Consider the following 72,089-nt stretch of genomic DNA (forward strand, 5'->3'; position numbering starts at 1 on the left):
AAGCGGATGAATCCTACAGATTCTGCTGGTACTGATGGTGCAATAGAAGGTCAAAGTCCAGCAGAAAATTCTACAAACACGACATCCCATGCTACACGAGTTGCAAAAAAAGACAAATAGAAACAAATAGCTGCCACCAAACAAGCAGAGACAGCCCTAGTTCTTGCAACACCTACCACAGTACTACCAGCCGCACGACGTACTCGTGCGTCAACTGAGCTAGCAGCACGTTCCCAAGCTCCCTTGCCACCTGACACTACTTCCCAAGCACTCTTGACACAAGACGAGTTGGCAATATCAGATGAACCTTGTGAGCTTCAACAGCAAGAAGGTAGTTGCTGGAGTCAAGTTACAATTGCATGCTTCTTTATATGTAGTCTCATAGTTTGATGTACACTAACACTTCCTATGTTTGTTGTTGGACTAGCACCTAGGTGCAAGAGGAAACAAACATTAGGGATAATGCTCGATAGGTTAACTAAATCTAGAGGAGGAATAATGGAGATCCGTTTTGAGGCAGGTTTAAAAAGGCCACGTGATGCTACAGAGTCAGCCAAGTTAGTATCAGAGGCAGCTGTTGCTATTAGGTGTCATGTACGTATCCTCCCAACATGGGTTCAGTACAGGAATGACAAAGACGAAACCCAATTCAACATCTTCCTCGACCATTTATCTGTAAGTATGGTTATGTATGGAAACTAGTAATATCATCTTGCTCTGTCCAATACTTTCTAGGTTGCTGATAATGAGACTCCCATAATTTTCAACAGATGAGGTTCAAGTTGGATAGCCAAGATGATGCAACCAGACAAGCTTGCACCCATGTTTTCAAGTCTGCTCTGCGACAGTATCGGTATAACTTGAGGAAAACTCACTTTGAAGGCAAGGCTAACAATGAACTTGCCCAAACATCTCCAGTGGAAAATATATCTGATGAAGATTGGAGAGGCCTCGTTAAACACTGGTCCGATCCGAAGTATCAGGTACATTATATATATGTCATCAGATCACATGTTGAAGTCCTATTTACGCATGTGCCACACAAATCTATCTTCTTGAAGGTGAACTGTTCAAAGAACAAAGCCAACCGTACGAAAGTGAAATTCCAACAGACGACAGGATCTCGTAGCTATACTTCACACTGCGAGGCTCTTGTAATTAGCTACTGTTTCACTCTTTTCGCTGTACCATATTATCAGATCTATATTAACTTATTCCAAATGCAGAGGAAAGCCTGCAAGGACCAAAAAGTACCTGAACCAAATGCTGTGGAAATCTTCAAGGACTGTCACACCAGCAAGAAGGGCATGACTACACCAGTCAAAGCCGCTATTGTAAGTCCTTAATCCTCATGCCTTTTAACTACTACTTACTCTGACTTGTGCCTTGAACTGCATGGTTTGCAACCAATGTCTAGTACTCTTTTCAATTTTATACACAATTGTCTTAGTGTATCATTGCACCTTACAAGGTTTAAAAGAGAGGAGTGATGTTCCTTTGATCTTGACCCGTAATCTAGTTCCGTGCTGGACTTGCCCACACAATGTTACAATTGCTTGTTTGTCTGTTCGCAGTTGTTTTGTGATATGAATGACATCATACTATGCTTACCGTATTATAAACTTCGTCCCTTTATCCTTAGCCCTCAATACAATGTGAAGAAATAGACAATACATTAGCGATGGTACATGGTCATATGTTTGGATCCTGGTTTTATTATGTACTTTGCATTAAAATACAACCAATATTTTACATGGGTTCACCAGAATAAGTTCTGTATATAGACCAAAGCTATTTTGTTTGGTTTTGCTGCCTCCTTAATATCTTCTGTTCTGGTACTACTAATGTAAAACCTCAACTTTTCAGTGAGCTATGGAAAAAATGGTGGAACCGCCACCTTCTGAAGGTGGCGAGGCAACTATAACTGCAATGTCAGCTCTTGCTGCAGTGGGTCAGTACATGTCCACTAACAATGCCAAAAGCACGTTCCTGCGTAATACTGGGTTGGTTGTTAAGGCAATATCGTCCAAACTGCCTCATGATCAAGATATGCAAGCTCAAAGCAATGTTGTATCTGCGCTCCAGACACAAGTCCATTCCCTAACAGAGACCCTTTGTGAAACAAGGAGAAACATTGCTCAATGTCGTCAAGATATGCATGGTTTTGAAACCAGACTATCAGACATTTGCTATGTTGTTCAGGAGCCTAGGGGAAATGAAGGCGAGGGTTATGGTGCTCCATCGGACAATACAGCATGAAAACGTAACAGTCAGGTCAAATGAACTGAGCTTCTAAACTTCTGGTGGTGCATTTATCTGCTAGACTGTTAAGTTTTATGCCAACCTTCCTTTTGTTATATAGTTGTAATTTATTTTGGTGCGATACAAAATTTATTCTTAACGTGCAGCCACCGCCTGAAGAAAACAGCAAGCCATTTTTGTATAGTGTAGGGTGTTCCCTATATTTGCACTGGTGGCGATCTTTGATGCCGAGTGGATGTAATATGTGCAATCGCCTTAATAGCCTAGCATTAGTTTCGGCCTTATTTATTTCCCAGTCTTCTTTTTCCCTGGTTTGCTAGTGGCCACAACTACCATGGGCCATATACAGGCCATAGGATCCATGGGTCTCCTACGAGCCGTCGATAAATGGGCCTGTAATCGGTGGGCCTCGGGCTGTCGGATAAATGGGTCTACATGGGCCATAATCGGGCGTAATTGGTATCGGCCCAGCATGGTAACAAGCCGTTAACAGGCCGTAGGACAGCAAAGGCTTAATTCTGTCACAGGTATAACGGGTCGTTAATGGGCCAGACTATAGGATGGGCTGGAAACGGCGCAACGGGTTAACAAGCCAGAAACGGGCCGACTCTTGCCATGGGCCGAATTTGGCCCATTAGGGTAACAGGCCAGTAACGGGCCGACTCTTGCCATGGGCCGAATTTGGCCCATTAGGGGAACTGGCCAGTAACGGGCCGACTCTTGCCATGGGCCGAATTTGGCCCATTAGGGGAACAGGCCAGTAACGGGCCAAAAGTAATCGAGGGCCGAAAAGGAGCCCAAGAACGTATGGGCCGTCAATAGGCCGAAAGTTAACACGGGATGGAAACGGCCCATGTAAATCACGGGCCGTTAACGGGTATAAAGAAAATTACTGTTCATTATGGGCTAGAGTCACCGTGGGCCTTTACCTGGGCCGGCCTATTATGGCACAGGAAAATCTTGTGGGCCTTTAGCTGGGCCAGCCCATTATGGTCCGCAAAATCTCGTGGGCCTTTAGCTGGGCCGGCCCATTATGGTCCGCAAAATCTTGTGGGCCTTTAGTTGGGCCGGCCCATTTAAACTTGTTGGGTCGTGCCACGTGTTGACGTATCATAGGCGCCTTCTGTCCAGTGAGTGGATGACATCTGTCCCAACGATGAGCCGACACATGTTTCCTCTAGCCAATGATAATTTTTCATGTGGAAAATCCCCATTGGTCGGGGCTGTTAACGGGTTATCGGATCCAAAACCCGACCTGATAGCTTAACGATGTTGCGTTACGGTGGATGCCACGTGTCGGTCACCCTTGACGAAAGCACTTCTGTGACGCGGGATTTATCATCATGGAAGTGGACACTTCCGTGATGATAATTTTGGTAATGTCATGGAACACTTCTACGACAGCACAAGTATGACTATCTTGATTCTGTCATGGATGTACATGCATGACAAAAAAGCGACCTACTGTGACAAACACATATCATCACGGAAGTGTATTTTTTTGTAGTTAGGTATATATAGAAGGAAGAAGTACGTTGGTGGATCTTCGAGGGGCCCACGAGGCAGGGGGCGCGCCCTAGGGGGGGCGCACCCTCCACCCTCATGACCGCCTCATGGCTTTCTTGATGGAGGGTCCAAGTCTCCTGGATCTTATCTGATGAGAAAATCACGTTTCCGAAGGTTTCATTCCGTTAGGACTCCGTTTGATATTCTGTTTCTCCGAAACACTGAAATAGGCAAAAAAGACAGCAATTCTGGGCTGGGCCTCCGGTTAATAGGTTAGTCCCAAAAATAATATAAAAGTGGAAAATAAAGCCCAATATAGTCCAAAACAGTAGATAATATAGCATGGAGCAATCAAAAATTATAGATACGTTGGAGACGTATCAAGCATCCGCAAGCTTAATTCCTGCTCGTCCTCGAGTAGGTAAATGATAAAAACATAATTTTTGATGTGGAGTGCTACTTGGCATAATTTTAATGTAATTCTTCTTAATTGTGGTATGAATATTCAGATCCGAAAGATTCAAGACAAAAGTTCATATTGACATAAAAATGATAATACTTCAAGCATACTAACTAAGCAATTATGTCTTCTCAAAATAACATGGCCAAAGAAAGTTCATCCCTACAAAATCATATAGTTTAGTCATGTTTCATTCTCGTCACACAAGAATGCTCTCATCATGCACAACCCCTATGACAAGCCAAGCAATTGTTTCATACTTCAGTAATCTCAAACCTATAAACTTTCACGCAATATATGAGCGTGAGCCATGGACATAGCACTATGGGTGGAATAGAATATAATGAGGGGGGTTATGTGGAGAAGACAAAAAAGGAGAAAGTCTCACATCAACGAGGCTAATCAATGGGCTATGGAGATGTCCACCGATTGATGTTAATGCAAGGAGTAGGGATTGCCATGCAACGGATGCACTAGAGCTATAAATGTATGAAAGCTCAACAAGAGAAACTAGTGGGTGTGCATCCAACTTGCTTGCTCACGAAGACCTAGGGCACCTGAGGAGGCCCATTGTTGGAATATACAAGCCAAGTTCTAGAATGAAAATTTCCCACTAGTATATGAAAGTGATAACTTGAGAGACTCTCTACTATGAAGATCATGGTGCTACCTTGAAGCACAAGTGTGGTAAAAGGATAGTAACATTGTCCCTTCTCTCTTTTTCTCTCATTTTTTGGGCCCTTTTTTATGGCCTTTCTCTTTTTTTGGCCTTCTCTTTTTTATGGCCTTTCCCTTTTTTATTCCTCACTTGGGACAATGCTCTAATAATGATGATCATCACACTTCTATTTATTTACAACTCAATGATTACAACTCGATACTAGAACAAAGATGACTCTATATGAATGCCTCCGGCGGTGTACCGGGATATGCAATGAACCAAGAGTGACATGTATGAAAGAATTATGAATAGTAGCTTTGCCACAAATACTATGTCAACTACATGATCATGCTAAGCAATATGACAATGATGAATGTGTCATGATGAACAGAATGATGGAAAGTTGCATGGCAATATATGTCGGAATGGCTATGGAAATGCCATAATAGGTAGGTATGGTGGCTGTTTTTAGGAAGATATAAGGAGGTTTATGTGTGAAAGAGCGTATCATATCACGGGGTTTGGATGCACCGACGAAGTTTGCGCCAACTCCCAATGTGAGAAAGGGCAATGCACGGTACCGAAGAGGCTAGCAAGGATGGAAGGGTGAGAGTGCGTATAATCCATGGACTCAACATTAGTCATAAAGAACTCACATACTTATTGCAAAAATCTACAAGTCATCAAAAACCTCGGCACTACACGCATGCTCCTAGGAGGATAGATTGGTAGGAAAAAACCATCGCTCGTCCCCGACCGCCACTCATAAGGAAGACAATCAAATAACACCTCATGTTTCAAATTTGTTGCATAACGTTTACCATACATGCATGCTACGGGACTTGCAAACCTCAACACAAGTATTTCTCAATTTCACAACTACTCAACTAGCATGACTTTGATATTATTACCTCCATATCTCAAAACAATCATCAAGCATCAAACTTTCTTAGTATTCAACACACTCATAAGAAAGTTTTATTATTAATCTTGCATACCAAGCATATTAGGATTTTAAGCAAATTACCATGCTATTAAGACTCTCAAAATAATCTAAGTGAAGCATGAGAGATCAATAGTTTCTATAAAACAAATCCACCACCGTGCTCTAAAAGATATAAGTGAAGCACTAGAGCAAAACTATAAAGCTCAAAAGATATAAGTGAAGCACATAGAGTATTCTATCAAATTCCAAATCATGTATGGCTCTCTCAAAAGGTGTGTACAGCAAGGATGATTGTGGTAGACTAACAAGCAAAGACTCAAATCATAAAAGACGCTCCAAGCAAAACACATATCATGTGGTGAATAAAAATATAGCTCCAAGTAAAGTTACCGATAGAAGTAGACGAAAGAGGGGATGCCTTCCAGGGCATCCCCAAGCTTTGGCTTTTAGGTGTCCTTAGATTATCTTGGGGGTGCCATGGGCATCCCCAAGCTTAGGCTCTTGCCACTCCTTGTTCCATAATCCATCAAATCTTTACCCAAAACTTGAAAACTTCACAACACAAAACTTAAAGTAGAAAATCTCGTGAGCTCCGTTAGCGAAAGAAAACAAAAGACCACTTCAAGGTACTGTAATGAACTCATTATTTATTTATATTGGTGTTAAACCTACTGTATTCCAACTTCTCTATGGATTATAAACTATTTTACTAGCCATAGATTCATCAAAATAAGCAAACAACACACGAAAAACAGAATCTGTCAAAAACAGAACAGTCTGTAGTAATCTGTAGCTAGCGCAAGATCTGGAACCCCAAAAATTCTAAAATAAATTGCTGGACGTGAGTAATTTATCTATTAATAATCTTCAAAAAGAATTAACTAAATATCACTCTCCAAATAAAAATGACAGCAGTTCTCGTGAGCGCTAAAGTTTCTGTTTTTTACAGCAAGTTCAACAAGACTTTCCCCAAGTCTTTCCAACGGTTCTACTTGGCACAAACACTAATTAAACACAAAAAACACAATAAAAACAGAGGCTAGATAAATTATTTATTACTAAACTGGAGAAAAATTAAGGAATAAAAATAAAATTGGGTTGCCTCCCAACAAGCGCTATCGTTTAATGCCCCTAGCTAGGCATAACAAGCAAGAATAGATCTAGGTATTGCCATCTTTGGTAGGCAATCCATAAGTGGCTCTCATGATAGATTCATATGGTAATTTTATTTTATTTCTAGGGAAGTTTTTCATGCCCTTTTTAATGGAAATTGAAATCTAATATTCCCTTCCTTCATATCAATAATTGCACCAACCGTTCTAAGGAAAGGTCTACAGAGAATAATAGGGCAAGAAGGATTGCAATCTATATCAAGAACAATAAAATCTACGGGCACATAATTCCTATTTGCAACAATAAGAACATCATTAATTCTTTCCATAGGTTTCTTAATAGTGGAATCCGTAAGATGCAAGTTTAGAGAGCAATCATCAAAATCACGGAAATCTAGCAAATCACACAAAGTTTTGGGAATAGTAGAGACACTAGCACCCAAATCACACAAAGCATAAAACTCATAATCTTTAATTTTAATTTTAATAGTAGGCTCCCACTCATCATAATGTTTTCTAGGGGTAGAAACTTTCAACTCAATTTTTCTTCATAAGATTGCATCAAGGCATCAACGATATGTTCGGTAAAGGCTTTATTTTGACTATAAGCATGAGGAGATTTTAGCACGGATTGCAACAAGGAAATACAATCAATCAAAGAGCAATTTTCATAATTAAATTCCTTGAAATCTAATATAGTGGGTTTAGCATCATCTAGGGTTTTATTTCTTTTAATCCCACTTTTATCAATTTCATCATCAAGATCTAAATACTCCGAATTCTTAGAACGCCTTCTAGGTAAGGGTGGATCATATTCAGTTTCATAAAGATTTATATTGCAAAACAAAGATTTAATAGGTGACACATCAATAACTTTTAGATCTTCATCTTGATTTTCATAGGAATCCGATTTAGCGGCCATCTTATTGACTAAGGTAGCTTGCATATCCGAAATTTCAGCAGTTAATTTTTCAAGACGAGCAATTTAGGATCTTATACCAGCAAATTCTTTAGACATATCATCGAGCTCTTTATTCATATAATTCATGAAACTTTTTTGTTCCTTAAGTTCATTTCTAAAGAAATTATTATGCTCAAATTGCAAAACCATAAACTTCCTGAGTTGTTTTCGATCTCCTCTAACCTTTTAAGGTGAAGATCACCAAATCTAGGTAGAGCCATCACGACAAACAAGCAATCTAACACACGAGCAAACAAAAGGGAAACAAGCAAAAAGATGCAAATAGAGAAAGAGAGGGAGGATAGAGAGAGAGGGCGAATAAAACGGCAAGGGTGAAGTGGGGGAGAGGAAAACGAGAGGCAAATGGCAAATAATGTAATGCGGGAGATAGGGATTGTGATGGGTACTTGGCATGTTGACTTTTGCGCAGCCGGCAATGGCGCCAGAAATTCTTCTTGCTACCTCTTGAGCACTGCTTTGGATTTCCCCGAAGAGGAGAGGATGATGCAGCAAAGTAGCGTAAGTATTTCCCTCAGTTTTTGAGAACCAAGGAATCAATCCAGTAGGAGGCTACGTGCGAGTCCCTCGTACATACACAAAAACAATAGCTCAACGCAACCAACGCGCTTAGGGGTTGTCAATCCCTTCAGGGTCACTTATGAAAGTGAGATTTGATAGAGATGATAAATAATATTTTTGGTATTTTTGTTATAGATATGCAAAGTAAAAAGTAAAAGCAAAGCAATAATAAAGTGATGGAGATTGATATGATGAGAAAGAGTCCTGGGCGCCATAGGTTTCACTAGTGGCTTCTCTCAAGAGCATAAGTACTCTATGGTGGGTGAACAAATTACTGTTGAGCAATTGACAGAATTGAGCATAGTTATGAGAATATGTAGGTATGATCATGTATATAGGCATCACGTTCGAGACAAGTAGACCGACTCATGCCTGCATCTACTACTATTACTCCACTCATCGACCGCTATCCAGCATGCATCTAGAGTATTAAGTTAAAAACAGAGTAATGCATTAAGCAAGATGACATGATGTAGAGGGATAGTTTCATGCAATATGATAAAAAAACCATCTTGTTATCCTCGATGGCAACAATACAATACGTGCCTTGCTGCCCCTTCTGTCACTGGGAAAGGACACCGCAAGATCGAACCCAAAGCTAAGCACTTCTCCCATGGCAAGAAAAACCAATCTACTAGGCCAAACCAAACTGATAATTCGAAGAGACTTGCAAAGATAACCAATCATACATAAAAGAATTCAGAGAAGATTCAAATATTATTCATAGATAGACTTGATCATAAACCCACAATTCATCGGTCTCAACAAACACACAGCAAAAAGAAGATTACACCGAATATATCTCCACGAGAGAGGGGGAGAACATTGTATTGATATCCAAAAAGAGAGAAGAAGCCATCTAGCTACTAACTATGGACCCGTAGGTCTGAAATAAACTACTCAGACTTCATCGGAGGGGCTTGGATGATGATGTAGAAGCCCTCCGTGATTGATGCCCCTTCCGGAGGAGCTCCGGAATAGGCCCCAAGATGGGATCTCGTGGATACAGAAAGTTGCGGCGGTGGAATTAGGTTTTTGGCTTCGTCCCCGGTCGTTTGGGGGTACGCGTAGGTATATATAGGAGGAAGAAGTACGTCAGTGGAGCTTTGAGGGGCCCATGAGGCAGGGGGCGCGCCCTCCACCCTCGTGACCGCCTCGTGGCTTTCTTGACGGAGGGTCCAAGTCTCCTGGATCTTATTTGATGAGAAAATCACGTTTCCGAAGGTTTCATTCCGTTTGGACTCCGTTTGATATTCTGTTTCTCCGAAACACTGAAATAGGCAAAAAACAGCAATTCTGGGTTGGGCCTCCGGTTAATAGGTTAGTCCCAAAAATAACATAAAAGTGGAAAATAAAGCCCAATATAGTCCCAAACAGTAGATAATATAGCATGGAGCAATCAAAAATTATAGATACATTGGAGACGTATCAAACGCCTGCTCTTGTATAAGGGAGGCTAGGTCTGCTTGCCGGCCGCGTTCGCAACGTGCAGGTGTGCAATGAGTGATGGGCCCAGACCCCTGCGCCATAGGATTTAGACCGGCGTGCTGACCTCTCTGTTGTGCCTAGGTAGGGCTGCGACGTGTTGATCTTCCGAGGCTGGGCATGACCCAGAAAATTGTGTCCGGACAAAGGGGATCGAGCGTGTTGGGAAATGTGGTGCACCCCTGCAGGGAAGTTCATTTATTCGAATAGCCATGATCTTCGGTAACAGGACGACTTGGAGTTGTACCTTGACCTTATGACAACTAGAACCGGATACTTAATAAAACACACCCTTCCAAGTGCCAGATACAACCGGTGATCGCTCCTCACAGGGCGACGAGGGGAGGATCATCGGTTAGGATTATGCTATGTGATGTTACTTGGTGAACATACCATCTACTCTCTTCTACATGCTGCAAGATGGAGGCGGCCAGAAGCGTGGTCTTCGATAGGACTAGCTATCCCCCTCTTATTCCGGCATTCTGCAGTTCAGTCCACATATGATACCCCTTTTCCATTTGATACCAATGCATACATATGTTGTGTAGCTCCTTGCTTGGGAGTACTTTGGATGGGTACTCACGGTTGCTTTGCTCCCTCTTTTCCCCCTTTCTATACCTGATTGTTGCAACCATACGATGGAGTCCAGGAGCCAGATGCCACCGTTGACGATGACTCCTACTACACTGGAGGTGCCTACTACTACGTGCAGGCCGTTGAAGACGACCAGGAGTAGTTTAGGAGGATCCCGGGCAGGAGGCCTGCGCCTCTTTCGATCTGTATCCCAGTTTGTGCTAGCCTTCTTAAGGCAAACTTGTATAACTTATGTCTATACTCAGATATTGTTGCTTCCGCTGACTCGTCTATGATCGAGCTCTTGTATTCGAGCCCTCGCGGCCCCTGGCTTGTAATATGATGCTTGTATGACTTATTTTATTTGTAGAGTTGTGTTGTCATATCTTCCCGTGAGTCCCTGATCTTGATCGTACACGTTTGCGTGTATGATTAGTGTACTATTGAATCAGAGGCGTCACAAGTTGGTATCAGAGCCGACTGCATGTAGGAATCCCCTTCCACACTCCTTGGCCGATGTCGAGTCTAGACATTACAAAACTTTTACTAACATGGTTGTGTGTCTTACGGGCCCAAGTCGCCATTGGGTGGTATTAGGATCTTTTATTTCTCGTCTATGCTCTGGGACTCTAATCTCTCTTCTATTTGGGTTAAATGATTTTACGAACTCTGACTCTAGGTTCCCGTAATTACTTCCTCCCGGAGAGCCCCTCACTCTAGATGATTGCATGGTGCACCGAAGGATTCCGAAGATACTCTCCGATGTTATCCCGAGAACTTTTGCTCATTGCATTTGCAATTCCCTTCCACCGTCACCCCTTATAGATAACTGCATGCACTTGCCATTCTTACACTAGTCCCCAGTTTCTCTTGTTATTACAAGATACCCCGAAATACTCGTCGTTGTTCCGAGAATCCTTGTGCCTGCTGCCTTGCAGTTCCTTGTCACCTGAATACACCTACAACTTAATCCTCACCCATACCGAGGATTTGTTTCTCCCCAGTTGTTCTTGTGTTCCGCAAAAGACTTCGAAATACTATTTGATCTTTTGAAAATCCTCAATAGCCTGTTGTTCTTGGAATTCTTGCATACTTGCATTCCGGTTAATTCCATTTGTCTAGCTATTTACTTTAAAGACCTTTGTGATCGTCATTCTAATCCTCTTGATTCAACATGTGTGTGAATGCACACAATCATCAGTTGTTCTCTGGAATTTATCCTTCCGATTCAGACGTCAGTCCGGACATGAGCTGGATCTCGACCAATCAAATTGCCATCGATTGTACCCCTAAGGCTATTCAGCTTATCCATCCCTAATCAGAGCATTGCTTCTGATCCCTTGTCTTGGAATTCATAATTCCTTTGCATTTGAGCTTTGAGTTAGTCAGTTGTTTCTATAGTCCGATGCACTTCCATTCCTTCTTCCTTGATAAAGTACTAATACTCACATCAGCTCCGTTGTAGACCACCAGACCTCTTGTTGGATTATTATCCGACAGTGTCCTTCATATTCAAATAAACTAGTGAGCTTTTCCACGGATATATAAAGCCTTTGGCAAATTGTATCCTCTGCCTTCTCAACCATGCTCTGTTTTCGAGCTGGTGGTATTTACTATCGAACCTTGTGGTATATGTTTCTACGATGCCCCGATGGGTTGAACCTATGCCTTCCTTAAATCCGTGAGTACCCGAAGGATTTCACGGGTCATACTTATCTGGTATTGCACCAGGTAAAAGCTTTCAACAACTAATGTCATTTTCGAAATATGAGAGGTGAATGAAAGGTTATGCATTGAACAGTGGGAGTCGACCCTGAACCCTGTGTTCATGCCCATGGACACGATGTAGACCTTATCATGGAAACTTCTCGTAATAATAACTATTTCCTTGAAATAATATCCTTTGGTATCGATGAATTTATCCATTGCAACCGTGTTTCCAACCATATGTTCTCTCTGATCCCATTTCATGGGCAAGTTTAAGCACTTGTCTTGTGTGGATCAATACACCAGTCCAACCTTTACTTTGATCTACCGTCTAGCATTACACCCTGGTATCTCGAGAATATCATGGAACTACATAACTCCCTATGAGTTCTTCATCTACAATTAATTCTCACCTATTCCAATCTTTCCTCGGGTTATGAGTTATTAGTCACTCAAGAACACCGATAATTGACACTACACCACAACACTGCATCCCTAACAAACAAGTTGGTTGGGAAAACAGCTTCCACCAACAGACAGTCGGTCGGGAATGACTATTGCCGACCGACCCTGTCTGCTGGAGAAAGTCCAGACGGGAAAGCCCTTTCCCGACTGACATATGTTTGCCGATCGACAGGCCGACGGCTATTTCAAGCATTGCCGACCGACTTTCCAACGGCACTGTCATGGACCTTTCCCGACAGATGGTCTGATGGTAAACCTTTCCCGACCAATGGCCTGATGGTGTTTCTTTGCCGACCAACAATCTGTTAGTAGTGCATGGTTCTTTGCCGACCAACAATCAGACGACATTACATTTTGCCGACCAACGGATTGTCAGCATTTTCTTTAGCTAACCAAAACAATAATTACCCTCCCACGTTTGCCTTACTGACAGAATGTCAATAAAGTCACATAAAATATCTCATTACAATAACATCCAACAAAATATCAATCAAGATACAATAATAGATGCATGTCATTGATTTTGTACAAAATATCCAGTTGACAATACAACATAAACGCTTACAAAATGATAGCCAAACGGTGCATTATTTTGCACCTTACACAAACTATCTAGTTGACGCAAACTATCTCCATAGTTCCTTCCTGGTCTTTTATGTCTTTCCTACAAAGGGTAAACAATCATTCAGTAAATTCATGCATTCATAGTCAATGGCAGAAACAAAACAAAGCATCAGCTCAGTCTGCACAACGAAATACATCAGCTCAATAATTTAGCTAAACTCACTACAGAAGAAAGCGAGCTGGCAATCAATCATTAAGCATCTACTAGTTGCTACTTAAGGTCGTAAATTTGCACAATTCAGGTCATCTGTAATGCCCACCCTACTTGTACAGGCGTGAATGCAAAACTATTACCTCCCAGGGAAACCATGTATGTTATATGTTAGTAGGATTAGAAACTCGATTGTATTCTCAGTTCAGAGATACGCAAGTGATCCTGTTCAGTCCATCAAAGCACATATTAACAAAATGCATCCTAAGATGAAGGTTTTGCATTTCTTACAAGTTGCTATGTAACACAGCTTGAACCTGACCCTAACTCTATTGGATGATCTAAACCTAGTTGTATATATGACAATTATTACTCTATGGGAAACTACACATGTAGTTTTTGCTATATGATTTGAGAGTAGCATCGTTCTGTTCATCTCTAAAATTTTCATATAATTAATACAAGAATGCAAATATAATATTCATATACTACAGCAATGCTATAAGGCTGAAGCATAAAATCTAAAAGTGGGTAACTGTACTTCTCTTTCGCTTGCTGAAAATTACAAAAGTCGGACATTATCACTAAAAATGATTTTATTAGTTCTTGTCTCCCCCACCAAAAAAATAAAAAGGCTATTGTTGAGTGAATGTTTTGCATGGACCTTTGGACACCGTCGCTACCATATATTTATCAAAGTGAATCCAGACATATTAATCATTTTAGCGGTACGTTCTAATTTCTTCAATCAATAGATGAATGTAAGCAAACAGTTCTAGCTAAGTGACAGAAATTACCTAAGTGGCGGGATGAGGAAGACGTCCCTGTTCAGATAAGATTCACCTGCTATGTTGTTCCCCACACACAGAATTCATTTTGCCTTTCAGATTGATTGTAACCAGATCTTACTTCTGGGAAATAATAGAACATGATGTTACGATATGATTTAACAAGGGAACAGTATGAAGTATACATGTATTCCTTTTGTATCACAAAAATAATAGGAAAACTGAAGATTGTTTTGGTGAACTACATATAGTCATGTATGCCAGTCAGAAGTAAATAGCAAGGTCACTTAATATTGCTTGTTCTCTCAAGTTGCACTAGGACATAAAAATGAACAACAAAGCTAAATAGGTTCCATTTTACTTTGCCATTAGACTTTTTGGCAACAACTTCTGCAGCTAAAAAATCAGGTCAACATATTTATTAATCCCAGACTGTTTGTAGAACTACATATTTATTAATGAACTTGGTAGCTGTTAATGTATGCAGGAGTCAATTAAGATTAACTGAAATTTCAGCAAGAATATCAATACAGGTGATTCACACTGAAAAACACGAGCACAAATTGTAACTGTGCAAAGCTAACACCCGGTGTGGACTCTGTTTAATACTTGCAGTAGATTCTTCTTCAGTTAATCCACTTTCTAGGAAGATATTTGGAGTGCGTGCCATTCTTTTCGTCATTAAAAGTGCACCATCCCATACCAGAGTACAGAGACATCAAGTAATGTTTCCAGAGCCTGAAAGCACCACCCATCAGTTAATGTGTTACTCCTACATGGTCAGGATGGATAGCTCACTTGTTACAAAAACATGTTTAACAACTAAACGTTTTATGCTCCGGTGCAAGATTCTAGCCTCAGCCAAAAATAGTATTTGTTGGGCTCACTTCTATAGATGAGTGGAGAAGAGGAAGACACCGATCAAGGGAGTCAGGTGTTGAGGGCTGACCTGCATGAACTGCCTAGTCGTCTACTGCCACAAGTAAGAAGCTCTGTTTCCACATACCTCCCACCCCATTTCTGTCATCTCTTCTATTTTATGAAATCCAAGAACGATAAAAGCTCCCCATGCTCTATGGAGAAGTAATGAAGCAACATCAGCACGCTGCCTATGGGAAAAAGAACAACTCACTGTAGCTATGAATGGGAGTGAGATATATGACTAAGAAACTCAAAAGGAGAAACTCGGCAAAGAGAAAATGAAAGAGAATAGCTAGATCAAAGAAACTAAAAAATTTAAGAAAAATAAACCGAAGTGCTAGACAAATTAAAAGACTTAATAAAACTGAATACCGATAAAGTAAAATTATAGCCCATATAAACTAGAAAATTGAAAACTTAGGGAAAATTAGCAGAGATGAGCAATCACCTTTAGTTACCATTAGTCATAGCATTATAAAATGACACTTAATGTGAATCTTAGTCCTCAAACACATTAGGGGCAGCATGGATCAAAATATGAATCTTCAATCAATGAAGCAAGCAATCAACTATGACCATAGACCATCTACTGACTAATGAGGTACTCAATCATCTACTACTGTACAAAACATTAGAGGATGGTACACAAGACTTATGAGGTACTACATCAAGAAACAATATACTAAAAGAAAAATAAACACTGGACACTCCACACACCTTATGCACTACAGTGGCATAGCAAATATTCTGCTACTTCTCTTTGTCAGCTCAACGTTACCAGCATCTGTCCTCTGTTCTACCTGTAGAAAAAATGAGAGATAAAAGTCAGGTCACATGTACAAAGAGAACAGCGAGTCTTGTGCTACATTCTATTTCAATCCATTGTTTGGCCCTTGGTTATAAAAGTAAGTTTGAGCCACCAGTTATATTACCCCACCTCATGGATGACATCTTGCCGCTGTTTAGTCAGGTCAAATGCATCGTTTCAATAGCAGCAGTGATTATTATACCATAAATGTTTCCTCACAATATTTGAACTTGGCATTGAAGGAAATTTGACATGGTGAAGATTTCAGTAAGAAAAAGTTAAGCAAGTATTTGGGCAGTTGGATGGCAGTATGCTTACGCGCCATTCTCATGAACTCAGCCAATAAATGTGATCAGCTGGAGCAACACAGACACTAGAAACACATCCATTGGTGCTGCAAAGAAGCTTCGCTTTCAAGAGAACCTAGTTATTTTCACAATTTTTGACAAAGAAGCTGTAGGATGCCAACATAACTCAATATTGTAATAAAAAATAAATCTAACATAAATCTATTTCCATCTAACATAACTCGGTACTGTAATAAAAATTGAATCTACATAAACAGTGTCTACAGAGTACTGACAAGGCAAATAACAGAGTCTTCCACCCAAAAACCATGGCGAACTCCTTCACTCCAAGTTCATCTCTTAACAAACTTTGTACAAAAAAATTGATGCGGCAAGGAAGGAGTTGTACCTCAGCCGCATCGATGCCCTTGCCCAGCGAAAGACAGAGAGGGATGTCCTTGCCCAGCCACACGCGGCCCAGATCCAAATCTTCGCCGCCACCGCCACTGCGTGTGTCTTCATGAGCTGGACGATGGAGATGGGGGGTTGGGCCAGGGAGGTTGGAGAGAGGCGGCCAACCGGAGAGAGAGCCCGAGGGTGTGGAGCCGACGGTGGAGAGGCATGTCGGAATTGGGCGGGGCTGTGGGAACAGGGCATCGTGTGGGGCGGTGCTACAGAGGAAGGGCGGCGTGGGATGGTGATGCAGAGGCAGGGCGGCATGGGGCGACAGTGGGATAGACCGGCGGTAGCCCCTGACGGCATGGGGCGGCGGTGGGAGGCATGGGGATTGGCCGGCGTGGGGCGGCGGCGTGCGTGGGGAACAACAGGAAAGCTAGGGATTTTGTGGGTGGGGAACGAAGGGCGGCAGCATCCTTGTGATTCCGAGGGTGGAAAATTCGCGGGTTGGGCCGGTTTGGCGATACTTTTTTTAGCTATTCGCGGGCGATGCCCATTTAGCGTCCGAAAGTTGGTGGGGGTGATTTTTACCGACCGACATTCCATAGGCCATAACAGAATCCCCGACAGATCGTTAGATGGTATATGCTACAGTATTCCCGACCGACTACAGGTCGGTGTATGCAGGTTTCCCGACCCACGGTCCGTTAGAAATTTTTCTGCCAGACTGTGGGTCGGCAATAGTGATTTTTTTTTCCAACAGACATCGGTAGGGAATTCTGATGCGTGGTGTAGTGTGAATCGAGTCCGCACTACGATTCACCGACTCTTATTAACCATCATTGCTTACGGGTTTGAACTCGATCACCTCATTCCTAGCAGGATTGGCTATATCATTATTGTGCTGATTTTAACTATGCTACCTGGTCCTTCCCGGAGCACAATTTCCGATGATGAGCTAAGCTTACGTCGATTTTCCTCATCATATCATTTCGCCTTGGACAACAATCTTGATTTCGAGTTTGTGTCGTATATGTGGTTCCAATAATCCTTCACTACATCAGTCATGTTGCTTGATGCAGTCGTTGTTTGATTGCTTCTTCGTGGAGCCTCTAGACAAAATTTGTCATGATCATTATCAACATCTTGACTCCTTCCTGGATATCAATTGAATTCATGATGAGAAATACCCTCCTTGCCCTAGATGATTTGTTTTATCATCGATCATTTTATTGCCTTCCATTCAACACAAAATTGTTCATGTTTTGTGTTATACCTTGAGTTCCTTGCTAGCCAGCATTTGTTCTTCTTTACCTTTAAGTATTATCATCTTTTATGACAAGCATGTCGTGAGAGTTTCACCACCTCTTAAGAATTCTTGATACAAGTGATACTTCTTGCCATATCCGTTCATTCCTTGGTCCCTGTGTTATTTCTAACCGGTAAACCGACAATCAAACTATGATGTGCGACTTCAAAACTTCTAGCAACCCTATTGGTTCGAAGTTAATGGTCGATATTTCATTCTAGACCATTGGTTATCGAACCACCATTCTAACATTGATCATACTAAAGCACATATTTCGGGTGCACCTTCAACCGATGTTTAACTGTGTATGTTTTCCTCGAGCATACATCATTATATCATTTGATCTGACTAATGTTGTCTCCTTGTCTATATCTATATCTATATCTATCTATCTATCTATCTATCTATCTATGTATCTATATCTATCTATACTTCTATACTTCTATACTCACTTACTTGTACTAATTAGCGAGTTCTAAAAAATTACCACGTTAATTAGAATTTATGAGCCGTTCATCTCTGGTGGGACCGAATTATTACGGTATAGATCCACTCATATAATCTGAGGCTAAAAAAAAGAGATGCCACGTCCCTACAAATGCCCCTAAAAAATAAAACTCCCACGATCCAACTCTCCCCATCTCTCATGTATAGAAAAAAGAAAAAACAATCTCACCTATATCTCCCTCAAGTCCAACTGCCTCACGATCCCAATATCTCAATCTCCCATGTCCTCAAAAAAAAACAAAAAACTCCCACGATCCAACTCCCCCAATCTCTTATGTATCTCTCCAAAAATATATCTCACGTATATCTCCCTCACAATCCAAATCTCTCAATCTCTCACGTACGCATCTCTCTCCTGTTGTGATGGAAAAAAAGAGCCAACCTAACCTAACTTACATGTATTAAAAGTCACTTTTCAAGGATTCACATTAATCCTAGGTCTGAGTTTGTTTTGTTGGAAAAAGGGAAACCCACGTCGATCGCCTCCAAGCCACCTCTGATCTCCTCTTTCTAGCTACCGCCTCTCAAGTCTCAACTCCTCCTTTCTGGCTCCCCAACCCTCTGATCTACTCCATGTTGCCATCTCCATCTCCACGCGCTACTCGCACCAGTTTAGCTTATCATTGCTAAGTCCATGCTTCCTCGATCTAGCTTGGCACCTATGCACCCTCTTCTACAAGAGTAATAAGGATTCATGCAAATTTGATATGTCTCTTGCGAGACTTCAAGATCTATACAATTTACTTGACTGTATCTCCATTCTCAATCTTATGTGTCCTCTACAAATTGAATCGTCCATCACTGCAGTATACAGGTAGTCAGGTAATACCAAATCCAGTCACAAGCTCCTACCCCAGCTCAAGTTTGTTGATTGTGGCCGAGCACTATCAGATCAACCGATAAAACAGGTTCAACTCCTCTAGATCCATCAGCTTTCTGCTCACTTCCCAGCTACTTTGCATCCTCCACATATGCAATTTCATATGACGTGTGCAGAACACATCATGGCCTGAGTTCCTTGCATTTTTTTTCTTTTTGCTTTGATTCCTTTCTATGATACAATTGATTGTTGCTTTTCCTACAGATATATTAGTATATACATGTTCCATTGGTTGATGCATTTATGTGATATTCCGATCCTAATAAGCAGTCCCGATCACCTACGTGCATAGCCTAAGATGAGTGCCAACTAGCTCGAGGAGCTCCTGCTGTACGCGTCGGGCACCGGCTCCGTCCCTGATATGTGAAGGAATGGCGCTATGCAGGTTCGATCTATATAAAACTATATAAACGTGGAAAGCAATATAAGAAGTCCTTACAATAGTTTGATCTTTTTCACACGCTGATTGAGACCACAAGAAGAGACAACAGTTTGTCGACAGCAAAAGTATGGAAGGAAATTTTGCATGTGTGCCCATCTTTGTTCTTCACCCTCCCCTACCAGCCATTGTTCATATTCGAAGTGGAAAAACCATGTCTATATACAACATGGATTTGCTACGCTAAATAGTAGATACACATCGACACTGGGTCATCAACAACGGAGACTTTCATCCTGTTGTGTTGTGGTGTCAGGGAGACGTTCAAAGGTGTCAAATGCAAGAAGGCCAAGAGTGTATGCATGTGATACTACACTAATTTATCCTCTTTACAACCTATATATGTTCATCTAATACCTATTTTTTTCTTAACAATAGGATGGATCATGCAGATTAATATTGTATATCATTGCCAAGACATATTAGATAGAAATTTGCAATAGACCACTTCCACAAAACTCCCTTGCAGAGCTGCGATTAAGGTCTTCAAAATTTCTCCTTAGTCGATCTATCTAATGTGGTTCCAGATCTTGCAGCCAAATGGTGAGAAGGAGGATAATCCAGTGCAAAGGGCTACAGCTTCTGGTGCAACTGTGACATCGGGATCATGAATGTTGAGGCTGCCACAGTCCAGTGTAGTACTAGGTAAAGTAATTTCTGGCAGTTGCCCCGAGCAATGATATAGATAGCTAGCGGTTTATCAGCCAAAACGATTAATTCTTCCTTTTGTTCATCGTTGTGCTTAATCATTACCTTTAGAGGTAATTCTGAATCCAGTGTGATCCATGGTCAAGTTTATATAATGCATAAATAAAGCCCCTACTCTAGATCTTTTTTCTGTACGCTTGTAGATAATACCGAAGTGTTGATTTTAATTATGTTGCCTATCCATGAATGCTACTTGTGCTGTACTGTTACTTTTGTAGATCGTTCATGGTATATTTTGCACAGGACATTTCGAACCTATTTGAAAGCATATATGTTAGCCTACTAATCCATATACCCTCGCAAAGAAAACCCTACTAGTCCATATGGTTTCTATCCTTACTATGTTAATTTATTATCTGGGAATAATTGGGTATATATATGAGTGTATCAAGTCTGTCTGATAGACCTAATTTCTGAAACAAAATTAGTTGCAAAGCCAGACCTGATTTCGAAAAGACTTTTGAGCCTTCTATAGACTATGGCGCTTTTCCCCCACTACTAAAGGTTTAGAAGTATTTGCACATGCCGCAGACAAAAGATACAATGCCCAGGGTTATATGTAAAATTTAGTTAGCCTATTTGTTTCTAAATCATCAACAGTTAACCTATGTTATAATCTGAAATGATCATGCTGGAATTAACTTTATGATGGTCTTAACAAACATGGTGCTATCTATGGTGAGCTGATTAGTTGTACGGCTATTGAACATATTTACTGCAGTTTGGGCGCAAAATCCTTCAGCTTAACCATTCCTATGTACATTATCCTTCATATATACTTCACTAAATGGTGTAGTGCTCATCCTAAATGATTCCAGATTACTACTGCACACTCAGATTCATTCCCTTCCTTTTTTTTGACAAAACACAACATCACTGCATTTACATTCAGAACAGGAAGTAAAGTTCAGAGAAACATCTACCGAGCTAGACATGAGAGAAATAAAACAGCAAGATTAAATCATCTGGACATCCTTCAGATGAACTAGGCGCACGGTTAAATATTTATATGCACATAATGTTCTTGCTCGATAATAGCAGACAATTTAGTTTCCTAGGCAAAAGCAATGAAAAAAGTAGTGCCCTATAACAAAGTAGCACTGGTCTTAAAGTACGCTATTAGAGTGCTATACCGCACTATAGGATGCTATTAGCGAGACACTGTATACATTGATTTATTTAGCGAGACAATTCTCAGCACACTATGGCGTTCTATCAGCGGCGCTATAACGGGCTATTTTTTCAGTGGCGAAAAGTATCCAAATTGCTGACGATTGATTTGATAGATTATTTATGCATCTGATCACAATATTTCACTATTAGTTTTTTTTGAAGATACCAAGAAAGGTTGATTTTTAGTAACTCGATTCACACTACCCTTTTTCTGTTAGAGCTATTGCCACATGTCAACAAGATCGTATGTAAGAAGAAATTCCAGTTTTTTGCAGAAGTTCCTCTTAGAGTTATCCATCGAGATAACAAAGAATTATTTCTAAGTAGTTATCTTTTATATTCAACTAATAAGAGCTACTTCAAATATTCTTTTAGTGAAAAAAATTCCTCAAGATATTTCATGGAAGCATACATGTTATGCTGATAGATTAGGAAAAGCCAATTGTATCATTGTAACCTTAAGATTTTGCCCTTACCTTAAATTATCAAAATTAGTTTCAGATTTACATAATGATCTGTTGATGGTACTGCATGTACTATATTTGCAATACATGACAAGCATCAGAGTATATCCAGATCCAGTATGCATCTATTAATTTTTGTGTCCATGAGAGATCTATGTCTTACTTTATGTTCACCTAAAAAAATGTCTTACTTTATGTGTAATTCTTTTTCAACTTTCGGTGCAGCAATTCATCTCAAGCTTTTATGTCAAGCATTTATTTACATAAGCAATAAAACGCTACGATAAATGCGCATACTTCTAAATACAAGATCTGATATACATGTTTTATAGAGATGAATAAATGCTTGCATACATCTGAATACAAGATCTGATATAAATGTTTAATTTACATAAATGTGCATATAGGGTATATCTAATTAAGCAAAGAGTACTGAAATATAGATGTACCAGTTGGTGAGGCATACATACGAATTTACATTTTTAGTGTTCATTTTACGTTCCTTAATTGCTAGCCCGTGCAGGTGCACGGGTTGACGACTAGTCCACATAATTGTGGAAACCCATCTTTTGGAAGTCCCGATGAATTGTCGCTGAGTTCATCAACTACCTCCTTATCCCTTCATTGGTTTAATGATGAACCCATGTTCGGAACTCGCTTCCATAGTTCATTTCGTGAGAATCTTACAATGTCATCTCGTCAATTGGTGTTGCGCATTTTCTTCTCAGGCACCCCGAGTCTAAGGTATCCCGACACCAATTAGATCTGAATCTCAATCAGATATGATGGTGGGAACATATTTCCAAGACTAATAACAATGGTCTTTATATGACCCGGTAAGGTGATATCGTGCCTAGCACACCTAGCCGGAGGACCTATTGTTATAGTTCTTCCTTTTAGCAAGGTTAACCATTCTTCCATGAGAAAATCATAATACTCATTTTATGAGTTGTTCCTAATGGATGCTTTGTGTGTCCAAAGTCCAACCTTTGCTTAAAGACCATGTCAATGCTATCCCGAAGCATGTCTGTGGTACTCCGATCTTCAATAAGAACATTTGAAGCACAATGCAAAGTTTTCTTTGTCAATTATCCTAACACCGTTGTATGGTTATTGTCATGAAATTCCTTCCCCCTTTACCTAAATGGCTTCTACTTTCTATCCTGTCGTGGATATCTTGCTCTGCTTGTCCTTGGGCATGATATACCCCTTAAATGTGTTTAAACACATTTTCCTTTTTATTGTTCTGTTTAATCTGATAATCATATTTTCCTTTCCATTTGTTGTGTTAACGTTTCTTGTGATCTATATGATCTAAGCAGTAATAATTCACTGCTTATGGAAACACCACGGTGTACAACTCTGTCAGTGAGACCCTGTTTCTACTATTGATGACTTTCCGGTAACCGCCGACGGACGAGAACTTTGCCTATTGGTCCGCCTCGTTCAATGAGCAGGAAAATGGTTCTCTTCGTCCCTCGCCCTTGGTACCGATGTTGTTGCCGACATAACCGACAGACTATCCTCTGACATGCCTTGCTTACATGATCGTGCAAGATGTCCCTGCCTTCCTACTTTTTAACCCACATGGTGGGCCCATAACCCACAGTTCCACGGGATCGAAACCTGAATCTCTTATACACCCCCATTTCCAAAGTTATTTCTCGCGTTTGCTTTCATGTGTAATTCACGAGCCACCTCCTTAGAGCTGATCTAGTCTGGTATCAGATGCAACATTTATTCTCGTTGCTCTGAACCCCTATCACACTTTGTTTAAGGCATCGAATGATTGCCTACTCGTTCGAAACTTCTCATTAAACCTTCTTATTTTGCTCTCGAAGTTTTTCTTAAGTTCAATTCGAGAGATACTTTCTGCCGTATACCCTGAACTATCTACCAGATAATCATCCTTCTAAGGTTCGTTTTTTCCAAGTTATCCCTTGACCCTTCGTATGTACGGTGAAGGTTCGGAAGGAAGGACAACAACTTCATCAAGAGGCATTGATACCGAGAAATGAAGACATCAATGCTATGGATCAACCTCTTCGAGAAGAGCAACCAAGACCAAGGAGAATCGTTAGAATTCCGTAACCTATTCTTCTACCTTACACCTCTTAAATCTCGGGACGAGATTTCTTGTAGTGGAGGAGAATTGTAACGCCCGGATATTTAAGCTACAGTAATTCCTTGTTAATGTTGCCACGCCATCGCGGTTACTGTTGTTAATCTCGAATTAGTTTGAAACCGATCCAAATTCAAAATTTGATTAAAGGCAAACGTTAAAAGTTTTCAAACTTTAAAAGTAAAATGTTCGGTTTGTGGAAAATAAATCACAAGTAATTGTTGTGAAGAAACCCCACTTTATAAAATGTTTAACTACTCTAAGGTGAATAAAACCGTAGCAAAAACCAATATTTAAATGCTTTTATATTTAATAAAATACTAAACTAAATTTTCTTTGGGTAAAACCTTTTGGTTGCAGTGGGTTTTGTGTTATTACTAACTTAGGGGTGATTGTAGATATTAAGTAAAAAACTAAACAGAAAAGAAAGTAAAATAAAAACAAACCAAAGAATAAATAAAAGTAAAAGAACAAAACAACAACAACAAAAGAAAGCCCCCCTCCCCTACTGGGCCTTGGCCTAGATGGCCAAGCGGCCCAGCCAAACTGTCCAGCCAGCCACCCCATGGCCTATATGGCCTCACCCACCTAACCCTAACCCGATCCACCCACTCACTCGATCCCCCATCGCCCCCCTCGTCCCCTTACCTGCGCTACCACATGCACGCACGCACACTCAGTGGAGCGGGCACCCGAGCCGCTGCTCCCCTGAGGCCGCCGCCCACCGGCGCCGAGCACCGCCACCTCGGGCCTCCTCCTCGCGGCTCCCAACCTCCTGCATCGCGTCCCTGTCCTCCTCCCCAACCGCCTTCCCCGACTCTCGTCGCTCGTCGGACCGCCCGACCCCATCACAGCCGTCGCCGGACGCCTCCTCGTCTTCCCCCACGCCGGCTTCCCCGAGCCTCGACGACTGAACCCCTCTTTGCGCCCGCTCCTGCACGTCTCCCCGTCGCCGGTCACGCACTATCGGCCACGACACGCGCTGTCCACACCCGCCAGCGCCGTCCCGCATCGGCACCTTGTGCCCCTACCCCTGCATCCTCTAGTCCCGCTCGCCGGCCGACCGCACCACCCCCACTCGACTTTGCTGGCCACCGCACCCGCCTCCTCTACCTACCCGCAGCCCCTCTGCCGCTGTGGTCACCGCGCGCATCCCGCGCCCACATCCGCCTGGGGCTGTGCCCCCTGCTCCATGGTCTGCTCAGCTGCTGCTCGTCGGTGATGCCGCTCCTCCGCATCCGTCCTTCCCAGGCCGCGCTCCTCTCACGATCCTGCCGCCGCGTCCGTCGGGCCACACCCCCTGCTCCCACCGCTCGCTGCAGCTGTCACCCGCCGCTGCTGCCCACCGCTGCTCCGGCTAATGCCCCAGCCACGAGGCCGGGCATGACCCAGAAAAGTGTGTCCGGACAAAGGGGGTCGAGCGTGTTGGGAAATGTGGTGCACCCCTGCAGGAAAGTTAATCTATTCGAATAGTCGTGATCTTCGGTAACAAGATGACTTGGAGTTGTACCTTGACCTTATGACAACTAGAACCGGATACTTAATAAAACACACCCTTCCAAGTACCAGATACAACCGGTGATCGCTCTCTCACAGGGCGACGAGGGGAGGATCATCGGTTAGGATTATGCTATGCGATGTTACTTGGTGAACTTACCATCTACTCTCTTCTACATGCTGCAAGATGGAGGCGGCCAGAAGCGTAGTCTTCGACATGACTAGCTATCCCCCTCTTATTCCGGTATTCTGCAGTTCAGTCCACATATGATACCCCTTTTCCATTTGATACCAATGCATACATATGTAGTGTAGCTCCTTGCTTGCGAGTACTTTGGATGAGTACTCACGATTGCTTTGCTTCCTGTTTTCCCCCTTTCTATACCTGATTGTTGTGACCAGACGATGGAGTCTAGGAGCCAGACGCCACCGTTGACGATGACTCCTACTACACTGGAGGTTCCTACTAGTACGTGCAGGCCGCTGACGACGACCAGGAGTAGTTTAGGAGGATCCCAGGCAGGAGGCGTGCGCCTCTTTCGATCTGTATCCCAGTTTGTGCTAGCCTTCTTAAGGCAAACTTGTTTAACTTATGTCTGTACTCAGATATTGTTGCTTCCGCTGACTCGTCTATGATCGAGCTCTTGTATTCGAGCCCTCGAGGCCCCTAGCTTGTAATATGATGCTTGTATGACTTATTTTATTTGTAGAGTTGTGTTGTGATATCTTCCCGTGAGTCCCTGATCTTGATCGTACACGTTTGCGTGTATGATTAGTGTATGATTGAATCGGGGGCGTCACATCATAGAACACCTCATGTGCATAGGAGGTGAGCTAGAGGACCCAAATGCCCTCTCCTCGCCGGCCAGAAAAAACAGAGCACTGTGGAGTGCTCTGCTGCGATGACGGGGTATATATAGGCTACTCATTTGTCCCGGTTCGTGGTTGGAACCGGGACTAAAGCCCAGCCTTCTGTCCCAGTTCGAGCCAAGAACCGGGACCAATGTTTGTGGGCCAGGAGCGAGGCCCATTGATCCCGGTTCGTGCCTAGAACCGGGACAAATGGGTCCATACGAACCGGGACCAATGCTCACAAGGCCCCGGCTGGCCCCGTGGGCTAAAGAACCGGGACGAATGCCCCATGGGTCCCTGTTCGTGACTGAGCCGGAACTAATGGGCTTGCCCTGCCCGAACCAAAGCTCTGTTTTCTACTAGTGCAAAAGGCTCTTGAGTCTAGTCATAAGCTCTACCAAATAGGCTGAAAAGTGCAAAGATATCAAAGTCTTAGTCGATCATATAATGAAATTGAAAAATATAATTAAGAGGAAACAATATCTCAAAAAAATAAAATTCAGCAATAAATTACCTGAAACTGCTGTATTGCGAGGGCACAAACAGTATCTCTCATACTAAAAAAATACGTGAAGTTCTTACGCCCGCTCGTACTTGGTCCAACCCCCTCTATATAAGTCCCCTCTCCTTCTCCCTATTTTAATTTCCCCCTCTATTTCTAGTGTATTACACCATTTTTACCTGAAAACCGCCTCAAAGGCCCAACCTTTTTATTGGCTTATCAACTGGCTTTGTAATTAAAATCATGTTTTCTTTAGCAAGCCAATAAGTGTTTATCAAATAAAAAATTTCTTTTGTATGTAAACACATTAATAATAAAATTACAGGTAAATCATGGCCTAATTAACCTACTAGAATTTTTATGACGTCATTGCAACGCACAGACAATTGTCTTGTGTAATAAAACTAACACAAGAATTATATAACAAATTTAACCTAGCTCGCTGCAATGCGGGCCGACGCGAACCACCAGGCGGCCGGCGTGCTCTGGGTCCGCGCCGACCGGCTCGAGCTGTCGTTGTGGGAGGAGACCCAGGGTCGTGGCGGCCGTCGAGGCCATCTCCATCTGCACCATCCGAGGCCGCCGTTGCTGAGGCCGAGCTAACTGTCATCGGCGCCATCTGGGGCTACCATCGCCGAGCTGATCATCGTTGATGCCATCCAAGGCTGGCGCCGCAGGCTGTTCGGACACCCTCGATGCGGCTGCATCTTGTCCGATTCCGCTGCTCGTCTCGCCGCGTTCCGTGGCGGCCGCCGCTGGCTGTGGAACTCCCATCGGTGAGGCTACATTATGTGGCTACCACGGCCCACACCCACTCTGATGGCGACTCCTCCTCGACCTCCATGACGTCATCGGCAGCGCACAAGGTGGAGAGGTGGTTGAGGGAGTCCTGGACTAAAGGGTCCTCGGGTGGCCGGATTACTCGTTATGGGCCGGACTGGTGGGCCGTAAAGATCACTACAGAAGATTATCTCCCGTATCCGGATAGGACTCCTATATCAGTAGAATGGCAAGTTTAAGGTGCGAGTGTAATGCTTCCTTTCTCTACAAGATAATTATGTACAACCCTAGGCCCCTCCGGTGCATATATAAACCGGAGGGTTTAGTCCATAGAGACAAAATCACAATAATTATAGGCTAGGCTTCTAGGGTTTAGCACATCGACCTCGAGGTAGATCAACTTTTATAATCCTCATATTCATCAAGGTCAATCTAGCATGAAGTAGGGTATCACCTCCATTAAGAGGGCCCAAACCTCGGTAAACATAGTGTCCTTGTTTCCCCTGTTACCATTAATCCTCAGATACACAGTTCGGGACCCCCCTACCCGAAATCCGCCAGTTTTGACACCGATAGTGGTGGCCGTACCTCGTCATCAAACATCCGCATGTCATGGCTCCTTCCTTCGGGTCTCCGGTCGCCGCTTCGTCTAGGTCTCTGGCTGCGAATCCACGACGGGCTCTCTCCACCCTGCGAGGCTCACCCTCCCCCGCGCCGCACCTGGAGCTCCTCTCCCGAGCCTCCAATCTCCATGCCGCCGCACGGCAACATCGATCATTCGACATCCTCATCATGGCTGATGGCGGTGTGGGCACACCGACGGTCTCTTCCACCGGATCAACGACACAGAAGCAAGGTTAGTAAACTGGTGCCGTGAGGTAGGTGAGGGAGAGAGTGATAGAGAGGTGATGGCAGCAGCCTCCGCCGACGAGCAGTTCTATGTGAGTCTAGAGCCCCTATGTACACCTTACTTTCCAGCAAACTTGGGCAATTTTGCCATGGTTCCATCAAATGCTGAAATGCCTTCAAGTTTTGCCATGCCTCCTATTCTGTTTGACATCAAAAAATTGCATGGTTATAGGTTTAAAACAACTTCTGTTGTTATTTTTGTCATTTTTTACCATGTATCAGTATGTGTAGTTATTGTGCAGGAACATTTTTTTTTGCAGTTGATGAGATACTAATTGACCAGGTTCCCATGGCAATTCTAGGAATATATAGTTCATGGACATCCCACAATGTATAGTTAATGGCAATCAAATTACTTTTTTCCCATTGAAACTCAAATTTTAGATTTAGTTGCCATGGCAACTCAAAATTTATATTTACCATGATGTGTTGCCATGGAACCAAAAAAGGGCTGTGTTGCCATGTGTTTTCTTTGCAAAATGGCAATTTAAGTTCTAGGATGGTATGGCGAATGTAGTTTACGGATCATGGCAATTTCTTTTGTTCGCAACATGGCCAAAATCACTTTTGTTTGGACCACGGCAGTTTAGTTTAGTGGATCATGTCAAGTGTAGTAAAAACATTTGTCCTGTCTAATAAAAATAACACAAAAAATATATAACAAATTTAATCTAGCCACACATTTTTCCAACTAATTTATGAGATTCTAGCTAAGTAATTTTCAAAGAATAAGATAACCCAACCATTCTCAGTAACTCGGTACATGGCCCGGGCATCCTCGAGCATTACTATTCTTGCAAGAACTCATCTAGACTTTGGTATAGGAAATCATGTAGGATGGACATGCTTAATACATGTTTTATTTTCTATTTTGAGGATAACCAATCTGGTTGCTATGGTTGATGCTATTTTGTTTATATATGTTGTGTTGACTATTAGGTGTATACATACTCATGGAAGTTGTGTTTCAAATAATGATTCATTTTTCCATCCAGTTGTTGAGCATGTTGTGTAATATATGTGGATGATTGGCAACCAATAATTGTAGCTGATAGTATGGTCATGGTTAATAAAGGAGGCGGCTGCTGGCTACAAAGAGATAACAACTCATCTATAGCCAACCTTATAGCCAATATGTATAGTAGTTTGCTATAAATATATACTATCTTATTAGTATCTAATCCACCTTACAATTTCTCAAAGTGTTTTGGAACATGTGTTGAAGCTGCCTCCTAGTCTACATCCCGCTTCACTTATGTCTCCTCTCATCTCTCCTTTAACTCTGCAAAAATATAATATTTTAACTCTTGTAGCTTGCATACACCACCTTATTATACTTGCTCAATTAGATACTGCTTCGAGATGTGGTTAATTATGTTAACATGGAGTTGTTTTTTACATTAATTATAAAATAGTTAGTTACTGTACATCGAATCTTGATTGATTAATTAGAATATCCCAAGATCTTGATGAAAGTAGCTTTGCCACATAATGTCGATAAGGCTATAACCAAAGCACTTCTTTTTGATTACTTATCTTGATCATCATCGCCAATCTGAACCATTCCAAGCCAAGAAGCAATTTGGAATACGCTAGGAGTAAATTCGACAATAGAGATCAGCGGGAGCCATGGCTAGACACACTATTAGAGTCTGCATTTGCTATGCATCAGTAGCTGCCTGAAATTTTGATGTGCATCAGTCAATTTTGGGTGAAACATCAAGGCAGAGACGAGGCCACTGGAGCGAGCGTCAGTGGGGCACGGGGACGTCGACGAGGCCGGGCCGCTAGCGACCGAAAATCAGGGATGACACCAATAGACATGAGTCAGAGGTTGACAGGTGTCAGGGGAGGTGCAGGATTTAGGGTGCTCGGGGTGGCGAGGCATGCACGAGAGCGTCACCGGCTGCGAATGGCATAGGCAAGTGGGTAGGCTTGTGGTCGTGGGCGAGCTGGAGATGAACATGAGAAACGGGATGGAGGTTGTAGACGATCTAGAGCCATCGGATCTGAATCATGCGCTCCTGGAAATTGACCGACACAAGTAGGTGACCCTATAATAAGAATCAAATACTTATAACTCCGTGAGTTTTTTTCTTGCGTGAATATAACTCCGTGAGTTCATCAAATTAGCATCTAAAGAATCAAACACTTCAGATCTAAGAAGCCTTTGGGCGTTTTTTGTTGCGGGAAAAAATAAAAATAAATAAATAAATAACCAAACACTCTTTATGATGGCCGTATCTTGTCAGCTTTTATTAACCGATAATAGTACACTCATGCGACAATGTCATTCACCAGAGAACGGCTGAGTACGCCCATGCGCCCTCGCAGAAAAAAAGTGTACGCCCATGTGACGCATGGCAGCAGGTACAGTTCCGGTCGCTGATGTTCACGAACGATCCACCCGGGAGATATAATTAATTATGTTAACTCTTGTAGCATGCTTGCACCGTCTTATTATACTTGCTAATAGGTATTACGTACTAAGAGATATGATTAATTATGCTGAATCTTGATATGATAAGTCATGGAGTAGTTTTTTACATTACTATGAAATAGTTAGTTGTGTTGGAATTGATCTACGGTTATAACAAACTGAGACAAAGAAGGGGAGGATTTGCATCCCCAGTACATGCCCTGATCGGGGGCATTGACCCAACTTTTGGTTTTGGTCCCTATCCCCTTCGCACCACTTACAAAATGAGGAGGTCGTACCCCTTGGGGGTAACACACGTACGGGTTAGCACCCGGTTACTCCTAACAGCCGATCCTGAAAGGGTGCTTAAGGGGATCAGAAGACCACCACCACCGCCGGCCACCTCCAGGTCCGTGCCGGCGGCATCCTTCGTGTCTGCTACATCGCCTGCTGATGCCCTTCCTCCCGACGATCTTCTCACTGCTGGAGATGCTAAGGTGGAGCCAGGGGCTATCCTGTTAATGGATCAAGATAATCACGGTTAGTAACCACTATTCTGCTTGATGGGTGTTCTAATCAAGAGATCCAGATCCTAGTTATCTTAACTCTAAAGTATTATTGTTAACATTGGTATCTTGAGCCAGTTTGATCTCTGTTTAAGAACTCCAATTAGACTCGGTTTATGTTATTTACTAATCATGGTCTAATTCCTTATGAATTTGAGTAATGTTCATGCATAAATCGCTTCCGCTTACATAATAATGATGCTGACATCTGGGTTAAGTGCTAATTGCCCTGACTAATGTTTGCTAATTATGAAATAGCCGAAATTAAATTTTCGCCTAATATATTAGCACTGATTGTGGCCTCGGTTCAGAAAAGGATTCAAATTTTTCTTTTAAGAAAAGATCCCGAGAAAAAAAATGCAGTTTTTCCCCAAATCCCGAGCACTAGAAGCAAAGAATAAATCCTCAACGTGTTTGGGCTGGGGGTGCTTACCCGCTCCAGATTGGAGATGTTGCCGTGCCGCACACACATCATGGACGCCTACGAGCATGGCCACCACGCCATGCGCGTCAACGTCAGTACCTCATGCTGCAGCAGCATCGTTGAAGGTGTGCCATCCGCAGCGGCGGACGAGCCGCAGGTTTACGACGCCTAATGGATGACGCCGAGTGCCTCGCGTCACCGCCGGCGGGCACTTATGGCCGACCTGGCACCACTGCTCTCTCCTCCGGCATCCCGCAATAAATGTCGTGTAGCTGCACGGGTGGCCACGCTCGACGGAGCAGCGCGCGGGATCCCTCCGTTGCACGCTGCTCCGGCGAGCGGAGCCGCCGAACCGCCATGGACACCGGGCTCCCGCGCCTTGCTTTGTGCCGCCGCCAGTGGTCGGTCGCGAGCGGAGAAAGCGGGGGAGGAGAGAAGAATGCGCTAGGGTTTGCCAGCGCGAGTTTGTTTTGTTCCGAAGGGAGCAACTTACAACCGTTAGATGGGATCGACGGCTGACGTTGATGCTCCGCTGCAGTCGGGCTGCGGGTGGCTTAGCGGGCCTAATCTAGCTGTAGGCTACGACCCAGGTTGTGTTGGCCCAGTATAAAGTTTTCTTATGTTAATGAATTTAGCTGCTGGATCGTTCCTTTTATGGGTTGCCGTTGGTTTTAGGCCGAAAATAAGTATCGAGTCGTTTTGTTTATTTTCAGTGCATTTGATGTGTTTCAAGTGGACTAAAAAAAGGGTTGTTTCAAGTTTTCTTTTGATGGTTTATGCACTGTTTTATTAAGAAACAATATGCCCAAAAATGTCTAACAGGCAGTATTAATAATGATATTGTTTTTTCTTTAAAGGGCTGCCGTGGGTTCCTATCAGCCAAATTATGTCTTTTAGGCAATTGGTATTTTTGGTGCTTTTGAATCATGTTGTTAATATTAGTAATAATTTTTTATGCACTGTTAATACGTCTTGATTGCCTAAATTATGCTAAAGATAATGTTTGAATTTTCTGAATAAAATGGACTAATGAGAAATTTTATTTCGAAAATATTAATGTGGTATAATGTAAATGCCATATGTGGCATTTTTAATGATGGAATGTTAATGTCATAAAATTGTATTTATTGTGAAGAGATTTCCTATGATGATAACTTTATTTTTTGAAATTTTATCTTATTGTGAAATTCATATTAAGGCCAGTCTTATGGCATTTCTTAATGATGTGATCATTTCTACTGGGCTGAAGCCACCTCAAGGAGAATGTGATGGTCGCATGGTTCAGTTTTTCCGCACTGCACTATGCGGCATAATAATGTTGCAGCGATGTGCCTATTGGGCAAAACTAAAGTTTTTTTTGGTTGGTGCATTTCATGCCATTTTATTATGATATGCACCATTGAAAATATGCATAAAGACACAAAATATTATTTATGGAGTCATGATCAATTCCCTAAGAATACTATTATTATTTTTGCTTAGGGTATCTATTTTCGAAAGTACATGTTGTCATTTGTTTGACAACTCTCATTTGCCAAATATTGTTAATTTCTGAATCCTTATGAATATTTATGTCCAAATTTTCTTATTTGGAAAATGGTATGATATCCTGACAATAATATTAATGTTGTTTTCACTCCGAGTGTCAAGATTAATGTTTACTCAGTGGAAATGAATTTACATTTATATGTTAATTCTAATGTCATTTTCATTGTATGTCATTGAGAATTTTATTGATAAGTTTAACACTTATGTTTAATATTTATACTATCAATGTCACATTTAGTGTTAAAAGTCATCATTGTGCCTCATAGCACACATGATTATATAATATTGTTGCTTTATGCAAATGTTGGCTATTAGCCGGTGTTCTTGCTGGTCATTATGTGATTTTATATCTCTCTAATCGAAATGGAACCAACGAGAAGTTTTGATTAGCGATTTTCAAGAAAATAATGTAATGGCATATGGTAATATTCCGACCAACGTTGATTATTTTTCATGTGTCATTAATGAGTAAATAAGGTTCTTTATGTTTTTTTTCCAACGGGGATACATATTAGAACAACAATTAAGCATGTCTTTAGTTCATCTTATTACATGGTTAATTCATGTTGATGTTTTTTATTGTGATGGTGATAAAGTTGCCTCCACTTTTTCCAGCAATGAACATTAAAAATGATGCCATTTTGTTTGACATAGACGAACCTTATGCAAAGAACTTTCCCACATGGAGAGTGGAGATCATTGTCTCATGTAAGGAATCTCCCAATGTTTTTCTGCCACTAAGGTTGAAGGATGTTAATCATGATGATAAGGCAGACATTGGGAGAGATCTCAAGACGCATGTGCCATCATGCACATTACTAATGCAAAGGAGACTAAAGTCAAAACTATTGGATTTATTCCACTAGCTTTTGGAGATGACTTAATTTTTCCATCTTATTGATGATATTTTGTTCATGCTCCTAGTTATTGGAGAACCTTAACTCTCAAACAGATGAGGTGATTTTGTATGTTATTAAGTTAACTCTAATTATGTAATGTTAGTCCCACCTTGGTGAGATGAGTTATGTTTTCACTAAATAAATCTTTTGTAAAGATTATATGCTATGTTACAATTGAAGATGTAAAAGAAGTGTAACTAATGCGACCTCATCAAAATTGTGGTTTTAGACCACATTTCGAGGGGGAGAATGGAAGTCTCATTTAATATGAGATGTGACGTTCACTTCTCCTACTTAGACCATATCAGGTACAACTAAGCAAAATATGTATCTCAATTCTCTAATTAAGATGGAACCAACGAGAAGTCTTGGTTGGAGAGAATGTATGAAAAGCACATTATAATGTTGGTTGTCTAATTAAGATGCAACAAGTCTTATTTAGAAGAATGAATGAAAAATAACTCCTTTATTATGTTAATGTGTACTTAGTCCCTTATGAGCATTATGAAGTACACATGAATGCTAAAGTGGCAAGCTTGCTAGTCTAATGACCGTCATGATGTAACATGTTGATTACATATCTGACCAACGTCGTTTATAATCATATGGGACACTCACTCAAGTGGCATGTTTGTCAGTATTATGTGGCTTGTGGTTATATTTCTGACTAACGTTGTTTATAATCATTTGTCACGGTTCATTAAGTTCTTTTCCATCTTCAGCCCAACGGTGTTGTGGTTTAGAGCTGAGATGATTGTTATTAATATTTTGGATATATTTTCTATCTTCTAAATAAAGTGATCATCAGGGAACCTGGAGCATATGAACATTAATCTTAAGGATAACTTCATTAGATCTTTGTTCATATGCATCAGGTAAATTGAGGGGAATTTATTTTTCTCTAATGCAATACTTATTGTTGAGACTCAACAATTTCCCGACGATAGACAATGTGTGTGAATGATCATGTTAGTGGCTTGTTGCCATATAGGATGAAGATTATGAGCCCTAATGATGTATGGAACTCCATAGAATTCCTCAGTGAGTTGTTGTGACATTTGTGTTATTACTATGACATGCTCTTGTGTTGACTTAGTTGATAATGTATGTATGACTCAACTGTACGGTTTTGTCATGGGTGAAGTTGACATAAGGCATGTTATCTAAAGAAATACAATTATGAGATAATACAAGTGTTGGGACACTCATACCATAAGACGAGGGGGAGTAAGGTCACTACCTTGTGGAGATAGAATATTTTGGCGAGCCAAGTAATTTCTATCTTCTATTTGTAACATGAAGGATCTTGGTGATGCCTCATACTTTGCTTCTATTGAGTTTCGCCAAGATATAGGTTCAAAAGGAGTATAAGTTTTATTATGATGACATCATTGATAGAGTACGGAAGAAAATATTACATGGTAGTACGTACTCTATCTCACCTGCTACTAAATTCAAGGGCAATAAAGGTGGACAGTTTAGTGTCCAAGGAACCATTATGAACTGATCAGGTAATGTTAGTTCCTTATGCTTCAGTTGTCAGAAGCAATGCAAGTATTCAAATATCAACTTGCCCTATTTATGACCGGGATAATTGGCAAATATACAAGTCCAGAAATGGACAACCGGAGAAGCCGTGAAAAGTCTTGTAGATATGCAAGGCAATAAAAGTTTACATGCCCACTACTAACAAGTCTGATAACCTCAATATCCTTGGTTATTCAGACATTGTTTCTGCGAGGTGTGTGGATATTAAAGTTTCCACGTTATGTTACATCCTCACTCTCGCATATGGAGCTATATCGTGGAAAAGCTCCATAATGACATTGATGGCATTAGAAATAATGCAATTTACGATGTGGCACGTTAAGAGGCTATTGGGCGGGTTGTATGTCAAAGAAGTTCTATTCCCGAAATTAAGGTGGTAGACAACATTTATAAAAACCACCTACTGCATTATGAACACGCAGTTTTCTATGCGAGTAACAACAAGTCAAATGGTGTTGCCAAAACCATTGACAATATGTATCATGTTGTGAAAGATAGAATCCAAGATCAAGCTAATGATGTTAAGCATATAAAAATGATTTGTATGTATTACGGATCCGTTTACCAAAGAGGCTCACCACCCATACTCATGATTATGTTGCCGGCATGGGTTAGGAAAGCTTTTTGATCCTGGAAATTAGGACCATCTTATAAACCAACTCCCAAAAGGTATTATGTTTTCCATTTCGAGATAGAGTGATGTACTATAGGTAAAGAGGTTCAGTGGCATCTCATTGGTCATTGCAACACTTTATTTTGGTGTGTTATTTCTATCGAGTGTGGGCTTATGACGTTTATTAACCATACGATCAAGGGGGAGAATGTTGGAATTGATCTACGGTTATAACAAACTGAGACAAAGAAGGGGAGGATTTGCATCCCCAGTACATGCCCTGATCGGGGGCATTGACCCAACTTTTGGTTTTGGTCCCTGTCCCCTTCGCACCACTTACAAAATGAGGAGGTCGTACCCCTTGGGGGTAACACACGTACGGGTTAGCACCCGGTTACTCCTAACAGCCGATCCTGAAAGGGTGCTTAAGGGGATCAGAAGACCACCACCACCGCCGGCCACCTCGAGGTCCGTGCCGGCGGCATCCTTCGTGTCTGCTACATCGCCTGCTGATGCCCTTCCTCCCGACGATCTTCTCACTGCTGGAGATGCTAAGGTGGAGCCAGGGGCTATCCTGTTAATGGATCAAGATAATCACGGTTAGTAACCACTATTCTGCTTGATGGGTGTTCTAATCAAGAGATCCAGATCCTAGTTATCTTAACTCTAAAGTATTATTGTTAACAAGTTGATCATGTCGAATCTTGATTGACTATTTAGAACATCCTGAGATCCTGATGAAAGCAGCTTTGCCACCTAATGCCCATAAGGCTATCACCAAAGCACTTCTTTAGATTACTTATCTTGATCATGGTCGCTAGTCTGAACCATTCCAAGCCAAGAAGCAATTTGGAATATGCTAATAGGAGAGGTGCGGAGTTCAAATTAATGGTAGGGCCGATGAAGCATGCGCGACAATACCATCGACTGCGACTGATAGGCAAGTGGGTAGGGAAGCGACGTATGCGGGCTCGAGATGAATATGAGAAACGGGCTGGAGGTTGAAGACGGTCCAGAGCTGTCGGATCTGAATCACGCAGTCCTGAAAATCGCCTGATCACAAATAGGCATTTACCAAAAAAGGCTTTCGCCTCTATATAAAGCAAACCACCACAGTCACAAAGTCTGCTAAGGGTAACAAGTTCTAAAAATAAAAGACAAGGCGGCAGCACCGCAGCGAAGAAGCTAATCCTGCTCAGGTGGTGGCGGAAGGAGCGGCGCCGCCAAGCGAAGAGTCGCCGCATGAAGATCAACAATGATAATGTTGATGGCGTCCCGGTCCTGGTGACGGCTAAGCGGCCGTCAAATAGGCACTTAACACCATGACTTCGTGAGTGCATCAAATTGGCATCTAAAGAATGAAAACACTTCAGATCTAAGATGCCTTTGGGTGTCTTTTCTCATACAAAACATCAAACACTCTTCATGATGGCCGTACGTTGTCAAAGTTTATTAACGGACAGTTAAAAAATAGTTTATTAACCGATAGTACGCCCATGCGACAATTAATGTGATTCACCAGATAACGGTTGAGTACGCCCATGCCGCTGCAGGTGCAGTTCCAGTCGCTGATGTTCAGGAACGATCGACTGGGAGGTCATGCCACCGGCCGCCCTTGCTTTGCTTCTACCAGATCATCAATCAGACGGCGCAGGTCACAGTACGACGAGCCTCCTTCCGCCACGGCCGCGTTAGCCTTGGCGGCGAGCTCCAGCGCTCTGCCCCTTGCCGCCTCCCCCGTCCCTCCAGGCTCCAAGAACCTCGCCACGGCACGCGCCACCGCCTCCGCCGGCACCGTCTCCTTCTCGGCGTCCCATGTGCTCCGCGACCCGCTCCACACCCTCTCGCCGATCTTGAGAACGTCCGTGACCAGCCTCTCCTCAATGAACTGGTCGCACACCAACGGCCACGTCAGCATCGGCACGCCGGCGGACGCCGCCTCCATCAGTGAGCTCGACCCGCAGTGCGTCAGGAACGCCCCCACGGCCGGATGGGCCAGTATCGCGGCCTGTGGGGCCCACCCTCGGAGGAGCATCCCCCTCTTCCCCACGCGCTCATCCCACCCCTCCGGCGGCGCCCACCCGTCGCCCTCAGCGCCCACAAGAACGGCTTCTCAGAAGCTTCCAGTCCGAGGGCCAGCTCCCTGAGCTGATCTGCAGAGATGGGAGCGTAGGTGCCGAAGCATACGTACACCACCGAACATCTCGGCATCAACCCCAGCCAACGGATGCACGGTGACTCGCCGGCTGTTGCTCCGGCCGGTGGCAGCGGCAGCGACAGTGGCCCGAGGAAGTAGGCGCGCTTGCCGGGCCACGGGTACAGCTCGCAGTACTGCCTCTCCAGCTCGAAAAACGTGTTGAAGGCGAGGCCGAAGCACCTGCGCATCGCGGCAAAGGGCGGCTCGAATCCGTCGTTTGTCTCCTGGCTCCTCAAGAACTCGGGCAGTTCGGTCCTCGGGATCCGTATCTCCGGGCCTGGCAAACGTGGTACAATCACCTCATGGCAACCGGAGTAGCCATCAACTGTATCGTGGAGGTGGTCCATGGCAAGGGTCGAGAAGGGGCCGATGACACTGAATGTGACGCACGGCACGCCGAGCTCCCGGGCGATGACGGAGTTCCAGAAGAAGTGGACGTCGGTGAGTACGACGTCAGGGGACAACTCCCTGATGAGCGCCTCCTGCGCGGGCCGCGTCAGCGCCTCGTCAATGGCCGCGGCGTCGATGCGCCATCCGTCGGCCCCGGCGGAGGAGAGGTTCTCGACACCCGCCGGGAGGCCTCCCACCGCTGGGAAAGGGTAGGTGGCTATCCTGACGGCGGCGGAAGCGCCGTGCCGCTCGAGCGCCGATCGAACGACCGGCGCGTTCGCCGGGGTGACCGCCATTGTGGGCTCGACGGCGCCCGGCCTGGCCGCGGCGAGGCGGACGGCAAGGTCGGTGTGGGGGCCGATGTGGCTGGTGGCGAAGAAGGGGACGATCAGGATCCGGAGCTTCTCGTTGTGCTCTGAGGAGGCCATGCGTTGCATGCTTTGGAGTCACGATGTAGAAGAAGCTCGATCGTGGGTCTGTGGGTGTGAGGTTGGGAGCTGATGCCTACAACAAAGGGACAGACTGTATAGTAGTACCGTGCCACGATGTCCACGAGGAGCGCACAACGCGACTATATAAAAGTTTTGCTAGGGGATTTGTGCTTGCGCACTACCAGAATTTAGGCAGTTGCCGACGGGCATATCTATGCCGACGGCCCCCGTCGGCATATATGGGCTTACCCTGACGGCACAATTAAAGCCGTCGGCGTAGAAAGGCCGTCGGCGTAGAACCATCTATGCCGACGGGGGCCGTCGGCATAGATAAGCCGTCGGCGTTTCTCCGAATATACCGACGCGGGACGTCGGCATAGAGCAGGCCGTCGGCATATCACGTGGCCCGTCTACCCGTGCGGCGACGGCAGTTTGACGGCGTCAGGCTACGCCGACGGGCTAACGGTGGCCGTCGGCATAGCTACGCTGACGGCCTAGCCGTCGGCATAGCTACGTCAACGTCATCGATCCGCCGCGCCGCCACGTCATCGATCCGCGTCGTTCGCGGGTCCCGTGGGGTGGCATTTCTATGCCGACGGCTAGGCTGTCGGCACAGGCCTGGCCCACGTTTTTGCCACGTCATTGATCCCCGCCCTACGCCATGTCATCGATCCAGGGCTCTACCGTTCCGTGGCCATAGCTATGCCGACGGCTAGGCCGTAGGCATATATTTCTAATAATATTTTTATATTTTTTGTATTTTCTCTTATTATTTTTTATTTTTTTCCAATACTAATTTCATTAACTTAAATGTACAGAAAACATATATCGATTGCCCCCCACACGGGCCTTCTTCCGTCGTGTCATGGAGAGGTTAGACGGGACGGGCCGGGTACCTGTGGGGGGTAGCAATGCCGCCAGGTGTTGCGGTGGGCCCTCCTACGGTTGTGGAAACATTGGCAGGCGCAGGCACGCGGCTCCGGGGTGTGCCCCCTCCCCCCTCACGGGCGTCGATGCCGCCGTGCTGTCACATCCCTAACTTCTGGCATTGCTCTAGGCTAGCTTCATGTGTGCATCATGTCTATATTTTTGAAACTTGAATTGAGGAATATTGGAAGCCTCAAAACCCTAAATAAAAGAGGGGCAAAAAACCTAGAAATCTCATTCATTGCTCCAAAAGGCTCTCCTTAAATGTTTGATAATTTTTGGTAAGGGTTCTGGTCCCAACCAAAATATTGAACATTTTTAAGGATTTATTTTTGGGACTTTGAATTTAAATCATTAGCTATTTGAATTTGAATTATATTCATATAATTAGAATATAATTTCAAATACCCCTGAAATATTTTATGAGCTTTTGGAAAAGTCCATCTAGCCAAATAAAATTATTCAGAGGAGTTTTTGGCATTGTTTGAATTTGTTTAAAATTCAAAACAGTGGCAAAACGAAATTAAATAAAACAAAACAGAAGAAAAAAATAAAGAGAGAGAGAGAAGGACTTACCTGGCCTCACCCGTGCAGCCCACCAGAACCGGCCCAGCCGGCCCAGCCCGCCACCGCTACTCCCCCCCCTGTCGTCTTCCTCTTGCCAGTGGGAGCAGCTGCGTGCTCGCACGCGCGCGGCCGAGGAGGCCACCTCCTCCCTGCCTGGCTGCCTCCTCCTTCCCTGGTCCCTCCCGCGACGCCACGCAGCCCCCGACCCCCTCTCACTTCTCCCTCGCTCTCTGGACCTCCCTCCCCCTCGCTCCTCTGTTTCCCCTCCCGCGACCGAATGGAGGCCGTCGCCGCCGACCAGCGCTCGCGCGGCCACAGCCACCGTCTCGCCTCCCCGACGCCTCCCAAAGCTCCGCTGTTCCGCCCTCGTCCTCCTCGCCGTCTCACGCGACCAGAAGGGCCCCGAGCAGCCGCCATCGTCATCATCTCCAAGCTTCGGCCCCGGCGCCCTTCTCCGTCGATTCGGCCACTCCGGCGCGCCCCCGAGCCCACTAACCCTCCCTACAGCTCCGCGGTGAGCCTCCGTGCAGAACCCCTCTCTTTCCCCTCACGTTTGCGAGCTCTAGGCCATAGCTCCGCCGCGGCCGAACTCCGGCAGCCGCTGACCTCGTCGCCGCCGTCACTGCAGCCACTGGAGCTCCCACCCGAGTGCACCATCGTGCTCAGAACGTTTCCACGAGCCCGTTGCCTGCCGCAGCTCGCCCTCTCGCGCTCCCTAGTGGTCGCCCGTGTCTTACCCGAGCTCCGGCGGCCGCAACCGAGCTCGCCGTCGTCAGCTCCGGCCTCCCCACGACCTAGCAACCGCACCGCTCGACGCGCGGGAGCAAGGGCTCTCCAACGAGCCCAAGCACGGCCTCGTCCGTGCCCTGTAGCATGTTTCCGACGGTCGCCACCGTCCCGGACCTCGCCGGCGTCGAGACGCCGGTGGGGTTGACCCACTTGACCACGGCAGAACCCCCCTGGGTCGATGACAGGTGGGGCCAGCCCCTGTTAATTAGTTTAGGTGTTAGATTAGTTAACACTAATTAAGTTAGCTAATTAGATAGGCCACTGACATGCGGGCCCCGCCCGGCTAACTAAGTTAGTTAGGGCTAACTAACTTGGTTAGTTGACTGGGTCACTGACCAGTGGACCCCACTGGTCAGGTTTGACCTGGTCGACGCCTTTGACCTGCTGACGTCACCCCGGCGTCATGCTGACGCAATAATTCCTTTCTGGAATTTAAATAAATCTTAAATGATTTAATAATTCCAGAAAATAGCTAAAACTTCTAAAATTCATAGAAATTCAACCGTAACTCCAAATTAAATAATTTATATATGAAAAATTATCAGAAAAATTCAAGGAATCCATCTGTACCATTTTCATGCATGTTAGAACAACTTATAGCTGCTGTTTAGCACAAATCAATTAAATGGCATTTGAATAATCACATATGGAGTTTGAATTTGAATCTTGTATTCAAACCAACTTCATTTAATCTGTGGCTAGTTGCATTAGCCCAAAACACATTCATTTTGCCATGTCATGATCATGCATCATATTGTGCATTGCATTGATTGTGTTTCCTTCTGTGTTGCCGGTATTTGTCCCCTCTCGATAGACGTGATACCGATGATGTGATCGTTGACACTGATGAAGACTCAATGTTATCTTCAGAAGTGCCAGGCAAGCAAAACCCCCTTGTTCATTCCGATAAAATCCCACTCTCTCGCTCCTGCTCTCTTTTACTGCATTAGGACAACAACGATCATCTTGTTACTTGCTGCGGTAGCTGAACCCCTTTATCCTTTGCATGACCTGTCATTGCCACAGTAAATAGATGAAACCCACTAGCATGAGTAGGAGTTGTTTGAGCCCTGATGTGCCTACTCATTCATGCTTGTTTGTCATGCCTGCTACTGCTTAGAGTTGAGTCAGGTCTGATTCATCGGGGATGAATCAGAGGCGTGTGAACATGTCCTACTATGGGTGAACTAAGTGTGTGAACACGATTTGGTAAAGGTAGCGGTGAGAGGCCATGTAGGAGTACATGGTGGGTTGTCTCATTGCAGCCGTCCTCAGGAACTGAGTTCTGTGTTTGTGATCCATGACCAGTTACTACCACACATTGGGTTCCGGTAACTCGACCCCTCTCGACTTATTAATCAACATGATCTCTGTCCAGGAGTTGCAACTAGTTTCTGGTGTTTGTAGGTAGTGTTAGTAGTCTACCAAGTGGCACCCGGTACAGGTGGGCTTGGGACAGACTAGGCACAGTGGCCCGGTGTACCAAGTGGCACCCGGTTGGTGGGCTTGGGAACCCTGCACACATCGTTTGGGGCCGTAAGCGACACCCCGGCCGGATCTCCTTGCGGATGGAACCCGAATAGGCGATAAACCTGGACTAGAGACTTGTTCGGTTAGTCAGGTCGTGGCCGACTCCCTCGCCCGGTTTCCGCTTGAAGGTTGCCGAGGTACATGACGTGTACAGGGCGGTAAGTGGCGGGAGCGTGTGTGAAGAAGTACACCCCTGCAGGGTTATCATCATCTATTCGAATAGCCGGATTCCTCGGATATGGAAACGTGGACCCCTTGTACAGTTCATAGACAAGTGAAAGTGGATACTCTAAAACACGCAAGATAAGCGTGAGTGCTATGGATGGCGTTCTCGTAGGGAGACGGGAGCGGATCCATAGTGGTGTATTGATATGGTGAATATGTGGACTCGTGTGCGCCACTTCAAAAGAGTTACTTGCAGTCGTAGTTCAGGATAGCCACCGAGTCAAAGCTGGCTTGCTGCAGTCAAACCCTCCACCCCCTTGTTGATAATGATGCATATGTAGTTAGTTCTGATGTAAGTCTTGCTGGGTACATTTGTACTCACGTTTGCCTATTTTATGTTTTTGCAGAGAGACTTCGGTCTCACTAGTAGTTTCGCGTGGACTTCGACGTTTAGCTTGTTACCTCAGCTACGATCTTGAGCCCCGGCAGGATCTGGTAGATAGTCAGGCTTCTCAGCCTTTTTCATTTATAGATGTCTGTACTCAGACATGATAGCTTCCGCTTGTGCTTTGTTTTGTATGCTCTGAATGTTGGGTCATGAGACCCATGTTTGTAATATCTCGCTCCTCGGAGCCTATTGAATAATACTTGAGTCGTAGAGTCATTTTGTGATGCCATGTTGTATTGCACATATCGAGCATATTGTGTGTATGTTATTGAAATGCTTGGTATGTGTGGGATCTGACTATCTAGTTGTTTATCTTTAGTAGCCTCTCTTACCGGGAAATGTCTCCTAGTGTTTCCACTGAGCCATGGTAGCTTGCTACTGCTCCGGAACACTTAGGCTGGCCGGCATGTGTCCTTCTTCGTTCCTGTGTCTGTCCCTTCGGGGAAATGTCACGCGATGAATACCGGAGTCCTGTTAGCCCGCTACAGCCCGGTTCACCGGAGTCCTGCTAGCCCAGTGCTACAGCCTGGATTCACTCGCTGATGACCGACACGTTCGATGCTGGGTCATGGATGCCTGTCCCTGTAAGTTGTGCCACTTTGGGTTTACGACTAGCCATGTCAGCCCGGGCTCCTTATCATATGGATGCTAGCGACACTGTCATATACGTGTGCCAAAAGGCGCAAACGGTCCCGGGCAAAGGTAAGGCGACACCCGTGGGAATACCGTGCGTGAGGCCGCAAAGTGATATGAGGTGTTACATGCTAGATCGATGTGGCATTGAGTCGGGGTCCTGACAGCGTTGGTATCAGAGCTTGACTGCTTGTAGGATTACCAAGCCAAACTGGTCGAAGTTGAGTCTAGAAATGCTTTAGTTATATAAGGGAATTGATTGTGGGATGGAACGTAAGGCTCTTTTTACTCCTTATACCTTATGCCTTCTGATCTGAGTCATCTTATCTTTCCTGCGGGGTTTAAGAACTAGGCTATCTCTTCTTTCTATCAGGATCACGTGTTACTAATCCGTAGACTTATAAGATTGTTGATTCAAGCCTCAGTTCAGTTCCTACTATCTTCTGTACGTTAACTGTTGATCTTGAAACCTTGATATTGTGCTTCTGAGTGGTTATGCCACCATTTTTGTGAATGTCTCAAATCTTTTCTGAGCATTTACAGCCGTTATGCTGTCCGAGTCATCCCAGGTTTCTAAATAATCTGATGCATTTGCAAAATCCTTTCCCTCTGGTTTCGATGTTCCTTTATGCCAGCTCAATCACACTAATTGTTGAGTTGAGGTATTCTATTGCCTTGATACTTATGTTGGAGATATTATTATGACCCTAGGTGTCTTAGGGGATCATCTAGTAATCTAGCTATGATTTGTGTCCCAGTGTGATGACTCTGGTTTTATCCCCGAAAGCATCCCGTGATGCCACTTAGTAGTAGGTATTCTACTCCTTGGGTTTTGAACCCGAGATTCACCCTACTGGCTTCATGTTGATAGTTTTGCTCGTTCCTTTAGGTTATTAGTAACCTTTGCATTAGTTCTCGATGTTCGTGGTATTCCTTTCTTCCAAATACTATGAACCGCCTATGGCAGATGTTCCTCGCTGATCGAAAGATCACAATCAGAGTGCTCTCGATGGGTTCTCGATTCTACATTGTGACTCTGCCAGTTCTACCTTTCTGCATGGGTTATCCGGAAGAAACATGTTGAACTTGGTTCAACATGCTAAACCATGCATCCACAACTCAGAAAATTATATGTTCCTTTGAGTTGTCCCTCTTTAGTTGTCTACTGACCTTCGTCTATCAATTGATAGTCAAGGGTATGCATACCTTCGTTTATCGATGCCTATTACCCTTGTGGTCCGCCAAGCCATTCTATTTCAGAATGAATAGGAGAAACAAACTCCAGTACCTCATCCATATTTAGGATTGGGTCAAAGTAGTTGTGTTCCGCAGATCAAGTTACAATCCAGCTTCTGGTCTGCTCTACCCTGAAGTATTACCTTCTTTATGACAGGAATTTCATGAGAATTGCACCACCTTTTGTGAATTCTTGACATAGTGATACTTCTCGCCATCCTTTCTCATTCCTCGGTTTCGTGTTGTTGCAGCCGGAGTGCCGACAAGTTAATCATGGTGTGTGAAATCAATACTCCCAGCAACCTCGTTGCTTGGTAGCTAAAGGATAATAATTTCATCCTTAGCGTGTTGGTTTTTGAATCACCATTCTAAGATTGATCGTGCTACCTAGTCCTTATTTCCTGGTGCACTCTTTGATTGATGAGTTAGGATTTTGTCAAGTCCTCGCTCATTTGATCATATCATCTTGCCCTGAAAAGCAAGATTGTTCTCGAGCTTAGTAACATATCGGTGGTTCGTGATTTCCGAAGATCTTCTCGGAAGTATTACCAGGTTGTCACCTGACCGCTATGTTGAGCTCGTGATCAAGTTGGTTTCTTGTGAACCACCTTCTCTCCAAGAATCGGTGTTAGATATCCCTGAGCTAGTTGGTTAAGCTAAACAACAACCTGGAGGGTTGGAAGATAAAAGCTTACCTGACTTAGTTCGTTCTAAAGGGATATTCTTGTGTAGTGAGTGTTGAAGAAAGATGATATCTTCATCGATTGGTCCCTGTGATCAGTTGCTGGACCTATTGTCTTATCAATCCTTTGATTTAAGTGTGGGCTATCGTCAAATCAAGTCAGAACCAACGATGTTCGTAATGTTGTCTTACTCGTGGTTGATCCCTCGAGCATACGCCATTATATCTTTTGGGTCTGACCAATGCTATCACCGTGTTCACATGATGGTGGAAGTCCAGTGATATGGAAATTCCGATGAGTTGTTGTTGAGCCCATTGACAACATCCTTAACTTCTCCATGATGTTGTTGAACATTAAGTTAGTGTTGGAAACTTTTGAAAGCATTTTCTTCATGCTAGCTCATGAAGTATATATTTGGATGAAAGAAGTGACTTCCTTTGATTCACGTGCATTTGATGTAAGTTGCCGCCGTGAGTTCGAGAAAGTTGTTTTGTTTCCTTTGGAATCATCCCAAGTCAGTCATGCACGTGCGAAGTATTCTGTGGTCTGTAGACTGATCATCTTCATTCCATATGTATCCCTAGCACACCAAGCCACTAACTGATTTGTTCTAGGAGAAGGAGTTCTTTTAAGAGCTACCCCGGGCTTAATCAAGAACTTTGATATCCTCGATGATGGTTCCCAACCAGAACTCGGTAGTGCTTTATTATAAGACTACCATGTGGTCATGCTTGTCTGGGACAACATGTTCACATGTTTGTAGCAGAACCAGCTCATGTTTTGGAGCTTGCTATCATAGTTCATTTCCCGAGAATCTCGCAACGTCATCTCGTCGATTTGTGTTGCAAACTTTCGTTTTTCTTCCTAGACTCGATGAGTCTGGAATATCCTGACACCAACCAGATCTGAATCTCAGGCAGATATGATGGTTGGAACATTTCCCAAGAACTATAATATTGGTCCCTCGATAACCGGTAAAGTGGATGTCGTGGCCAACACACCCAGCCGGAAGACCTATTATTGTAGTATCTTGTTTGAGAAGTTGGCCACCTCCCCATAAGGATTTCGTAGGATTTACCTCCGTAACTGTTCCTTATGGATTCTATTGCTCCCGAAGTCCGACCTTTACTTGATGTTCTAGTTATCAAACCATATCTATGAATGGGTTACACTAGCACGTCAAGGAGAACATTAGAAGCGGAGTGCTAAATGTCTCTCGGTCGATCATCCAGATTTTGTTCCTTGGCCTCGCTAGGGTGAAATCTGAGTTGATGTTATCTTCCTATGCATCTGCATCGCCCATCGTTGTTCATCATGGTGGTATGTTGTGTTGCCAGGATCCTTGACACGGATGTTGGTAAAACCTTGATGAATGTGGAAATGCTCAAGTTCTTGAGAGCACGCACAAGCGCTACGTGTTATCATCGGCACTAACTGGGTTGCTCTCAGTTTCCTCGGCAATTCTATGACCTATTCAAACAGTGAATTCACTCTCTGTTGTTGGGTTCTTCCCCAGTTACCAGAATCATTCCCAGCATTTGCATTTTGTTCCTAGCTTGCACCGCCAATGTGCCATTCTACCATGGGTCTCTTCCATCTCCGGTGGTAAGCAAGTTCATCCATTACGTTGTCTTCAACAAGGTAATCCACATCGTCCAAGTCCGAGTATGCCATTCTACCGACCCTCTCCAAACGATCGTTGTGAATTGCCTTAGGCTGGTATGAAGAGTTTCAATGATCTCTGAATCAAAAGTAATTCTTTTTGCCACTCAAGATAATAATCTACGAATCACCCTCCTCCAGGATGTTTCGTCGTGGTATCATGGCAATTCAACTCCTCGCTATGTTGACAACCGATCGCCACATTCTTAAGTCTGGAATTGTTGTCTACCTAGTGAACCTCGTCACCTGCTCCACTCCATCCCTCCAGAGGTATGCTTCGTCTCTCAGCTCGAGAGATGTTGCTATGTCCCATTCCGTGAGTTAATCCTGAGTTGTTCGACCTTCGAGAAGAACGATTCTTTTAGGGTCTTTCCTTTCCTCTCGTTGTCATGATTAGCTGGAGTTCTCAGAACAAGACATCAAGACAATGATGGTGAATGAATCAACGTTCAACTGAAGTGCACCCTGGATCGTGAAGATTGTACTAGTTTGCGTTTCCCCTTCATCCTACCCTACGCTTGAATCTCGAGACGAGATTCTTGTTTAGTGGGGGTGAGTTGTCACATCCCTAGCTTCTGGCATTGCTCTAGGCTAGCTTCATGTGTGCATCATGTCTATATTTTTGAAACTTGAATTGAGGAATATTGGAAGCCTCAAAACCCTAAATAAAAGAGGGGCAAAAACCCTAGAAATCTCATTCATTGCTCCAAAAGGCTCTTCTTAAATGTTTGATAATTTTTGGTAAGGGTTCTGGTCCCAACCAAAATATTGAACATTTTTAAGGATTTATTTTTGGGACTTTGAATTTAAATCATTAGCTATTTGAATTTGAATTATATTCATATAATTAGAATATAATTTCAAATACCCCTGAAATATTTTATGAGCTTTTGGAAAAGTCCATCTAGCCAAATAAAATTATTCAGAGGAGTTTTTGGCATTGTTTGAATTTGTTTAAAATTCAAAACAGTGGCAAAACGAAATTAAATAAAACAAAACAGAAGAAAAAAATAAAAGAGAGAGAGAGAAGGACTTACCTGGCCTCACCCGTGCAGCCCACCAGAACCGGCCCAGCCGGCCCAGCCCGCCACCGCTACTCCCCCCCCCTGTCGTCTTCCTCTTGCCAGTGGGAGCAGCTGCGTGCTCGCACGCGCGCGGCCGAGGAGGCCACCTCCTCCCTGCCTGGCTGCCTCCTCCTTCCCTGGTCCCTCCCGCGACGCCACGCAGCCCCCGACCCCCTCTCACTTCTCCCTCGCTCTCTGGACCTCCCTCCCCCTCGCTCCTCTGTTTCCCCTCCCGCGACCGAATGGAGGCCGTCGCCGCCGACCAGCGCTCGCGCGGCCACAGCCACCGTCTCGCCTCCCCGACGCCTCCCAAAGCTCCGCTGTTCCGCCCTCGTCCTCCTCGCCGTCTCACGCGACCAGAAGGGCCCCGAGCAGCCGCCATCGTCATCATCTCCAAGCTTCGGCCCCGGCGCCCTTCTCCGTCGATTCGGCCACTCCGGCGCGCCCCCGAGCCCACTAACCCTCCCTACAGCTCCGCGGTGAGCCTCCGTGCAGAACCCCTCTCTTTCCCCTCACGTTTGCGAGCTCTAGGCCATAGCTCCGCCGCGGCCGAACTCCGGCAGCCGCTGACCTCGTCGCCGCCGTCACTGCAGCCACTGGAGCTCCCACCCGAGTGCACCATCGTGCTCAGAACGTTTCCACGAGCCCGTTGCCTGCCGCAGCTCGCCCTCTCGCGCTCCCTAGTGGTCGCCCGTGTCTTACCCGAGCTCCGGCGGCCGCAACCGAGCTCGCCGTCGTCAGCTCCGGCCTCCCCACGACCTAGCAACCGCACCGCTCGACGCGCGGGAGCAAGGGCTCTCCAACGAGCCCAAGCACGGCCTCGTCCGTGCCCTGTAGCATGTTTCCGACGGTCGCCACCGTCCCGGACCTCGCCGGCGTCGAGACGCCGGTGGGGTTGACCCACTTGACCACGGCAGAACCCCCCTGGGTCGATGACAGGTGGGGCCAGCCCCTGTTAATTAGTTTAGGTGTTAGATTAGTTAACACTAATTAAGTTAGCTAATTAGATAGGCCACTGACATGCGGGCCCCGCCCGGCTAACTAAGTTAGTTAGGGCTAACTAACTTGGTTAGTTGACTGGGTCACTGACCAGTGGACCCCACTGGTCAGGTTTGACCTGGTCGACGCCTTTGACCTGCTGACGTCACCCCGGCGTCATGCTGACGCAATAATTCCTTTCTGGAATTTAAATAAATCTTAAATGATTTAATAATTCCAGAAAATAGCTAAAACTTCTAAAATTCATAGAAATTCAACCGTAACTCCAAATTAAATAATTTATATATGAAAAATTATCAGAAAAATTCAAGGAATCCATCTGTACCATTTTCATGCATGTTAGAACAACTTATAGCTGCTGTTTAGCACAAATCAATTAAATGGCATTTGAATAATCACATATGGAGTTTGAATTTGAATCTTGTATTCAAACCAACTTCATTTAATCTGTGGCTAGTTGCATTAGCCCAAAACACATTCATTTTGCCATGTCATGATCATGCATCATATTGTGCATTGCATTGATTGTGTTTCCTTCTGTGTTGCCGGTATTTGTCCCCTCTCGATAGACGTGATACCGATGATGTGATCGTTGACACTGATGAAGACTCAATGCTATCTTCAGAAGTGCCAGGCAAGCAAAACCCCCTTGTTCATTCCGATAAAATCCCACTCTCTCGCTCCTGCTCTCTTTTACTGCATTAGGACAACAACGACATATTTGATACTTGCTGCGGTAGCTGAACCCTTTATCCTTTGCATGACCTGTCATTGCCACAGTAAATAGATGAAACCCACTAGCATGAGTAGGAGTTGTTTGAGCCCTGATGTGCCTACTCATTCATGCTTGTTTGTCATGCCTGCTACTGCTTAGAGTTGAGTCAGGTCTGATTCATCGGGGATGAATCAGAGGCGTGTGAACATGTCCTACTATGGGTGAACTAAGTGTGTGAACACGATTTGGTAAAGGTAGCGGTGAGAGGCCATGTAGGAGTACATGGTGGGTTGTCTCATTGCAGCCGTCCTCAGGAACTGAGTTCTGTGTTTGTGATCCATGACCAGTTACTACCACACATTGGGTTCCGGTAACTCGACCCCTCTCGACTTATTAATCAACATGATCTCTGTCCAGGAGTTGCAACTAGTTTCTGGTGTTTGTAGGTAGTGTTAGTAGTCTACCAAGTGGCACCCGGTACAGGTGGGCTTGGGACAGACTAGGCACAGTGGCCCGGTGTACCAAGTGGCACCCGGTTGGTGGGCTTGGGAACCCTGCACACATCGTTTGGGGCCGTAAGCGACACCCCGGCCGGATCTCCTTGCGGATGGAACCCGAATAGGCGATAAACCTGGACTAGAGACTTGTTCGGTTAGTCAGGTCGTGGCCGACTCCCTCGCCCGGTTTCCGCTTGAAGGTTGCCGAGGTACATGACGTGTACAGGGCGGTAAGTGGCGGGAGCGTGTGTGAAGAAGTACACCCCTGCAGGGTTATCATTATCTATTCGAATAGCCGGATTCCTCGGATATGGAAACGTGGACCCCTTGTACAGTTCATAGACAAGTGAAAGTGGATACTCTAAAACACGCAAGATAAGCGTGAGTGCTATGGATGGCGTTCTCGTAGGGAGACGGGAGCGGATCCATAGTGGTGTATTGATATGGTGAATATGTGGACTCGTGTGCGCCACTTCAAAAGAGTTACTTGCAGTCGTAGTTCAGGATAGCCACCGAGTCAAAGCTGGCTTGCTGCAGTCAAACCCCTCCACCCCCTTGTTGATAATGATGCATATGTAGTTAGTTCTGATGTAAGTCTTGCTGGGTACATTTGTACTCACGTTTGCCTATTTTATGTTTTGCAGAGAGACTTCGGTCTCACTAGTAGTTTCGCGTGGACTTCGACGTTTAGCTTGTTACCTCAGCTACGATCTTGAGCCCCGGCAGGATCTGGTAGATAGTCAGGCTTCTCAGCCTTTTTCATTTATAGATGTCTGTACTCAGACATGATAGCTTCCGCTTGTGCTTTGTTTTGTATGCTCTGAATGTTGGGTCATGAGACCCATGTTTGTAATATCTCGCTCCTCGGAGCCTATTGAATAATACTTGAGTCGTAGAGTCATTTTGTGATGCCATGTTGTATTGCACATATCGAGCATATTGTGTGTATGTTATTGAAATGCTTGGTATGTGTGGGATCTGACTATCTAGTTGTTTATCTTTAGTAGCCTCTCTTACCGGGAAATGTCTCCTAGTGTTTCCATTGAGCCTTGGTAGCTTGCTACTGCTCCGGAACACTTAGGCTGGCCGGCATGTGTCCTTCTTCGTTCCTGTGTCTGTCCCTTCGGGGAAATGTCACGCGATGAATACCGGAGTCCTGTTAGCCCGATATAGCCCGGTTCACCGGAGTCCTGCTAGCCCAGTGCTACAGCCTGGATTCACTCGCTGATGACCGACACGTTCGATGTTGGGTCATGGATGCCTGTCCCTGTAAGTTTGTGCCACTTTGGGTTTACGACTAGCCATGTCAGCCCGGGCTCCTTATCATATGGATGCTAGCGACACTATCATATACGTGTGCCAAAAGGCGCAAACGGTCCCGGGCAAAGGTAAGGCGACACCCGTGGGAATACCGTGCGTGAGGCCGCAAAGTGATATGGGGTGTTACATGCTAGATCGATGTGGCTTGAGTCAGGGTCCTGACACGTGCCCCGGGGGGGGGGGGGGGAACGGCCACGTCGGGCCGACGCAGAGGGAATCTTGGGGTGGGTTGTGCCGGGACTGTGTTGGGGGGGTGTACCTATGGCTGGGCTATGACAACAAGGTGAAAAGGTCCACCGGTCAAACTACGTCCAGCGAAAGTCAAAGGGATAGACCCGGCGATCGTCTGTGTCAGGGTTAGACGGGACGGGGTACCTGGGGGGTAGCAATGCCGCCAGGTGTTGCGGTGGCCCTCCTACGGTTATATAAGCATGGTGGCAGGTGTAGGCACCCGGCACGCGGCTTGTATGAGGTCCCGGTGCGACGCTCCGGTGGCATTGCTACCCCCCTAGGGCCCCCATCCCGCCAAACCCTGTAGCGTTTGACCACGGGATCTACCCCTTTGACTTTACACGGACAGGCTTTGAGTAGTAGACGTATCCACCCGGTTGTCTAAGGTCAGCCCAGATGTTGCACCAAAGTGTTCCTATGGGCTGACCTATCGCAACCAGGTGGAAGAGTCCACCGGTCAAAGCCCGTCCGACGAAAGTCAAAGGGCTAGATCTACTGGTCAACTGGGATTCGGGGTGGCCTTCGGGGTATAGCTATGCCACCGAAACATCGCACGGGTCGCGATGCATGTGTGAAAGTGTTCTGGCATGCGTAGACGCCCGTCTTGGGGCTCCGTGGTGTGGCCCCCTCCACGGAAGGCAGAGCAGCCGTCACTTAGAGGGGGATGGTGCGGGTGCGGTGGAACCGGAGGGAATCTAGTGTTGGGTTGGGTCCAGACCGTGTTCGGGAATGTTCCTATGGGCTGACTTATCGCAACCAGGTGGAAGAGTCCACCGGTCAAAGCCCGTCCGGTGAAAGTCAAAGGGCTAGATCTACTGGTCAACTGGGATCTTGCTGTGGATCTGGCCCGGATGTTGCTCCAAAGTGTTTCTATGGGCTGACCTAACACAACCGGGTGGGGAGGTCCACTGGTCAAAGCCCGTCCGTGCAAAGTCAAAGGGCTAGATCCTGTGGTCAAACGCTACAGGGTTAGGCGGGACAGGGGCACTGGGGGTAGCAATGCCACCGGAGCGTCGCACCGGGCCCTCATACATGCGGGGTGATGTGGTGGCATGTCCAAAGAGGCGGGACGCGTCTCCGGGGCGTGGCCCCCCCTCACGGACGATGATGACACGGTAGTAGACGGCTCACCCCGGAGACGCGTGCCGCCTCTTCAGACATGCCATCACACCACCCCTCATGTATGAGGGCCCGGTGCGACGCTCTGGTGGCATTGCTACCCCCCACCAGGGCCCCCGTCCCTCCGTGTAGACCTCACGGGCAAGTCAAAGAGCTAGATCCGGCGGTCGTCTATGTCAGGGTTAGAAGGGACGGGGTACCGGAGGGGGTAGCAATGCCACCAGGTGTTGCGGTGGGCCCTACTATGCTTGTGGAAGCATGGTGGCACGCTCAGGCACCTGACACGCGACTCCGGGGTGTGCCCCCTCACGGGCGTCGCTGCTGCCATGTCTCGGAGCTGGAAAACGACATTCATCATAGAAAGTGGACTATCATGGTGAAACCTTCATACTATTTTTGGGCGAGGTGAGACTATTTTTTACATTGTGCTGAGAGTCACACATATGTCATAACAAAAAAAACGCAAAGTATCTATGCCGAGGGCTTAGCCGTCGGCATAGCAGCGCGCACGGCCACAAATCGGTGACGTGGCAAAGGGCCAGGCCTATGCCGACGGCCAAGCCGTCGGCATAGGTTGACCTTATCCACTGCGGTTCGCCCCCGACCACCCATTCCCCATCTCCCCCTTTTCCTCCCGACCCACACCCGCGCCGCCGCCGGATCCTCTGCTCCGCCCGCCGTTGCCCTTCCTCTCCAGTCGCTGCCGTCGCCCTTCCGTCGCCCTGCTCCGCCGCTGCCCCACACGCGCTCTGGGCCGCCGCCGCCCTTCCTTTGCCACTCGCCGCAGCCTCCCCACCCGTGTTCCCCCCCGCCCTTCCACTCGCTCCGGCCGGCGGCTAGGCTGCACTGGCCCTTCTTTGCCGCTGCTCCGGCCGGCCTAGCCCGAGCCCGAGCTCCCCTCCGCCTCCCCCTCCATGCCTGCCCCCCCCTGAGCCGGCCCTCCCCCACGGTGAGCTCCTTCCCTCCCTCTTTCAAGCAATTTTTTTAATTTAGTTAGATGATAGATGGATGGATGCATTATGTATGATGATAGATGGTTATATGGATGAATGCATGCATTATGTATGATGATAGTTAGATGATAGATGATGTGATGATAGTTAGAAATGTGAGAAACGCAAGAAATGCAAAAAAAATAGATGATAGATGATGATAGATTATGATGTTAATGATGATAGATGATGATGTTGATGATAGATGATAATGCTTTTTTTTATGCCCTGATAGTTTTTAGATGATGACGATGACAGATTTCCATTTTTTGCGAAAGAGATGATAAATGATGATGATTGTTGGATCATGATAAATGATGATGATGATTATTTTTTTATGCTTCGATGATTGTTACATGATGATAGATGATGACGGCGATGTTCTTAAATCTTGTCAAGGTGCAGGTTCTGTGGTGTTCCATCTCGGTGGAGTGATCGTCGTAGGAGTTGTTGGACCCCGATTGTCCCTCCACTATTCAACTACTTCCTCTACAGCCGAGGGTGAGCTACGAATAATGTCACTAGATTTCATTCTCAAGTCAAGTAGCGTAACCTAGGCATCTCCCGTCCGAAAGGGTTGCATCTATAAATATGCATTCAATTGCATATTTATCACCGCAGCTCTTTCGGATTGTCTAGCGTTTTCCATGGACAGCCCGAGGATGTGTAGATTGGGTATGTTCTCCATGTTCTACCCCGTTCTGAGACAGGATTTTGGCAGCACCTCCCCATTGTTCTCCGGAGCACATTCTCTCGGCTATTTGCCGAGACGTGTATCTAGAGAACAGCGGCGAGGTGCTGCCGAAATTTTGTCTCGGAATGGGGTAGAATGGAGAACGTACTCAATCTACAGATCCTCGGGTGGGATTAGGACCCATCTTTACCTATTAGAGATGTAGGTGGATTAAACGCGGTAGAAACTGAAAATTTGATGTGATTAATTTATGTGAATCCTTAATTATGTTGTGTGGGTTGCAAAAAAGTAGAGGATGGCAGATAATCAGTGGATGTACAGTGGTTTTATCCGTCGGAATCGAGTAACATCAGAGTGGATCGCGAAAACCGATGTGTATTTGAAGGAGATATTCCGTCGTCCAATGAGAATTATCCCACCATGCCCCTGTGCGAGATGTGCCAGACGTCACCGTAGAAATCAGACGGACATGAGTGAGCACCTTCGCATGCACGGATATATGCAAAACTTTGACATGCCGCCGATAAACATAGCCGAGCAGGACCCTGGTAGAGAGGAGGTGATGCGACAACGCATCGATGGATATGAGGACGACGGGGTCAGGGACATGCTAGATGATGTCATTGTTGCAGAAACGGCAAATGCGACACCTTCAGAGAATGAACCGGAGGAGCCGGAGGCAACCGCAAAGGCCTTCTTGGAGGTCTTGGCCTCGTCGAAGAAACCTCTTTATGCGGGTGCGAAAATATCTCAGCTGGATGCCATCTCGCAACTGATTGCAGTGAAGGCTGAGTACGGCTGTAGCCAGAAATGCTTCGAAGCATTCCTAGGAGTATGGGCTAACAGCCTCCCTGAGGGTCATGAACTGCTGAAAAGCATGTACGATACAAAGAAAATCATGAAGGCACTCTCTATGGATTATGAGAAAATAGATGTTTGCCCGAAGAATTGCCTTTTGTTTAGGCACGAGTATGCGGATGACAAGTACTATAGGAAGTGCGGTTCGTCTCGGAACATTGAGGTGGTCGGTGAGGATGGTGAGAAAAAGCAGCTAACCATCCCCGTTAAGGTTCTTCGGTATCTTGATTTTATAAAAAGACTGCAGCGCCTTTTCATCACGAAGAAGTCTGCCAAAATGATGAAGTGGCACAAGGAAGGTATAAGGTACAATCCAAAAAAAATCATACATCCATCGGGAGGGGAAGCATGGAAGTCATTCGATGAAGAATACCCCGAGGAAGCAGCCGAGGCTGGGAATGTCAGAATAGCCATATCAGGTGATGGGTTGAATCCATATGGTATGTCGTCCAATCCATACAGCTGCTGGCCTGTGTTTGTAATTCCGCTCAATCTTCCTCCCGGTGCCCTAATGCAATGGAAGACCATGTTCTTGTCGCTCATCATTCCGGGGCCTGACTACCCGGGGAAGCAATTGGGTGTGTTTATGCAGCCGCTTGTGGATGCTTTGCACCATTCTTGGTACTTTCCGAGGTTGACATACGACCGGGATCTGCAGAGAAATTTCTTGATGAAAGTTTGGTTGCACTATTGCATGCATGACTTTCCCGGCTATGCTCTATTCTGCGGATGGTGTACAAGTGGTAAGATGCCATGCCCAGTGTGCATGCAGGCTCTGCGAATGATTTGGCTGAGTAAGGGTGGCAAGTATGTAGCCTTTGACCTGCATCGACAGTTCCTCCCTCCAGACCATCCAGACAGGGAAGACAAGAAGAACTTCACGAAAGGCCGGGTTGTTCATGAAGTAACCGAGATTCCAACATTTTCGGGGGCAGATGTTCTTGCTCAGCTAAAAGCTCTCAAGCCTAAAGTCAAAGGCAAAGGCAAAGCCAAAGCCAAAGGCTTCGAGGGATATGGTGAGACGCACAACTGGACGCACATTACCCCCTTCTCGCAGCTTCCCTATTTCAAGGACCTCAAACTTCCTTACAATATTGATGTGATGCACACCGAAAAGAATGTGGCAGAGTCCCTTTTCCACACGATCCTCAACATTCCTGATAAGACGAAGGATAACGTAAAAGCTAGAGCCGATCAACAGAGAATTTGTGATAGACCACGCCTGAACATGAATCCTCCCACAGGCGGTCGAAAAAACTGGTTCAAGCCAGATGCTGACTTCGTCCTTAAACCGCCAGAAAAAAAGAAGTACTTATCTGGCTGAAACAAATTTTGAAGTTCACCGATGGTTATGCATCGAATATAAGTAAGGGAGTCAATCTTTCAACGGGCAAAGTGACCGGCCTGAAGAGTCATGACTACCATGTATGGATTGAGCGGATAATGCCGGTGATGGTTCAAGGCTATGTCCCCGAGCATGTCTGGCGAGTGCTTGCCGAGCTTAGCCATTTCTTCCGCACGCTCTGTGCTAAAGAAGTAAGTAAAGAGGTGATTGAAAAATTGCATAAGAAGGCACCGGAGTTGATAGTCAAGCTAGAGAAGATCTTTCCGCCAGGCTTCTTTACTCCGATGACACATCTCATTCTGCACCTCGCGAACGAGGTATTGTTGGGGGGCCCTGTGCAAAATCGCTGGCAGTACGGCCCTGAGAGGCAGAACAAGCATCTCCGACGGAAATGTGGAAACAAAGCTAAGATTGAAGCTTCCATAGCTGAGGCAGTTATCCTAGAGGAGGTGTCAGACCTCAGGACATCATACTATCCAGACCACGTTCCCCATCTGCATAACAAGGTGCCTCGATACAATATAGAAGAGCCCAAGTATCAACCCAGACTCGATCTATTCAACGCGCAAGGTGGGAGGGCTGGGGCCTCGAAATCTTATAACATGCCACGACAAGAGTGGGAGGACCTCATGTTCTATATCTTGCACAACATCAAGGAAGTTGAGGAAGTGTGGATGAGGTAATACCACTACACCATTCCTTTATGTCTTCCACATTATCATGTTTCATGTTCACTTAGTCCCGGTCTAACACCGCTTATCTTTTTTTAGTGATTTCGTTCAAGAGGAATGGACGGGAGTGAATCCTCCTACTGAGGCGGAGGCACTTACTCTTCTCCGTCATGGAAACCCTGGACGTAAAAATTTTGTTGCTTGGTTCATGGAGAAAGTAATTTTCCACACTCCCCTATTAAATACCTACTTCAACATTTATTAGTTAACCGAACTAATGCACGCAACAATTTCCATTATACTTGTAGGGAAAAGATCTGAACATATCTATGGATGATGAATTGAGATGGGTTTCCATGGGTTTTGACCCTGCCGTCATGACATGTAAAAAGTATGATGTGAATGGGTATCGCTTCCATACAGAGGAGCACCAAAACAGCCGCCCCGATCCCAAAACTATAAATACTGGAGTGTACACCCCCGGTCAAAATTCAGTAGACTACTACGGAAGGGTACAAAATATATACGAGGTTAAATTCCGCCAGGGGCGTGAGACCCTAAGTCTGCCTGTGTTCAAATGCCGATGGTTCGATCCGCGGGAGGGGGTAAAACATACGCCTTCCATTGGTTTGGTCGAAGTTAAACCATCAACCGTCTATGCCGGAGCCGATCTCTTCATTGCGGCTACCCAAGCTACACAAGTATATTATCTGCCTTACCCATGCCAGAAAGTGTATCTAAAGGGTTGGGAAGTTGTGTTCAAGGTGTCGCCACATGGTAAGCTACCAGACCCGAATGAAGACGATTACTACAACATTAACCCCATGACATACGAGGGAGTGTTCTATCAAGAGCAACCTGATGATGATGATGATGATGATGTGGTTAGAAACAATGATGCTAGACCATTGGGTGATGATGATGTGGACCCAAACGTCCACGATGCACGGAATGATGGTGAGACCATTGTCAATGAAAATGACATACTTATGCTAGAAAAGTTAAACGAAGACGCTGACGACGAGGAATAGCCTCCACCTCCGTCGAACAACGAAGATGATATGATTGATAGTGATGATGAGACGGACCGAGAAAGAGGTTACAACAGTGATGATTCATATGGGTTCTAGCAGATGTACGTTTCAAGTATTTTTTTCTATAGTTTAGGAATATGCCTTTTTATGCATTTTTATTAATGTGTTTATTATCATGCCTTTTCCTTCATTTCATTAATTTACTAATTGCTTTTTCTCTTTTCAATGCATGTTATTGGAACTTGGGTAATGGGAAGGCCGACGGCGTGGGTTTCGTACGCAAGGTCGTCGGCCTGCCTAGTCGGAGTGGTCGAGCACGTAATCCTCCCCCTCGGCTACTTGACGATGACTCCTCACAGGGAGGTCGAGGGAGAGGTGCCCCTAGAGGAGGAGGGGGCGGGGGGAGAGCCTCTAGAGGATGAGGTGCTAGGGGGAGAGCCACTACAGGGGGTCGCGGCTAGAAAGGGCGCACCCTCACCGACTTAGGGGTGTTGTCTTCGAGGCCCTCCTCTAGTGAGGTACCCTCCTCTAGTGAGGTAGGCGAGGAGGAGGAGGAGGAGGAGGAGGTGGAGGAGGAGGTAGGCGAGGAGGAGGAGGAGGAGGAGGAGGTTGGGGAGGGGGAGGCAGGCGAGGAGGATGGTGGTGGCGGGGATGATGGTGGTGACGGGAAGGGGGTTGACACGAAGGGGTGGCTGCGTGGCAACGCAAAGCTACCAAAGCAGGTTCCTGCTACTGAGGAGCAGAAGTGGCTCATTGAGCCCACGGGAAAAGAGTAAGTGGTTCATTATGTTGCTTGTCACATGCTTATTCCGGTTGTTATTTATTTTTCTTGTCACATGCTAATAGTTCATTCTTTTGCAGCAACTGGATATATTCTAAAGGGGTTCGTATACCCAACGGCCTCATCACCGTCTTGCTGAAGTTATATTGGCCGGGGTTGTACTGTCCTGATCCAGTCAGGCAGCCGGACCGTCGGGTTTTGGCCACGAGCTGGGACCACTGGGAAGCGGCCCGCCACGCGGACCATTTGACCCATGCCAAGGCCGTGATCACTACTTTCTGGGTGAGTTCTCTTCAGAAGCACAAGTCCATTCTAGTTTCATGAATGATTTAACTCATGGCTTCTCCCATTCTTGTTTCATGCATGATTGTAGAAATTCTATCGAGTTCTTCCGGAGCATAGGGCTAGAGCGGACCAGATCGTGCTGCGCCAATGCAAGAAGAAGGCCCGCCAGATGCAGTACGAGGTGCGCTATGTGGCCATCTCCACATACTACCACGACTATCTTGGTGTGAAGATGACCAAGGAAGAAGCGCGGAGGATGGGCATTACCTTGGAGAGGCCCGAGTTCTTGGCGGTAAGTATAAAAGATTTTTCATTATGCTTTCATATATTATGCTTTCATTATGCTTTCATTACCTTGTGGTACATTATGCTTTATGCTTTATGCTTCCATAACACCAATTTGGACACACCTACATGCCATTATGCTTTTATTATGTAGGTGTGTCCAAATTGGTGTTATGGAAAAGACGAGTCCTGGGCGGCATTGGTGGATCTTTGGTGTGATGAGGCTGGAGCCTGGGCGGCTATGAGAACCAAAAATAAGGCTAACCGAGGGACGGAGGGAGTACATGCTCAGGGAAACCGAAACCACTATCTCCACAAGGCAGTTAATGTATGACTAACCCCATTAAACATTCTTCTTCTTCTATTTACCATCACTTTCTTATGTATGACTAACCTCTGTTTGGTGGTGCAGGAGGAGAAACTGAAGCGGCCGCTCTCACACATGCAGGCGTGGGAGATCGCCCATACGCGGAAGGACCCCAAGCCTGGCGAGCCCAAGTACTACGGCAAGAAGACCGCAGGGAGGAAGAAGGCCTACTCCGAAGCGTATCTGGAGTTACATCCTGACACACCTGACCCCATTGCGGCGCCTCTGGACGACATGGCGGTGGTGAGGATGGGGCCCAAGGAGCACGGTCGGGAGGCGGTTCTCGATGCTGTGATCACTCCTAGTATCTCCTACACACAGCTTCGTCGGATCGACCCGAGCCTGAGCCAGCGCACGAGCCAGCCAGTGACTAGTACACAGTACCTCTTTCAGGAGCAACAATCTGTAAGTATTTTCCCTCTTATCTTCATTTCTCACTTCATTTTCCGCATTTAGTAGTTTTATGAGTTCCATCATGTCATACCGTAGGCCTACATGGAGTACACACGCCAGGAGACCATGGCGTGGCATCAGAGGCTTTATGAACACCAAGTGCAGAGGGATAGCCAGATGCAGCAGGCTTTTCAGGATATGGCGGCCGGCAGGTGTCCTCAGTTCCCTCCAGCACAATGCCCTCCAGCACAACCAGTGCTGATGAGCTTTGAGGAGTTTGTGGCACAGAACGCTGGCCCCTCGCCGGTTAGTTCATCCCCAATCTATTCACCCAAAGCATGTCATGCCTTTCAACACAGTCATATATCCCGTGCATATGTCTTTTCAACATCCAGGGAACAGGTGGATCTACCGTTGGCGGTGGTCTTCGCAGCACTCCGGAGACACGGAGCCCGACCACTCCGATCCACGGAGGCGGAGGGAGGAGGAGGCGGTCTTGGCGGTAGCGCTGCCGCTAGCAGTGACGACCTGGGCTTCGGCGGTCTTGGCGGTGACGACCTCCGTGGTGCTCGACGTCCTGGCGCTTAAGCCTTTGGGTCACATTGTGGCGGTCTTGGTGGTGATGATACTTATATGCTTGTGATGTTTCTTATTGTTGTTTGTGAGATTCTTATGCTTGGTGGTGATGATACTTATATGTTTATGCTTTGCGATGCTTCTTATGATGTGTGATGATGAATTTGTTCTGTGATGCTGCTGGGCCAGCTGTTATGTGATGCATATATTTGTTGTGTGTTGTATATATTCAAATGAATTGAGCTGAAACAAAACAGAAAAAAGAAAAAAAACAGACAAAAACTATGTCGACGGCAAGGCCGTCGGCATAGAGCTGCCGTGAGCTCCCAGTGGCTGCCACGTGGCAGGTCTATGCCGACGGCTTAGCCGTCGGCATAGTTTCAAACTAAGCCGACGGCTATGTCGTCGGCATAGGCCTGCTCCAGGAGCTCCTAGTGGATGCCACGTGGCAGGTCTATGCCGACGGTCTAGCCGTCGGCATAGTTTCAACCTAAGCCGACAGCTATGCCGACGGCTAGGCCGTCGGCACAGACCTGCCACGTGGCAGCCACTAGGAGCTCCTGGAGCAGGCCTATGCCGACGACATAGCCGTCGGCTTAGTTTGAAACTATGCCGACGGCTAAGCCGTCGGCATAGACCTGTCGGCTAGGCCGTCGGCACAGACCTGCCATGTGGCGAGCAAGCATTGGTCAGCACTTGACGGCGGCCGCCGTTAGGCGATAACGTTGCCGACGGCCGGGGCCGTCGGCATAGATGTACGGACACCGTCGGGATAGGGCCTATGCCGACGGCCTTTCTATGCCGACGGCTTTCCTGGCTATGCCGACGGATATGTTCCCGACGGCCCTATGCCGACGGGTGCCATCGGCATAGGCCTGTCCCGATGGCCATTCAGGAATATGCCGACGGCCCTGGCCGTCGGCATAGGGTGCGATTCCGGTAGTGGCGAGTCGTTAGCAGATGATGTCAAACAGCCACGGAATGGCTCTTACTGGTCCGCCGCTTGGTATGAGATGTGGACTGTTTCGGACGCATCAGTGGCCAAAGCCCCACAGCCGGTACCCCAGTGTGGAAGGCGAGTTTAGGGATTATAAACATGGTGTAGTCGTTCAAGTTAATGATTGCTCTATTGTGATTGATCTCATCATTGTTGATATGCTTGAAAATCTCATTACATCTATTATATTAGGTAGGTGATATGTTGTGTAGCATAAGTATCATGGTCACTACTGTTTTGACCGATACCATTCCCTCCGTTCATTTTTGTAAGTCACGGAATAAAATCTAGTACACACTCGCTCGGTCGTGCACAAACAACACTCCCATCTCGCCCGGGGACAAGTTAGCGAAGCACCCGCATCTCTCTCACTCGCAACTCATCCGCATCTCTCTCACTTGCGACTCACCCGCATCTCTCCCTCACACTCGCCCACATCACTGGCGCCGGTACAGACGATAAATATACCAACGAGTCTTCAAATTAAGAAAAAAAGACCATTTTACTCCTCTGAAGAAAATGGGTTTTTCGCATAACCCCCTGAACTTTTTTCCTCACTTTACCCCTTATCTATCCAATATCGGTCAAAAATAATCTTGGGCAGATTTTCTTGGGTGGTTTGCTGATGTGGACGTTGTCAAAGTGGTTTGTTGACTAGTGAGGCCCTTTGGTTAGGTGAAGAGCGCAGCCAGCACTCAGTTCATGCCGACGGTGCTGTCGTTCTTTGTCTGCGCGACTAGCGCCTCATCCTCATGTTGAAACCTTGTCCAAGAGCTTCACCTCGCTCAGCTATATATTCCTACAAAATGAGTTTGTTCTGGTCACCGCAGATCATCGTCGCCCATGTCTTCTTCCTTGCCTCATGCATCGACCGCTGCCACCTCGATATCTTCCTCCGATGACCCCCGATTCTCCTCCTCTTCTTACCGTACATCGTCGTGCTCCCCTAAAGCTAATCAGCCCCACCATTTGGAGCAACGCATCACCTAGGATCTCTCACTAGTAGAAAACATGATTTTGGTTCTAGCCGGATCAGAGCATTAGCCCCTGTCACGGCACGAGCCGGGACTAATATGAGCATCAGTCCCGGCTCGAGCGGCTGGGACGTCGGCCGGGGCTCGGCATGCATCAGTCCCGGTTCGAATCGGACCTTTAGTCTCGGTTCTAGACACCAACCGGGACTAAAGGGGTTGTCCCGGCTGGTGTTTGGAACCGGTACTAAAGAATATGCCTTTAGTCCCGGTTTTACATACCAACTGGGACTAAAGTTTTGCCTATATATATCCTCGCCCCTGTCCACCCTCTCCTTTGTTTTTTGGCCGTAGAAGGTGGGACGTGATTATGTTCCACCGGATACAAAAACGTGAGTTTAATGTAGGTGATCATGTTCTATTATACAACTCTCGTTTAAGATTTTTTTTGCAGGAAAACTCCTCTCTAAATGGGAAGGTCCTTACGTTATCGAGGAGGTCTATCGCTCCGGTGCCATATCAACAACTTCGAAAGCACAAATCCAAGGGTGGTGAATGGTCAAAGAATCAAACATTATATCTCAGGTAATCCTATAAATGTTGAAACTAATGTTATTGAAACCGTAACCCAGGAGGAGTATATAAGGGACACCTTCCAGAACGTTTCAGCCTCCAAAAAGGAAGAGGTATGTGGTGCGGTAAGTAAACCGACTCCAAAACAGTTCTAATAGCAATTTTTCTCCGTTTTGGAATATTTAAGAAAATAGGAAATGAAGAAGCAGTCCGGAAAGGACACGAGGCATCCACGAGGGTGGAGGGCCCACCCCCTGCCTCGTGGGCACCTAGTGTGCCCTCCGGACTCCGTTTTCTTGCATGATACTTCTTTTGGTCGGTAAAAATTCATTATATAATCTCCCGAAGGTTTTGACCACCGTACCACACAATTATCTCATGTTTTGTTTCGAGCTGTTTTCTGCCAGAGTTGTCAAGGCTAGGCATCATGTCGTCCCCCTCCTCCAACAATGAGGGCGACGATGCTTGGCTAATGAAGATAAAGATGAAGAGAGAAGAACCCGGGGAGATCAACAAGGATGATGGGATCAAGAAGGCCACAGAGGATCAAGCTCCGGCAACAGAAGAAGAAGACATCCTTCAACCTCATTACAATCTTCTTACCCCTACTGAAATTGAAGCTTTGAAGATGATTGAAATAGTTCGGGTGCAGAACAAGTATCCAACTCGTGAAAATATTCTGTTGCAAGAGCATAGCACCGCACTCAAGGGCATTATTCGTAAGTTGGAGCACCTCCTTCGCTTGATGTTGGACGACAAGCCTACGCCATCAACGATCTCTTCTTCACCACCAAAGGCGAACTGAGTATCGGGTATGGGCACTCCCCTTGGCAACTGCCAAGCTTGGGGGAGTGCCCCAGTATCGTATCACTATCACACTTCTATCTTTACCGTTTTCTTAGTTCGATCCTTTTGATTATATCTTGATTTAGTAGAATAAAGGTTAGTATGATCTAGCTTTGAGTTTTGTGTTGGACCTTATCTATGTAATCGAGTCTGTGAGTTATATATAATAAAGATTAGTTTTGAGTCAAGGGCTTGGTTATCTTGCTATGATCTTGAGAAAAGAGAGAAAGAATAAAAAGAAATAAAGAGATCATATTGATCTTATGGAGAGTAATGACTTCACATATAAAGAGTATGATGAATAAAAGATGTTGATAGTTGACAAACCTAGTTTTGGTCATCGTTGTAATTAATAGGAAGTAATAAAGAAAGAGAGGTTTTCACATATAAATATACTATCTTGGACATCTTTTATAATTATGAGCACTCTTTAAAATATGACATGCTAAAAAGTTGATGTTGGACAAGGAAGACAACGTAATGGGTTATGTTTTCATACATCCGAAATAAATTATATTGCCATGGATCATCCAACATGTTGAGCTTGCCTTTCCTCCCCATGCTAGCCAAATTCGTTGCACCAAGTAGAGATACTACTTGTGCTTCCAAATATCCTTAAACCCAATTTTGCCATGAGAGTCCACCATATCTACCTATGGATTGAGTAAGATCCTTCAAGTAAGTTGTCATTGTTGCAAGCAATAAAAATTGCTCTCTAAATATGTATGATTTATTAGTGTGGAGAAAATAAGCTTTATACGATTTTGTGATGTAGAAGAAATAAAAGCGACAGACTGCATAATAAAGGTCCATATCACAAGTGGAAATATAAAGTGACATTCTTTTGCATTAAGATTTCGTGCATCCAACCATAAAAACACATGACAACCTCTGCTTCCCTCTGTGAAGGGCCTATCTTTTAATTTTTGTCCTATACTTCATACAAGAGTCATGGTGATCTTCACCTTTCCTTTTTACATTTTATCCTTTGGCAAGCACTGTGTGTTGTGTGAGTTTTCATAAACTATTATTGTTGACATTACCCTTGAGGTATAAGGTTGGGAGGTAAAACTATAAGCCTCTATCTTTCTCTGTGTCCGATTAAAGCTTCATACTCATAAGTATTGCGTGAGTGTTAGCAATTGTGAAAGACTACATGATAGTTGAGTATGTGGACTTGTTGAAAAGCTCTTATATTGACTCTTTCCGATGTTATGATAAATTGCAATTGCTTCAATGACTGAGATTATAGTTTGTTAGTTTTCAATGAAGTTTCTGATTCATAATTTACATTGTGAATAAGATTGTTACTTTAGCATAAAAAATCATATGACTATATATATATATGTTGCTGTTATAAGAATGATCAGGATGCCCTCATGTCCGTATTTTATTTTAGCGACACCTCTATCTCTAAACATGTGGACATATTTTTCGTTATCGGCTTCCGCTTGAGGACAAGCGAGGTCTAAGCTTGGGGGAGTTGATACGTCCATTTTGCATCATACTTTTATATCGATATTTATTGCATTATGGGCTGTTATTACACATTATGTCACAATACTTATGCCAATTCTCTCTTATTTTACAAGGTTTGCATGAAGAGGGAGAATGCCGGCCGCTGGAATTCTAGGCTGGAAAAGGAGAAAATATTGAAGACCTATTCTACACAACTCCAAAAGTCCTGAAACTCCACGGAAGTCAGTTTTGGAATATATAAAAAATATTGGGCGAAGAAAGCACCAGAGGGGGGCCACCCACCATCCACGAGGGTGGGGGGCATGTCCTACCCCCCTGGGCACGCCCCTTGTCTCGTGGGCCCCTGGCAGGCCTCCGGTGCCCATCTTTGGCTATATGAAGTCTTTCACGCTGGAAAAAAATCATAACCAAGCTTTCGGGACGAAGCGCCACCGCCACGAGGCGGAACCTTGGTGGAACCAATCTAGGGCTTCGGTGGAGCTGTTCTGCAAGGGAAGCATCCCTCCGGGAGGGGGAAATCATCACCATCGTCATCACCATCGATCCTATCATCGGGAGGGGGTCAATCTCCATCAACATCTTCACTAGCACCATCTCCTCTCAAACCCTAGTTCATCTCTTGTATCCAATATTTGTGCCAAAACCTCAGATTGGTACACGTGGGTTGCTAGTAGTGTTGATTACTCCTTGTAGTTGATGCTAGTTGGTTTATTTGTTGGAAATCATATGTTCAGATCCTTTATGCATATTAATACCCCTCTGATTATGAACATGAATATGATTTGTGAGTAGTTACGTTTGTTCCTGAGGACATGGGAGAAGTCTTGCTATAAGTAGTCATGTGAATTTGGAATTCGTTCGATATTTTGATGAGATGTATGTTGTCTTAACTCCAGTGGTGTCATGTGAATGTCGACTACATGAAACTTCACCATTATTTGGGCCTAGGGGAAGGCATTGGGAAGTAATAAGTAGATGATGGGTTACTAGAGTGACATAAGCTTAAACCATAGTTTATGTGTTGCTTCGTAAGGGGCTGATTTGGATCCATATGTTTCATGCTATGGTTAGGTTTACCTTAATACTTCTTTTGTAGTTGCGGATGCTTGCAAGAGGGGTTAATCATAAGTGGGATGCTTGTCCAAGCAAGGGCAGTACCCAAGCACCCGTCCACCCACATATCAAATTATCAAAGTACCGAACGTGAATCATATGAGCGTGATGAAAACTAGCTTGACGATAATTCCCATGTGTTGTACCTTATTTACTTTATTACTTGTTACCCGTTACAAATTACCTTATCACAAAACTATCTGTTACCGATAATCTCAGTGCTTGCAGAGAATACCTTACTAAAAACTGCTTATCATTTCCTTCTGCTCCTCATTGGGTTCGACACTCTTACTTATCGAAAGGAATACGATAGATCCCCTATATTTGTGGGTCATCACCTCCTAACCATACATGTGGTTTGAGAGGTAATCATCAGTGAACTGCTTTGGAAAGGCCTGAAAACAAGAATGTGCATAAATATCTTCTCTATATTGGAAATGGGGCAAAGGAAAAAAAAGCAAGGTATAATAGTTAGTAACATCCTGTAGTGAATTGATGTCTTCTTCATTGTGCAGACAAATATCTTTTTATTTTTTGTCGCTAATTTCTTTATCCTAACAATCTTTCTGAGTTTCTTGACTTGAGTGATATTCATGGACAACTCATTTCCCCATATGCAAAAAGGGTCGAACAGTGGGTCAAAACCTCTGACAGTAGGACCTACATGTGCAAGACCAAATTGTTAAAAACCTAAATATTAGAATGCTTCCTGCAATTGCACAATAATGTGCTATTAGACAACGGACCATGCACGTGGTAACCTGATGTCTACTACACAACCTTCTTCTTGTAGACATTGTTGGGCCTCCAAGTGCAGAGGTTTGTAGGACAGTAGCAAATTTCCCTCAAGTGGATGGCCTAAGGTTTATCAATCCGTAGGAGGCGTAGGATGAAGATGGTCTCTCTCAAGCAACCCTGCAACCATATAACAGAGAGTCTCTTATATCACCAACACACCCAATATAATGGTAAATTGTATAGGTGCACTAGTTCGATGAAGAGATGGTGATACAAGTGGTATATGGATAGTAGATAATGGTTTTTGTAATCTGAAAATATAAAAACAGCAAGGTAAATAATGATAAAAGTGAGCACAAACGGTATTGCAATGCTAGGAAACAAGGCCTAGGGTTCATACTTTCACTAGTGCAAGTTCTCTCAACAATAATAATATAATTGGATCACATAACTATCCCTCAACATGCAACAAAGAGTCACTCCAAAGTCACTAATAGCGGAGAACAAACGAAGAGATTATGGTAGGGTGCGAAACCACCTCAAAGTTATCCTTTCTGATCGATCTATTCAAGAGTCCGTAGTAAAATAACATGAAACCATTCTTTCCGTTCAATCTATCATAGAGTTCGTACGAGAATAACACTTTAAGACACAAATCAATCAAAACCCTAATGTCACCTAGATACTCCAATGTCACCTCAAGTATCCGCGGGTATGATTATATGATATGCATCACACAATCTCAGATTTGCCTATTCAAACCAACACAAAGTACTTCAAAGAGTGCCCCAAAGTTTCTACCGGAGAGTCAAGACGAAAACGTGTGCCAACCCCTATGCATAGGTTCATGGGCGGAACCCACAAGTTGATCACCAAAACATACATCAAGTGGATCAATAGAATACCCCATTGTCACCACGGGTATCCAACGCAAGACATACATCAAGTGTTCTCAAATCCTTAAAGACTCAATCCAATAAGATAACTTCAAAGGGAAAACTCAATCCATTACAAGAGAGTAGAGGGGGACAAACATCATAAGATCCAACTATAATAGCAAAGCTCGCGATACATCAAGATCGTACCACCTCAAGAACACGAGAGAGAGAGAGAGAGAGATCAAACACATAGCTACTGGTACATACCCTCGGCCCCGAGGGTGAACTACCCCCTCCTCGTCATGGAGAGTGCCGGGATGATGAAGATGGCCACCAGAGAGGGATTCCCCCTCCGGCAGGGTGCCGAAACGGGTCTAGATTAGTTTTCGGTGGCTACGGAGGCTTCTGGCGACGGAACTCCCGATCTATTGTGCTCCCCGATGTTTTTAGGGTATATGGGTATATATGGGAGGAAGAAGTACGTCGGTGGATCTCCGAGCTATCCACGAGGTAGGGGGTGCCCACGGGGTGGGCGCGCGCCCCACCCTCGTGGGCAGCCCGGGACTTTCCTGGTCCATCTCCGATACTCCGTGGGCTTCTTCTGGTCCAAAAATAAGTTCCGTGAAGTTTCAGGTCAATTGTAATCCGTTTGATTTTCCTTTTCTGCGATACTCCAAAACAAGGAAAAAACAAAAACTGGCACTGGGCTCTAGGTTAATAGGTTAGTCCCAAAAATAAGATAAAAGTGCATAATAAAGCCCATAAACATCCAAAATAGATAATATAATAGCATGGAACAATAAAAAATTATAGATATGTTGGAGACGTATCATAACCTCGATTGTAAACCTCAGTGCTTCCCATTGTTTCCGTGTCCCTGCAACACATATAAGGTTCGTCATCAGGTTAAGTAAGGGTTCTCATGCTATCAGTACAATATATTGATGAAATATAAGCACATTGCAGATTCATCAGATTAATTCAAGCCACACGGAAAACCGATTTATCCAAACCAAGCATGATTAAGAACTAGGAAATATAGCACTTGTATATGTTTCTCATGTATTATGTGCAACCAAATTTGATGTATTCCTCACATGCACAACAATACAAAATTATACCCATGACAATTGGACATCGCATTGCATAATTGAACCAAGCAGTTAACCAAACACCACAACAAATGAACCAACATTAACTAAGCACCACATTGCACAATGTAACATACTCCTAATAGAAGATCAGATAGTTAACCAAATAGTTAACTACAGCCAATTGTAGCAATTGTATTTGTTTCTTGTGTATTTACTACAACCAAATTCAATTTATTCCTCACATGGTATAGAATAACAGAATGCACCCACAACTATTGAACATTGCATTGCAGAATTGAACCAAATAGTTAACTAAACACCACAACACAAATGAACCAAACATTAACTGAGCACCACATTGCACAATGTATAACCAAACCAAGCACGCTTGACAACTTGGAAATATAGCAATTGTATTCGTTTCTCATGTATTTTGTAAAGATAAATATACAACATGGAAGACAATACAAAATTGTAGCCTGAAGAATTGAACATCACATTTGCAGAATTGAACCAAACAGGTAATTGAAGACGATAACTAATTAACAAAATAGTTAATAAGTGAGCACCACACTGCACGACATATAGAACATATACACTAGAGCAACAGATTGCATGGTAAAATTAGATAGCATAATTCACTAGAATTTGTGAAGGAAAGGTAG

General features: G+C 44.9%; 1 long non-coding RNA gene and 1 pseudogene across 1 annotated transcript; one reads left to right on the forward strand and one right to left on the reverse strand.

Moving 5' to 3' along the window:
- The first annotated feature begins 31,559 nt into the window (after positions 1-31,559).
- Positions 31,560-34,864, forward strand: LOC123152513 (uncharacterized). Its single transcript, XR_006476220.1, has 2 exons — positions 31,560-31,793; positions 34,407-34,864. It is a non-coding gene; the product is annotated as an uncharacterized lncRNA (long non-coding RNA).
- Positions 34,865-37,062: 2,198 nt separating this feature from the next.
- On the reverse strand, positions 37,063-39,866 carry LOC123151495 (UDP-glycosyltransferase 73C4-like; annotated as a pseudogene).
- Positions 39,867-72,089: the final 32,223 nt, after the last annotated feature.

Source organism: Triticum aestivum, chromosome 7A (genome assembly GCF_018294505.1).
Source record: "Triticum aestivum cultivar Chinese Spring chromosome 7A, IWGSC CS RefSeq v2.1, whole genome shotgun sequence".
Taxonomy (NCBI): domain Eukaryota; kingdom Viridiplantae; phylum Streptophyta; class Magnoliopsida; order Poales; family Poaceae; genus Triticum; species Triticum aestivum.